This window comes from Melozone crissalis, unplaced genomic scaffold (assembly GCF_028551555.1).
Source record: "Melozone crissalis strain CALT ecotype California unplaced genomic scaffold, PUWL_Pcris_2 ptg000244c_1, whole genome shotgun sequence".
Taxonomy (NCBI): domain Eukaryota; kingdom Metazoa; phylum Chordata; class Aves; order Passeriformes; family Passerellidae; genus Melozone; species Melozone crissalis.
Genome location: NW_026536003.1, coordinates 1067078 through 1126159, shown reverse-complemented (window position 1 = coordinate 1126159; position 59082 = coordinate 1067078). Strand labels below are relative to the sequence as shown.

The 59082-nt window shown below is 51.5% G+C and overlaps 1 pseudogene; it reads right to left on the bottom strand.

Annotated features, from left to right (window-relative positions):
• Window positions 1–201: 201 nt before the first annotated feature.
• LOC128949484 (zinc finger protein OZF-like) lies at window positions 202–31388 on the bottom strand (annotated as a pseudogene).
• Between the last annotated feature and the right edge of the window lie 27694 nt (window positions 31389–59082).

Below are 59082 nucleotides of genomic sequence, written 5' to 3'. Positions count from 1 at the left end.
ACAGGGGTCACCAGGGCTCTGCCCAACGGGGGTCACTGGGGATCATCCAGCGCGGATTCTCCCATGGGGGATGGAGCTGGAGCAGCGCACCAAGCTCTTCCCACACTCGGGACACTCGCAGGGCCTCTCCCTGGTGTGGAAGTGCTGGTAAGTGACGATCTCTCAATCCCACCTGAAGCTCTTTTGACATCCCAAGCACTCCTAGGGCCATTCCCCAGTGTGGATCTTGTGGCGCTTGCTGAGGTCGGACATCCCACTGAAGCGCTTCCCACATTCCTCACACTCACAGAGCCTCTCCCCAGTGTGGATGTTCAGGTATTCCATCAGGGTGGAGCTGGAGCTGAAAGCCTTCCCACATTCCAAGCACTTGTGGGGCTTCTCCCTGCCATGAGGCTTCTCCACCAGCTCTGAGCTCTGGCTGAATCTCCGGCCGCCTTCCTGCCTCAGAGGGGCTCTTTCCTCCTCACACCTCCCTGGGCTGGGTTTGCAGCCCCTCCTCATAAGGGATCTCTGGGGCTTTTCCTCCTCCTCCATCTGGCCACAGCTTGGGAATGACAAACCCTGGTTTGGGGGAAACCAAGGTGGGAGCGCCTTGGAGTAGAGGCCCCTCCTGGCCAGGTCCATCTCTGGAACTCAGCAGGAGTCTTGTGTCCATGGAAATCTCCACAATGTCAAGATTCAGTCCAAAAAAGCTCTCCCAGGAGTTCCCTATTGCTGATCTCTCCACTTCTGGGGTTCCAGAGGTTTCCTGTCCTTGGGATCATGGGGGTCCAATGGTTCCAGGGGTTCTCCATTCCCCAGCGTCCTGCTTAGGGATGATCCAGGGGCTTTTCGGGGTCCATGGGGTCCCTTCTACCCTGATGCTTTACTTTGAGGTCCCAGGGATCCCAGGGGTCCCTCCTCTCCAGGCTCCCCCCCTTTCCAGTCTGCCGGAGTCCCCCAGCTCTGGGATTGCCCCTCTCTGCTCTCCCCACGCTCTGCTCTCCTGGGGGTCCCCAGGACCAATGTCCTCCCCTTCCCATACTGGGCAATGGCCACGTGGGCCCCCAAAGATCCCCTAAGGGGCTCAGCTCTGGGGTCCTGCGAGATCCAAACATACACACACAGAGAAAAAAACCTCCCAGAGACACCATATGATATTTGGAGTCAATTTTACAATCTGCGAGCTCCAAACACACCCCAATAAAAAACCCTCTCAGGGACCCCCCGGATGGATTTGGGACGAGCTCCCCCTCCCCGCTCACCTGCAGGACGAGCTGGGGGCGATGGTCCCGCGGCTGCGGCCACAGGGGGCACTGGAACCTCCTGTTCCTCCTGCTCCTGCTCCTGCTCCTCCTCTTCCTGCTCCTCCTTTTCCTCTCTCCCTCCTCCTCCTCCTCCTTCCTAATCCCACCTCCTCCCCAGTTCTGCCTTCTGTGTATTTAGAGTGGAGAACCTTGCTTGTTTTTAGAACTAGAACAAAGATCCCAGATGGAACAAGGCTTGCTGCTTTTAGTCAGAACTATCAGTGACTAAAGGTCACGTTGCCTTTGGTTTGGTGCCGTCCTTGTTCCTCGTCAGTGTTCAGGCTGGGCTATGGGGTGTCCTTGTTTGCTGCATTTTCCGAGTTCCTCTTGCACCCTTTGGGCCATAGGCTGTACCCTGGGAGGGTTCTTTGTGCTCCTTTGTGACACAGGAGAACCTTCCAGGCGGTTTCTGCGTGAGCTGCTGCTGGGATGTCACAGGAACAGCACCACGTCCCCGTGGTGTTCCCGTTGCTGTGGGACACGGAGGCCTCAGTGCCCAGAGTGGCTCTGGGCTCGTTGCCGGAGGATCCTCCTGCCCGAGGCATTCTCAGCAGCAGCCCAGCCCTGACGGGTGTCCTTCTGTGCTTGCAGGGCTACAGGCTGCAGACGTGTGCAGCGCAGCCAAAATGCTCCAGCACGTGGCTGCTGCAGTTTGCACTCTGTACTCTGTGGCTTATTCGGGGTATTTTTTAACCCACTTAGCACGTAAGTCGAGGTTTTCCCTTGGTGCAGCATCTGTGGCTTTGGGCTCGCTGTGTGCTTTCTGTTCTTCCTCTGGAGCTGAGGTGGCTTTGGAACCAAATTGCCATGAAGACACCATTGCTTTGGGAGAGCTCCTGCCAGCAGCTGCAGCTGAAAAAGGGGGTGTCTGCAGCCAGTGGGGCATGCACAGCATCTGCAATGGGCCCTGGGGGGTTCTGTTCCCTCAAGCAGGGAGTCTGTGCCAGCAGAGCCTGGAACTCCCTCCCTTTGCTGCTCCAGCCAAGAACTGACCCAGCCCAGTATTTTGTGCTGTTCTCTTGCTTGCTGTGGGAAGGGACTGTGGCTCCTGGAGGGATGCTGTGAAAGCAAAATGCTGTCTCGGGGTTGCCTTGCTCCGTGGCATTTCCCACCACTGGCAGTTTTTCTCCTAACAGCATCTGGTTCATGTTCCCTCTCCCATTTCAGGGCATCTCATGTCTGGATTCTGAGCAGCTCCTCCTTCGGTGAGTGGGAAAGGAAACTTTGGTGTTTGGAATAGTGCAGCAAGTTGTGAGCTCGGCATGTGCCAGCCTCAGGGGCCTTTGACGGCGCCTTCTGACCACAGTTATCAATTCTGATCAGGACTGAGAGACAGCAAGATGGTAGCTGTCTCTCTATTGCAGCAAGGAGCAGGACCTGGAAAATCTTCTGTCCCTGGAACTGGATTGACTAAAAGAGCAACTCACCATCTGGTGACTGTCAGAAAACAGTTCTCAAGAAGATTTCTTTCAAATATTTTCCTTCAAAATATATCCATCAGTCAGGATTATCAACCTAATGGTTTAGAAACAGAAACCAGAGATGAACTAATAACTGCTGTACTCTAGCACAGGTAGCAGACCCCATACATTCAGTAACAGACACAGAGCTGATGCACTCTGAGGGAAAATGCATCACCTGCCTGATGGCACAGCCCTTGTGGAACCTGCAGGTCTTAGGCAGGAAATGGAAAAGGATGAAATGCATTCTTTTCCAGTTCTTTAGACACCCATTTCTCACCTCAGGTTTTGAACTAAAGCTATTCAGGGTGGACATTTGGGATTTGCTCCAGCCCAATTCCTTCGTGTTGGGTCTCAGTTTTCTCTTGCACACCTTGCATGGCAGAGGACTGGTGGCTGCTGTGCTGGTGTTGGAAGGGTCGATGCACCCAGGTGTTTGTGAACGCTGCAGGCAGCAGAGATCTCCTGTCTGGGCTGGCTTTCACTGCCAGGGCCTAAAGCGCTGCTTCTTTCTTCTCTGCTCTTTTGTCTCCAGGGCTTTCGGAGCCGTTTCTAAAGGACTCGACAGGGCCACTGGAGGAGAGGTCAGTGCCAACACGCCCAGCACAGCTGGCAGCTCTGCAGGGCTTTCCCCTCTGCTGGGAGCTGTGGCTGCAGCTCTGGGGGCCAGCAGAGCTTTCCTGCCCAGGCTGCTCCTCTGCAGGCAGAGCAGTGTCAGCCTGCAGAGCACAGCTGGGACAGACTTGGTCCTTCTCAAGTGCCCAAGGAATGCAAGGAGGGCAGCGGTGTCTGTCAGAGCAGGACACCCTGGCTTGGTCTTCATATCTAAAAGTGTGAATGCATCAGCTGCTGGAGACTGAGGCCCCATTAATCTTCATCCCAGCCTCAGACAGGAACATTATTTAGCAGTTTTTCCATCCTGCCTTTCATCTTCAAAGGGAACCTCAAGGCCTATTTAGGGAGAGATCCTGCTTGGGCTCAGTTTGGGGTTTTAGTCCTACTTCAGCTGTTCACAGAGGGAGAGGGAGAGAAATGAGAAGATGGATGTTCAGAGCAAAGCTCTCTCCTAAATCCTGCAGTTGTGTTTGGGTCTGGTGTCAGTGACAGCCTGTGACAGGGATCACCTGAGCAATGGGTGTGTGTTTGCTTTGTTGTGCAATCCCAGACAGAGCAGTTGGATCTGAAATCATGACCAAATCCCATAGAATTGCTAAAGGATTCCTAGCTGTTTTGCTCTGTTTTCACAGAACCAGAATTACCTCCTGCTTGCAAAATGTGTTTGAATAATAATAATAATAATGAGAGTGTTGAGGCCATTTGAGAAGACTGTAGGTGCAGAGAATGTTGTTAGAGCTTTGAGGCTGACAGCTGAGGGACCATTTCTGCAGAGCTTGCAAGGCCAAATATCTCTGGCCATGTGTCCTGTAAGCAGCCCCCAGCTGGCAGAGCAATGGGCTGTGGGAATGGCCCTTGCTGAGCTCTGGTGTCCCATCCCAAGGCAGTTGGGCACAGCTTGGCTCCGTTGCTCCAAAAAGTCTCGCTCCGTGTTTGCTGTGGCCTCCTGCCACAGACTCCTGCAGTTAAAGGCTGCAATGTCCCTTCAGGTGGCCATCAAGAAAATGAGTCTCAGAGGGCAGAACAGGGAACGAGCTGTGAATAAGATCCTGCTCCTGAAGGACAAAAAGAACCCCAACATTGTCAGCTTTCTGGACAGGTGAGTGCTTCAGCTCTTATCCCGTGCCCAGGCCCTGCGTTAACCTTTCCTGGCATCCGGAGTCTGTAGCCTGTTTTGAAAATGCCTGACCCAGCCACATCTTCCCAAAACAACAGCCTGGCAGTTCACTCCCTCCATGTGCTTTCGTTGCTTTGCTTTGGTTTTTCCTGCAAGTTTGTCCCCGTTTGATGTCTCTCCCAACAAATGCTGATAAACCACAGCAGAAATTATTTCCCTTGGCTTCTTCTTCCCAGCCCTTTTCCATTGCTACAGATGCCAGGAAGACCAGGTTCTTGTTTCCAGAAATGCCTCATTTGCCCATTTTTCACTGGCCTTGCCTGTTTCTGAAGGGACTTTCTGAAAGGTTTTCTGACTGCTTTTGTCCCAAGTGCTGCACAGCCTCCTCCCCTGGATTACCCTGGCAGTTGTGTTGCCTTGTTCTGCAGGGAATGGTGGAACTGACGAGTTCAGAAGCTGAACCAGCTGGGGCCAAGGGTTGTGGTTCCACATTGATCTGGGCTGTTGCTAAACTGCATTTTTCACCTGCTTGCCATCTCAGGCCTCTCCTTTCTCACAGGTGTCTCCTTCTCCTTTAGACTGTGCAGATTCCAAGGGCTGTGCAGCCTGGCAGGAATGTCTCTCCATCTGATTCTGTCCTCACTGACAAGTGACCTGGAAACAAAGCTCCACTCCAGGCTCTTCCATGGGGGAATTGAGCTCTGCACTTTCATCTCCATGCCATTGCTTTCCTCTTCCAGCTTCCTTGTTGATGGAGATCTCTGGCTGGTGATGGAATACATGGATGGAGGAACTTTGCAGGACGTTGTCAGACAGACACGCATGGCTGAAGGAGAGATGGCAGCTGTCAGTCGGGAGGTGAGGGATCCTGCTTGTCACTCCATGGCTGGGACACGACGGTCCTTCCAAACAGGGCGTGAGAGCAGGAGTGGCTCCATGCTCAGGGCTTTGTTTCTGTGTTGTTTTTGTGAGCTGGAGAAGAAAGAGCCTCTGCAGTGAACGGCCTGCCAGCATCACTGCACTTCTACTCTGTTCTTGTTCTCTCTCCTGCTGTTGTGGTACTCTCTGTCTGGTCTGGATTTGGTTTGCTGTTCTCAGCTTTGCCTTGAACCGTTTGCCTGGAGCTTGTGTGCACTGCACTCCTGGCCTGTCACAGCAAAGCTGCTGCTGGCAGAATTCTGAACTGTCCTTTCTTGTGTGATATATTCCGGCCATTGGGGTTTTGCCCTTGTGTTTCTTGTTGTTATGTTTGCCCAATTATCCCATCATAAAAAAACCCAAACAATATTTGAGATAGCAGCAATTTTAATTGAATAGTTTAGAAAATATATATCGACAATATAATTTGATTAAAAATAACGGATAATTAATTTCAAATAATAATGCAAAAGCAAAAGATAACCACAGGGTACGGAGTGCAGGGCTCTTGGACCCTTGCCACCTCAGGTACAAGCTTGCCAAGTGAAGATTCCCCCCTTATATGTCATATGTCAATGCCATCTCCTCCCATTTTCGATTCAACACATTTTTACCTCTGCCCTCTATTGGAATATGAATCCCAATATCACCAGGTAGATTGTGCCTGGGCCCGTCTGACCCCTGCTGCTAGGCCAAAGGCGGCAACTGCGGTGTTTCACCCCAGAGACACCTTTAGCTTGCTGGATGAGGCAGCGGGCAGTGAACAAGTCCAGACTTGTAGAAACCCACTTTATCTCACGTGGGAAGGCTTCAGGCGATGGTGAGGAGGAAAGGAGATGGATTCTGCCGGAGGGTTAATATCCAGAGTTTTATTCCATGGTCACAGAGGTCTGAATCACAGGTAACAGCTCCAACAGAATCCCGACCGCATGGCCTGATTGACCTTTTAGGCTCCGGGGGGAGGGGGAGGGAAGGGACAGGTGAGCCACCAACCAGGTGGGAGGGGCAGGGTCTCGGGGGAGGATGACACCCAGACAGGCCAATGACCTGTGCGCATAGGGGCATCTTTTGAAGCTGACCAACCACACGATGGCTCTGCTGGAATGCCAAGACTGACTGACAGCCCAGCAGGGGAAAAGGGGGGCGGGGGAAGATGGCACACCTGAAGGACTAGGATAGGTAAAACAGGAAATTGTAACACAGTGCCACATCTCCCCCTAGTGTTGTTTAAAAAGAAAGGGACTGGGTTTGTGATGAAATTGGTTCCTCCTCTACAGGAGGGGGAGATGGGCTTGAAACTAACTTGAAAACCATGCGTTTGATTAGTCCAAAAACAATGCTAACAACTACAATAACAATAACTAAAATAAACAGCACTAAAACACAGTTTTCAGCATAGATCCCAACCAGCCCAAGAGTCCCCAGCCTTTGAACAGTCCATTCAGCCCATTGTCAGTTTCTCTGTTGATGTCCGAGAGCTTTTGCCAAGGTAGTCCATACGTGCTTTGGGCTGAGGGACTATGCAGGAGATCGCAGGTGGGATGATCACGAGTAGGACGAGAAGCAGGCTCGGTCTATTGATGCCGAATTTTGCCCCAAAGGGCGAGAATAACTGCCTAAGAGACTCAATTTAAGTCAGCATAGACAGCAGGTATTTTATTACGACGCGTCGGAGAAATCACAAAAGGGATTTCTCCCTATCTTGTAACAAAAGCAAGCCTTTTATACAGTTTTGAATATAAAGTTACATCATATCACATGCATAATCATGTTTTTGCATGCATATTCATAAGAGGCGTGGTGTAGGCGGAGCGTGGGCGGAGGCATCTCTTTTGAGGATCATTTTGGTGGTCGTTCCGGTTGCCTTCATTGTGGGCAGGGGTCACCTGATGAGTCTTCCTCCTTAAACTTTTGAACTCCTATCCTAATATGGCCAATTCCCGGTGTACTTGGCTTAGTTCCTATGGCTTGGCAAGGCTCTTAGGGTCAGTTTGACATCGTTGGCTCGGAACATGCTTAGCCCATCAATTCCCCTATCCCTATCTCTCTTTCCTGTCATTGTGTCCCATGCCTTAGCCGATTTATTGCTCTATATGTTTCCTAAGTGCTATGCTTTCTTCCAATGTTTCACATTCCATGTTTTAACTCATTATTTCTTGAAGGCTATCCGTTTTGCGGCTTTACTATGGTGTCTTGAGACTGAATACACACGAACAGTGGGATCTAAACTGGTACAAGGAACTTGAGAGAAACATATATTACAAACTATTCCAGATAGGAGGCTTAAATGGAATTTCATCCAGAGAACGCGTGCGGCGTTTCCTTCTCCAGGCAGCATGAGCAACCTGGGGTACTTCCATAGATTTCTCTGAGACCTTGGGAACATAAGGCTTTACCCATTTGGAAGGAACCCACCTTAAACCAGAGGGGGTGGACACACAAGCGTATCCACGTCCCCAAGTAACCAATTTGTAAGGTCCCACCATTTTCCAAGTCTCGGGGTCTTTTACTAAAACCGGAGGCTTTTCTTTCATCAACCTATGACTGCTCCCCCCAAAGTGGCATAGGATGGGCGGGTTCAGGCTGTCAAAGGAACAATTCAGAAAATTGATTGTGAACAGTGCCCTGGATAACTGGATGTGGGGAGGTTCTACCTTCAGAAACTGTTGTTGCTGGTCCAGGACTCTTTTAGTATCACAGTGAGTTCTTTCTACAATGGCTTGACCTGTAGGGGAGTAGGGGATGCCAGTTTTGTGCTCTACTCCCCATTGCTGCAGGAAGCTCCCCAATTCCTTGGATTTATAAACAGGCCCATTATCAGTTTTCAACTCCTTGGGGATGCCCATGACAGAAAAAGCCTGTAAGAGGTGCTTAATGGCATTGATAAATGATTCTCCTGTGTGGGCAGAAGCATAGACTGCTCCAGAAAAGGTATCTACACTAATGTGAACATATTTCTGCCATCCAAAAGACTGTATGTGTGTAACATCTGTTTGCCACAGTTCACAACTGTTCAGTCCCCTTGGGTTTGCTCTCGTACTCACTGTAGGGACTGCATGTTGTTGGCAATTTGGGCATGTGGCCACAATTGCTTTGGCCTGTTCTCGAGTGATGTTAAACTGACAAACCAGGCCAGGTGCATTTTGGTGGAAAAGCTGGTGGCTGATTTTTGCCTGTTCAAAAACATTTGGGAGAGTGGCCATCATTGCAGGTGCAGCAAGAGCATCTGCCCTTCTGTTGCCTTCAGCGATAAACCCTGGCAAGTCAGTGTGTGACCTGACATGCATCACATAAAATGGTTGCTCTCGGTGAGTGACTAACTTTACCAGTTTTGAGAGCAATTCGAAAAGTGTGATGTTAGACACCTCTTGCAGTATTGCTTGATCTGCCCTGGATACTACTCCTGCCACATATGCAGAATCTGTAATCAGATTGAATGGTTCTGAGAACCTTTCAAAAACCCTAAGAATCGCAGCCAATTCAGCAACCTGAGGTGAACCTTCCACCTCAGCAATGTCCGTCTCCCACTGCTGGGTTTGAGGATCCTTCCAAGTCATAACGGACTTGTGGGACCTCCTGGACGCATCTGTAAAGACAGTCAGAGCCTTTTTTAAAGGTCTTCTACTTAGAGCACTTCTCAATTTCACAGTGAATTGAACATCTTGTTCAAACAATTTGTGAGTGGGCCACGCTACAGAAATTTGTCCTGAGTAGGAATCTAGAGCAAACTGCAACACTACATTTTCTTGAAACAATTGTTCCAGTATTTTCATAGTATTTTGACCCGATTTTAACTCAACTGGAATGTGAGTGCACTTAAAATCACATCCTGCTAACTCCCTGATCTGGGTCCTTGCTTTCTGGATCAGTTCTGCTACCAGCTCCTGAGGCTTTGTCAGTCTCTTAGATCATTTGTGACTGAGGAAAACCCATTCTATGATCAAGAGAGGGTCCCTCTGGTCCTGGCCCTTTTTAGGTGTTTCCTTTGCCTTAGGTGTTTGTTTTTCATCCCACTGGAAAATAATTCCATCGAGGTGTGGCAACTTACCTAGGATGATAAATTTGAATGGCAGGTCAGGCCGACATCGGTTTGCCTGTCTTGTGGACATTGCAATCTGAACCTTTTCTAGAGCACCCCCTTTCCGTGCCTCTGGGGTAATAGACCTAGGAACACCTGGGTCCTCTCCCCCTTTCAAAAAATCAAAAAGAGGGGCAAGGTCTTCGTTAGTCAGACTGAGCCACGGCCTTACCCAATTCAAAGACCCACACAACTTGTGGACATCCGCAAGGGTCTTGATCCTTGGATTGATTTCTAGTTTTTGAGGAACAATGGTCCTATTTCCAATTTCTAAGCCCAAATACTTCCAAGGTGGCATCTTTTGAATTTTCTTTTCTTGGAGCTCAAACCCTGCAACAATCAATGCATTGATCGTTAGGTCAAGCGCATGTGTGAGTAAATCATCATTGGGGGCACACACGAGGATATCATCCATATAATGATAGATGATGGCCTTCTCTGTGGCTGCACGCACTGGGGACAGCAGGGAAGAGACATACCACTGGCAGATAGCTGGTGAGACCTTCAAGTCCTGAGGAAGAACTGTCCAACGGTACCTTTACATAGGGGCTTCCATGTTGATGGAAGGGACCGAGAATGCAAAACGCAGTGCATTGTCAGGGTGCAAGGGGATTTGGAAAAAACAATCTTTAATATCAATAACAGCTGATTTCCAATCTTGGGGAAGCATTGTTGGAGATGGCATACCAGGTTGGGGAGAACTCATATCTTCAATTACATTATTAATTTGTCAAAGGTCATGGAGGAGCCACCATCTCTTTTTGTCAGCTTTTTGGATGACAAACACTGGAGAGTTCCATGGGGACATGGCCTCCACAATGTGACCCTTTTTTAGTTGCTCTTCCACTAGTTCCTCAAGCGCCTTTATTTTTTGTTTACTGAGCGGCCACTGTTTCACCTGAACTGGTTTGTCTGTTTTCCACTTCAGTTTTTGGGTGGGGCACTGTTGTTCAATGACTGCTGTACAAAAATGCTGTGGAGAGTCTGGAATATCAATTGTGACACCCCACTGGGCCATTACATCTCTCCCTAACAAAGGTTCTGAATAATCTAATGGACGAATGGACACAAATGGATGAATATTTGCCAATTGTCCGTTTGGTCCCTCAATTTGAATGATGCTTTTGGATTGTCTTGCCAATTGCAGGCCTCCTACACCTTGAATGTGACCGGCATCATTTTGCAAAGGTCAGTGTGCTGGCCAGTCTTGTACTGGAATCACTGTGCAGTCTGCACCAGTGTCTACAAGCATCTCAATGCATTTTGACTCCCCACCCCCACTGACATTACACCATAATTTGGGTTTGTCTTTCCCAATAACTTGGACCCGGGCGACTGTGGGCCCTTGTTTTTCAGTACTTTCAGGTAAAGACAGCACAGGGATGGCTTGTGCAACAATTTGTCCCTTGGGAAGAAACAGGGGTGGGTGGAAACAGTGCAGCCCGAGAACGAATTGCTCAGGATCTGATGTTGTCATTCCTGGAGCAATTTCGATCTCTTGTGGTGTGTGTTTGGTGTCCCCAATGACGATGTACTTACAACGAATTCTTCAACAAATTCCAAGTACCCTTCTGTTCTGGACTGACAGAGACAAAATGCCAGTCAGTGTCTTTCAGGTGGAGTGATTCTGTCAGCTGCAACCTGTAAGGCTCATTGACAGAAGACGTGATTAACATAGGATCACCCAAATCATAACAAAGGTTATTTTGTTTTACTTTTAACAGTGGACCAGCAGACGTAGTCTTTCAAGCACCTGCTTCACTTACAGAAATATTACCGCGCGCTTGATTTGTTTTGCGACCCTTATTCCCTTGGCCTGCTCTTTTTGTGTCTGCATGCCTGGCAGGCCGGCGCTCCCTCTTCAGTTTTTTTGTTGTTGTTCACCCTCAGGGAGTGCTTGTAGTTCTTCTCCCCTGCCATGTCTGAATTCATCGAATTGCCTTTTCAGGGGGCACTGGTTACTCCAGTGCCCAAGGTTATTGCAAAGCAGGCATGGCTTTGTGGGCTCAACCATTGCTGGTCTCCGCTGCTGCCCAGGGTACTGCTGTGCTGAGGGAATGGCCACAGGGCTGGCAATGGCAACACGCTGAAGTAGTCTTGGCAGCAGTCTTGATCTGGTGTCTTCAGCTACACTCATCAGAGGCACTTTCCTGTTACAGGAAGAGAAGCATATCTTTTAGTGTAGGGGGGGGTTCTATAGGAAGGCTCAGGATTGCTGCTCAACACTGTTCATTTGCATTCGTAAATGCCATTTCCTCTAAAACCTCTTCCCTAGCATTCTCTTTTTTAACTTGTATTTCAATAGCTCTAGTAAACCTTTCTACAAATTTCAAAAAGGGCTCTGATGGTAGCTGTTTAATTTTGCTATAGGGCTCAAAAGGCCCCTCAGGTTGGAGGGAAAAGAATGCTTTTTCAGCTGCTTCTTTTACTTTCTTGAGTGTTTCTACAGGAATTGCCATAGCTTGGATTGAGGGTAAAGACCATTGGCCCTCGCCAGAGAGGTGGTCCGTTGTAATAGGCACACCATTATTGTCCTTCATTGTGTTTGGATCAACATGCAAGCCTGGAAGAGTGTCTTTTAGCAGTTGTTTCCATGCTAATTCTCATAATTTGAATTCCGTGGAGGTCATGAGACACGAAAAAAGCTGTTTTAAATCATGTGGGACTACTACAGTCCTACTCAATTCAGAATTTAAAAGGCCACGGAAATATGGACTGTGTGGACCATATTCTTTATGAGATTTACAGATCTCTTTAATCAATTGTTGTCCAAAAGAGTTCCAATTAGCAGTTGGGGCTGCCCCCCCTTGTGCTGCAGGCTGAAACGTAACAGGAGCCAATGACAAGGTGGGACCCTGTGTTGGGTCGGAAGTTCCCTGCTCTGTATCCTTTGAATTGGAAGCATTGGGATCACAGATACAGGTTTGGGGACAGGCAGTGGGTGTGTCCCCACCGTGGGAACCCGGGGAGGGGGCAGGGATGCAATGGGCACAGGGGGTGGAGACAGGGGGCTGGCAAGGGACGGGGACACTGTGGGGACAGGGGGCGGGGTCAGGGGACAGGCAGGGGGCGGGGACACCTTGCGACATCACGTCAGCAAACGCCCCCTGGGAGGAGTAGAGGGGCGGAGCTGAGGGTACTGCAGGAAAGGGAGGGGGAGGGGGGAAGGTATCATGAGGAACAGGAGGCGAGGGGGATGGGGATGGAATTTTAGCATGCTTAAGAGGATCTTGGGAAGAAGAAGACCAAGTTTGGGATGATGTGGCATCCTCCATCTTGTGGACCCCCTAGGGACTGGGGGCCATTTTGGGCATCACTGCTCTCTGGAAAGCTGACACGTGCTGTGGGTTTCAGAGGAGGGGGCACGGGATTGGGAAAGGTTCCATGCAGCCTGGCCAGGGCCTTGTGGACAGGGCTTCTCAGGCATTTTAACAAACTCAGGGAGTCAACTTCCCAATGAGAGTGCTCTCTTTAAAATACCAAGTTTTGGGGTAAAAGGTTTAGGAGTTTTAGAGCTAGGAGAGAGAGAGACAGGGAGAGCAGAGGTAGATGGCTTTACATTTGGCTTTTTCTCCAATTCCTTTTGTTTGAGCAAGGCTGTTCGAATTTGTAAACTCCAGAACACAAATTTAGCTGAGGATGTGTTCCCAGACTGTCCTAAGGTTATCAATTCATTTCCTACTTTATCCCAAAATTGAATATTGTGGATTTCTTTAGGGGAGACTTGTGGGAAGTGTAGAAAAAGCCATCTTATAAACTGTTTCAATTTACCTTTAGAGAGAGGACTTCACATTACCACTGACTAAAATACTAACAATATGATAATACACTCCTTTTTGTACTGTGCTGAGATTCGAGCCCATGTTAGGTGTAAAAGGCAAAGTGCAAAATCCCGCCTGACAAAAGACTAAGCCAAAATCAGCTACTGATTTATAATTAAAAAAAAAAAAAAAACACACAGATAGGAAAGCGTTAACGAGCAGACCAGACAAAAGCTTTCAAATGCAGCTGTATTTACTTCTTTTAAAATTCCCGGGCAGCAGCAGCAGGACACGCCCTGCCGAGCCGAGGAGGAGACAAAGCCTCTCCCGCCCGAGAATGCAGCCCCCCCCCGCGGAGCTGAGAGAGCAGCCTCTGCCCACACCACGTGGCAAGCCGAAACCAGGGCCGGCCCGCACTGCATGTACAGAGCACCCCCCGCCTCACGCCGAGAGAGACCCCCCGGCCACGTGTAAAGAGCCCCCCTCCCCTGCACAGAGAGATGTCAGAGTCCCCCGCACCGAGAGAGCTCCCCCCCGCAGAGAGAGCTGAGCACACTGCGCTACTGAGCCGAGGGGAAGGGCAGGGAGAGTGCCCCCCCGCTCCTCTGCCGGCGCGAATTCCAAAAGACAGCGAAACACGCCGCAAAAGCTAAAGCCTAAAACGCAATGGTATCACGTCTATGGGGCTGCGCAGCCTGAAAGCAAAGGCAAAAAAGGAACAGAACTCACGGCAGAGTCTGTTTTTGAGCTTATGCTCCACCAAGGAGCAGAGAATACTTAATGAAATGGAAGCTGTTGCTGGCCAGGTCAGGCAGGGTGTTCTTCATTGGAACAGGACCCCTCTATAGGCAGGAGAGGCTACCCTGTTCTTCCTCTGGCAAATCCGCTCACCAGAAAGGAGCTCACTTTCCAGAGGCACTGAGCCGTCCACAAAACTTTTTCTGGGATTAATCCCAAAGTCTCTGCTGAGAGCGTTGCAACCAAGGCTCTGCAGCTGGGTGCACGGCTGCCGAAGTCTTTCCAAGGTACTGAGATTCCTTCTTGGGGCTGCAGAGTCGCTTTGCCCCACCATGGGTGCCAAAATATTGGAAAATGAATCCCAGTATTACCAGGTAGATTGTGCCTGGGCTTGTCTGACCCTTGCTGCTAGGCCAAAGGCAGCAACTGTGGTATTTCACCTCAGAGACACCTTTGGCTGGCTAGAGGTTGCAGCTGGGAGCTGAAACAAGTCCAGGCCTGTAGAAACTCAGTTTACCTCAGGTGGGAAGGCTTCAGGCGATGGTGAAGAGAAAGGAGACGGATTCTGTTGGAGGGTTAATATCCAGAGTTTATTCCATGGTCACAGAGGTCTGAATCTCAGGTAACAGCTCCAACAGAATCACGAGCACATGGTCCTTGGTCAATTTAAGCCCAGGGACAGGGGGAGGGGAAGGGACAGGTGAGGCACCAACCTAGTAGGAAGAGGAGGGTCTCAAGGGACGAGGGACACCTAGACAGGCCAATGACCCCAGGCCTGGATTGCATCCTTTGAACTTGACCAACCACACGATGGCCTTGCTGGAATGTTAAGCCTGATTGACAGCCCAGCAGGGGGCGAGGGGGGAAGGGGAAGAGAGGTATTGCCACACCTGGGGAAGGGACTGGGAAGTTTAAAACAGGAAATTGCAACACACTGCAACAGTTCTCCAAACAGAGTAGGGGAATTTTGAAGCCTTGAAGGCCTTGAGGCAACACAATCTATGTGAGCTGGGTTTTGTGCCTGCTTTTAGGATTTTCTCATTTGAATGCAAAAATTTTCTGGTTGGCTTCATGGATAGGGAGGCAAAAGAAGGCCTCTTTCAGATCTAAAGCAGTAAACTAGGGTAGCTCAGGTGCCAAACGTGTTAGTAGGGTGTATGGGTTTGCCACAAGGTGTACTGCCTGACCCTAGCTTGTTGTTTTCCCTAACTTGCACAGAATGTGCATTCTCTGCCCTCCCTACTATGTTAGAGGCCCATACCCCAGGAAACACTGGTGTTGCCTTCTGATATAAGGCAAGGCGACCTGGTTTCGAGGAACAGCACGGCGACCCACACTCTCCAGGGTCGCTCGGGCCAGAGAAGCACGCAGACACCAATGTGGTGGACAGTCAAAGCCCTTTATTATCTCGTCTTGTGGGGTTTTATAGTCTAAGGGGTCTCTCTACGTCAGAGGGGGTCTGCATTACCATCTATGGTTAGTGAGGAGTGGAAAGTTACCAGGAGTGGACAGTTACTAGCATTACTATCGTTAGGGGGGCTACATTCCTAGTCACATTCCTAGACTGATCTCTTATCTTAAGGGATTAGGGGAAAAAGGAGTCCTGCCGCTTTCCGTCACATCGCGTGATCTTCCGATCGCCTGTCCCTATCTACCACATCTCCCCCCACCTTTTTTACAAATGAATGAGGTAGTCATATACATAGGCACTGAAATGAGGTATAAGGTTGTAGTTCGACAAGGAAAGGGGTTTGGTAAACCTGAGTAAGTTTTTGCCAGGCAAGTTAAGAAAATCTTGTGACTGGCAGTGTTCCCTGGTTGAGTTCACAGCATTTGTTGCCGGCCTATGAACAGGATGTTGGCCCGTTCTAGGCGGGTCTGAACGAATGAGACCAGCTTATTCAGCAGGCATGGTCCGAAGGTAACTGCTAGAAGCAGCATTGCCAATGGACCTATTAGGGTAGAAATTAGGGTGGTTAGCCATGGTGATTGATTGAACCAGGACTCGAACCAACCCTGTTGGGCTTCCCTGTCTTTCTGTCTCTGAGCTAGTCTGTTTCGGAGTTCCGCCATGGAGTCTCTAACGACTCCCGTGTGGTCCGCGTAGAAGCATCACTCCTCTTTCAAGGCAGCACACAGGCCTTCTTGCTGCATGAACAGGAGGTCCAGTCCTCGCCTGTTCTGCAAGACTACTTCTGAGAGTGAGGAGACTGACTTCTCTAGAAAGGAAATGGATTTCTCGATCCTTTGCAGGTCCTCATCGATGGTCATTTGCAGCTGGGACAGTCCTTGGTGTTGGGTCGCTAGGGCTGAGACACCCGTTGCCGTTCCTGCTGCTCCTAGGCCGAGCAGCATTGCGATAGTTATACCTGTTATTACTTCTCTTTTGTGGAGCCGGCTGGGTTCCTCGAAAAGGTGGTACACTTCTTCATCTGAATGGTACAAGACCCTAGGAACAATCAGAACTTGGACACACAAGTCGTTAGAGTCATTGAATTTGGCGAGGAACACACAGGGACTCACTCCAGATCGCTGGCAGACCCACATCCCAGATGTGGATGGGACTACCCACTTATTGTTTTTCCTGTCGGGCTTAACAACTTTGGTGCAGACATTGCCTTTCCACCTAGCTAGGGTTGCATTGCCAAAGCATCTGCCCTGGCCTGTGGCTTGACTCAGGGTGATTCCTTTGCGGGGGGTATCCCATCTGTACTGGTGAGGGGCATCGGCTGTGGAGTAACTGAAGGGAGTGTTTAAAGCGACTCCTTCATAAAAGGGGGGTTTAACATCATAACAAAGCCAGCAGGATTCGGTTAGGTTAGGGTTGGATTCGTTCAGGGATAGGAAGGTAGCTTCTAACATACGAAGGATTGGGTCTGAGTCCGACCCGGCTGAACAGCCTATCTGAAAGGCTTCCGCATGGCCAGTCGGGATATTGGTGACCTTTGTGGGCAAGGCTTTGGGGTAGGCCGCGTTTCTCCCTTTCTGCGCACTTTTAATCACTTTGTTGGGTCCGACCGCTCGGGATGCCGACGGCTGGAGCCTGATAATTCGCACATTCACCCTCTCTTTCGACCCTTGAAGGACTACTGTCCACGTTCTGCCTATGGCCCAACTAGGGTTATCTGGCTGCAAAACTGTCATGTTGTAGCCAGTGCATTTCTGAATTTTAGGGATTTTATGGTGGTTTCGATGGAAACTTCCCTGGAGGAAGATGGGTGTTTTGCAGCCAGTGGGTGCCCAGGTGAACTGTAAGAATTTGTCGAGCTCTTGTGGATCCCACCCAGGCCCCGACGGTCTGGCATCTGTAACTATGGTTTCGCAGCCCCAGTGCCTACAATATCCCCACCCTGGGTGATTGCAGTAGCTTTTCCCAGGGTTTGAAGCTGGGCACCAATAGGATAGGTACATGTGTGTGGCGTGTGGGGAATAGGGGTCTACCTTTGGTAGTCCTGGAAACAGGTCGGTAATGCGGAGCTCGAAGGATGGGGTGTTCGGTGTGGTGATTTCTTTGAGCACCTTGTCGCTACTAAGGTGTCGCATGACCCACCTGAATGGCCGATGGGGGTAGTGGTCTGGGCTGACTTGGCCTCTGGCAACAAGCCCCAACAGCAAAATCACACAGAAACACCGTTGATGCTTGGGTCTCACCCGTGTGGGTCTCTCGGGCGCTGCCTGGCGGCTTGGTGGTCTGTCACTTTCCTCTGGAATGGGAATGTACATGTCACGAGGACGTCCCACGAGCATGTCCTGTAAACAGAAACTCACAACTCTCATCAGTCTCATTCTGCTCATTTTGAAGGTCGGGCTTGATTGACTTAAGTGGACACCACCTGATTTTGCTGTCCTTTTTGGCTGCTGCGTACCCCCTCCCTGTGAGTATCAGCCTCCAGCCCCGTTCCCACTCGCCTAGCTCGTTTCTAATTACAACCTGTGGGCCCTCCTCTAGCACTCGGGTGACCCAGTGTTTTTGGACGGGACTGTTTGTTTCATCTCCCCTAGGGAATTGATTCAGTGCCAGCAAGGCGGTTGCCAGTATACGCAACTGATCTCCTGGGGGAATGGAATTGGCAAAGCCCTCTGCTTTCGCCAACACTTCTATCTTGGTTTTCAGGGTCTGATTTGCTCTCTCGACTATGGCCTGCCCGGTACTGTTATACGGGATACCTTGCACTAATGTGATGCCCCATTTTGAGGTGAATTCTTGCACTGGTTTGGAGGTGAATTTGGAACCGTTGTCAGTTTTGGTCTGCTTGGGGATACCAAGCCAAGCCATGTTTGTCAGCCAGTGCTGAATTGTGGCCTTGGAGTTTGTTTTGTGGTGCTGTGTGGCTACGATCGTTCCGCTATAAGTGTCTACTGTCACTGCAAGCCATGCTCGGGGCTTCAGCAGTTGACACAACGTGAAGTCCGACTGCCAGATCTCTTAAGGCTTGAGACCTCTCGGGTTGACCCCACAGGTCCAAAGGGGTGACTTCTGGCAATGAGGGCAGGTGGCTATCATATATTTCGTGTCCGCTGTCGAGATTTCGCATCTCTTCGCCAGTGCTTTGGCTCCTATGTGGAGCGACTCGTGCAGTTGACGAGCTTCCTGCAACGTCCATACGCCTTTTGCTGCGGCGTCCGCTTTGTCGTTGCCGATCTGGAAGTAACCTTTGGCTGGGTTGTGGCTGTTGATGTGAATGACTGACACGGCGCCCTGTTGCGAGGAGAGTGCTTCTTCCAGCATTAAGGCTGCTGCAGATGTTGACACACCTGGTCCTGCCATGGCTAGGCAGAGCCTTGCCACGAATATAGAGTCCGTTACTATGTTGAGGTGTTCATCTTGGAAGAGTCTGCACGCCAAGACCACTGCTGCTGCCTCCAGTTGTTGCACTGACAGTGTGGGGTCACATGCTTTGACGCAATGCCATTGTTCTCCTGCCTGCCACACTGCCGTTGCGGTTGAAGTCGTGGAGGAAGCGTCTCTGAAGACCGTTAGTCCTGGCTGTGGTCGGTCCTTGACCTTTGGCGGCATGTCCATGTCGACAATGGTCAGCAGCTGAGTCCAGGGTGGTCTGGAGGAGTAGGAGATTTCTCCTCCGAAGCCGGTGAGAGCAAGGGCTAGGTGCTCCGATATTGTGACTGACTCCGTGGTCGGTTGCTTGCGGAAAGGAAGGTGGATGCTTGTTGGCTCTGTTCCTAGGTGTTTCAAGGCGAGTTTCCTGCCTTTCATGATGAGGTTAGCGATGCACCCCTCTCTGTCTGCGCCTGGGGGTTGATCATAGTGGGGTCTGTTCCCATTAACCTCTGTATGCTGGAGCCGTGCAGTGGATGGTCAGCTCCCGTTACCAAAGCTAGCTGCTTTATGCAGCTGTCCTCCCACTCTTGTTTAAAAACAATCATCCCTGCCCCATCGAAAATCATCCTGCACGTCTGCTTGATATCAAAGGGAAGCATGTCGTCCTCTCCAAAAACGCTGTCAAGGAGTGTGGAAACCATGGCAGAATTAATTCCCTTGTCTGAAATTGCTTTAATAATTGCCTGCACATCTTTCGGATTTACTGGGGAATAGGTTCTTTGATTTCCGCCTGCTCCCCCCACATGGACCGGGAACACCAGTGTCGCAGATGGGGCCCACTCCGCACAGGCTATTTTTATTTTCAGCCAGTCTGTAAGCGGGGTTCGATCTTTCTCTGATAACCCCTTCACCCACCCGGGAGCGCTGTGACTAGTGACCTTACATGCCGCTGCTCTCTCTCTGATAAAACTAGAATCCCAATCAGAATCCTCCGATTCCCTCTCGAGCTCAGAGCTCGAATCAGAGTCCGAGCCGGAAGTCGACTGGACGGACGTTTCCGGGCTGCTCTGCCTTTTTCTCGGGCTCCGACCCCGCCCCTTCCTGCGGGGGTCGAGCCATTCCCTCCCCCTGGGGTCCCCCCGCCTCCTGCTGGGGGAGGTCCTTGCCCTATAAGGACCTAATTTGAATAGAGTGCTCTGATTGGTCTTACGCTCCTCCGCGGGGGCCGCCCCTTCTCCCTGCTCGCCCGCGCATGTGTTGTGAAGCAGGCTGACTGCATTTCCGCCCCCCACCTCCTCCTTTCCGCCTTGAACACACGGCTCGGTGCCATTTTGAAACGCATAGGGTCGAGGGGCGTTTTTATCGATCCCTATGGGGTCCGACAATCCGGCCGCGTTCCGCGCCTCCTCTGCGAGTCCCTGCCAAAACGCCCGCACATGTTCCCCCCCACCGATGGTAAGTGCGCTCGCTGAGGGGGTTCCGGCGTTCGCGCCTCCGCACGCTCACCCAGGTCAAAATCCTCCACGGTTTGTGTCACCGCACCCACCCCCAACTGCGGCGTGGCTAATAAACAAGTTCACACAGCTTTCCAGGTTTCTTGCTCTTGTCGAGCTTTCTGCAGAGCCTGGATAACTCTGCCCCACGATTTTAGGGCTTTCCCTGAGCCTGAGGACATAGTGTGCTCGGCCAAAGCTGTTGTACAATTATCCCAAACCCCGGAATGGAGGATGTCCACTGGGCTTTCTATAGCCCAAAGCTTAATGAGTCTCAGCAATGCAAGACTTAAATCTTTAAGCTTACACTCAATACCCCATTGCGCATGCATCTGACTTACGACCTTCGCTATGGCCTCCATGGTCCACGCTGGTCCGGAAGCGTCCTCCCCACTGCAGACAGTCCCGCCGCTACAGCCGCCGTCCTCTGTCCAGGCGAATCCCGTTCCCCGAGCTACTTCCTGGGTGTCGGCACCAGTTGTTGCCTTCTGATATAAGGCAAGGCGACCTGGTTTCGAGGAACAGCACGGCAACCCAAACTCTCTGGGGTCGCTCGGGCCAGAGAAGCACGCAGACACCAATGTGGTGGATGGTCAAAGGCCTTTATTATCTCATCTCGTGGGGTTTTATAGTCTAAGGGGTCTCTCTACGTCAGAGGGGGTCTGCATTACCATCTATGGTTAGTAAGGAGTGGAATGTTACCAGGAGTGGACAGTTACTAGCATTACTATCGTTAGGGGGGCTACATTCCTAGTCACATTCCTAAACTGATCTCTTATCTTAAGGGATTAGGGGAAAAGGAGTCCTGCCGCTTTCCGTCATATCACGTGATCTTCCGATCGCCTGTCCCTATCTACCACACACTGGATCCATTATTTTCTTGTTAATTTCATCCTTATTTTCAATTTCAGTTTCGCTAATTGTTAAAATTAAGCTCAATATATCTCCATATTCTTGATCCTTTACCTCTAAAATATATCCCCGTCTTTAAATGTGATCTTTGCTTCCAGCTCCTCCAACAAGTCCCTACTCAACAGGGCCTTTGGAGAGTTGGGCATATACAAAAACCTATGAGTATTTTGATGGTTTGCAAAATATGATTTTTCAGATTGGCCAGTTGCCCCCTTACCATAACATCTGTTACAGGCATTGAGGCTTTATTTAACACTGAGTTTGCTGCCCCTGTGTCTACTAAAAATTCCATTTTCTTAGCTCCCATCTTTCTACCCCATCCCAGCCTTTTGCCTTAATTCAAAGTCTTGGGGTATAAAATAAGCTGAACTCGCTCAGCTTTAATTATTTCTGCTGGGTTTCTTAAATTACATGAAATTCTCTTTTCTAATAATTCAAACATCCTTGTTCTTCTTTGCTTCTCGTGACCAGTTGCTACTAAATTCCTTAGAGCTCTCTGAGTAGCCTTGGTTTCCTTAGAATAACATAAATTATAAAGTGCCTGTCTTGGTCTCTTCCACCTAAACTCTGCTTTACAAAATCTCATTCTTTCCCAGTTCTCTTCCCGCACAATCTAATTCAAGCATTGTTTCTATTGACACTCACTTTGCTGCCTTGCAAAAAGCTGTGCCTGTTACAGCTAAAACTCTGATATGCCCACAAACACAGACACAGACACACACACACCCTGCATCTCAAATTCACGAGAGTCAGGGCTTAGGTTGCTGTTGGAAGGGAATTCCTGGAATTCCTTTAATTTGTTTTATCACAGTTAAACATAAATCACCATACTGCAGTTTTTCCATGTAAAATGCTACACTTGTTGCAAACAAAATCCTAAAATCTCCACAAACACAAGCCTACAATACCGAGAATCAAATTACCACAATGTGGGGGAGGAACCACACAAACTCACTTGGGAAAGGGGTATCTCTTAAGAGTGCCCACTTTCCTTGACACAACCCAACATACAACACTTCATCTACCTACATCAGCTTATCAGCCTCTTCTGGTCCTCATACACTGGACACAATCAAAATAACAGCACACAGTAAAATTCCAGGGACCAAGTCCAAACTGCGGGGGCAGAAGAATCCCCTGAGTTCATCTAGCCACGGTTAAAATGTGCACAATCTACACAAATCACACATCACCACCTTTAAACACAATAAATTAATAAATGTCCTCACCCACGTTTCTCCACTTGTTCCACTACTCCACGGGGTGTTCCCTGCCCTCACAGCCTGCCCCAGCCGGTGCTCTGGGCCTAACCTGGCTGCTTCAGACATGGGTAGAACTGCCCCCGCACGCCGTGGGTACACTCACTCACTCGCTCGGTCTGTTTTATACACCACGCACTCACACGATTATAAACACGCTAACATTAAACACACAATGCATTAGCCATACAATGTCTGGACACCACAAGCACACAAAGTTCGGGTTCACTCGGCTCACCCCAGAGTCGCTAGCGGCCGCTCTATTGAACAATGAACCCGTTCCCAGTTGCGCTATCAACTGGGAACCTCTGCCGCTGACCGTGCTCTTGGTCGATGGCTGCCTGCAAGCACAGGGCCGAGGCTGTGCACTCAGATGTCTCTGAGTGACTTATCAACAGCCCTATCTCCCCCAGGCCCCTTGACAGACATACCGTGTATCTGCACATCAGCAGGTCATTGTCTGTATCTGCAGGAGGCAAGCCAAGATGGAGCAGAGCTCCTCCAGGAAAATCCCAGGGAGCGTCCAGGAGTCCGTCCTCCCTTCTGCCCCTGTGAGAACAGACAATCGCTTGGCTGGCTCGCCAAAATGATTAGTGGAAAAAAAAGAGAAACTCCACAACTTTGTAAAAAGTTGTAAAGCCGGTATGTTTAGCACTGGACGCATGTGGGAATCGTTGTTCCCCCTAAAGGAGACGCGCACCCCTGAGAATTCCCCCTTGCTTATACATATGCATATTGTCTCATTCATATTCATTTTACAGATTTCACATTACAAGCTGCAATTAGTTTTTATCAGTCCTTGCCTTTTGCACAGAGAGCTCTCTGGTCAGGCTCAGCTTTTGGCCCTGACAAAGGGGCCTCCGCTTATCTTGGGAGTTTGCATTCCTTCTCTTGGTCAAGGCCATTCTGCGAGCACAAGATTTTTTCTTTGATTTTTTTCCTCTCTTGTGAGAACAGGGAGTCTTAAGCACAGATAAACAAGTTACAGGCTCAGAACAGCACTTTTCACCTAAATCCAAAAATGCATTTCTATCCTGTTAAATTTCTACTTTGTCTCACCCATCCAAGGAAATATGTGCTCTGACTCCATGATTTTAAAGGCTGAACAGATGCTTTATTCTATACTATATTATACTACATTACACTATTGCTATCCTAAATCTATACAAAATTACATACTAAAGAAAAACCTCTGACCCTTTCCAGACAGTCACGACCCAGCTTTGACCTAATTGGTCAATCAGTCCTAACAACCATCACCACAGTCCAATTAACAAATCACTCTCAGTAAACAATCTCAATAACATATTCCACATGTGCCAAACAACAGGTGCAGCGAGATAAGAATTGTTTTCTTCCTTTCTGAGCTTTCTCAGCCTTTCCACAGCTTCCCAGGAAAAATCCTGTGAGAGAGAATTATGTCTCTATTCAAAGAAATGTGCATACCACAGGGATTTGTCCTCCCTGGTCTCCATCTGCAGCTCAGTGCCTGGGTGTCGTGGTTTGACCGGAAATGGGACATCTGGGATATGTTGTTTTGCTGTGGTTACCAATGGATGGTCAGATTTTAAGATGAGCACCTGGTTTGACCACTGAGGCGTTTGGATCCGCCTCTTGAGACTACGAACCCAAGGGGTTAAAAGCACGGCTCTTGCCCTTCAGAGGTCTCTTGGGATTTCCGGCGTGAAGGAGCTGGGCCTCCCTCCCCCGGCCCAGTTGCTGGCTGGGCTGGGGGAGGGGAAAGCCATGTGGCCCATCTACGGTAGGCCCGGATTTGGTGGAAGGGTGGAGGGAGCATCGAGCGACCTGTTTATCCCCCCCCCCCCCCTTTTCTGGAGACGGAGAGAATGCAGCCGTGCTGGAACTGGAACTGTTACCTTGAACCTTGATATCATGTGCTGGCAGCACGGCTGGGAGGAGAAGTGGGGGGGGGGGACAGCTAGTAGCCCTGCCATCTGGATGAGCTTTTAACTCTTGTGGATAGTGAGAACTTACACGGAACATTGCCTTTCCCGGTAAAGGGATAGGAGTGGAAGATGAAGGAAGAAACCAGGCCAGTAATGGGGGTCTGGCAAAGAGAGAAGAGAGATGTTGAAGGAATGGAGGAAGATGGAGTGGCAGTTTTTGCTGGACTCTTTTTTGTTGTATATCCATGGACTCTTTCCTGGTGATGCAGAGGCTGTATTGCAGGGGGAAGCGGAGGCTCAGAGTCAAGAGAGTTTGGTTTTGAGACTCCTCGGCCCCAGGGGGTATAGAAGAGATGGGGGGGACAATGGTCCCAGGGATGAGACTGTGCTCTGCTTGGAACGAGACGAGGCATTCTTAAAAGGCCCTGAAGGCAGGCCCCTGCCCCATCCCATGCCTGGTGGTGAGAGCACCTTGGCATGGAAAGGAGATGTCACGAGATAGCAAGATTCCGGGCGGATTGCTGATTGTGACAAGAAGTCCGTGGCACAAGGAAGGACTCCGTCTATCCCTTATGAGCTGAAGATTTGATTTTTCTAAAGGGTGGTGCCAGACCGAGTCTGGATAACTTTTAGAAATGTAAATGTGCTTGGGAATTTGGTGGGAGGAGGATAAGGAAGTGTTTCTGTGTAGTTTTCATTCTCCTTGTGTGTTTTTTTTTCCATTGTGTGTGTAGTTTAGTAATTGTGTATGTAGTTTAGTTAATAAACTTCTCTTTATGTTTAAGTTGGAGCCTGCTTTGCTTATTTTCCTGGCCACATCTCACAGCAGATATCAGGTAAAAGGTATATTTATGGGGGCTCTGGCTTTGCCAGGCCTAAACCAGGACATTTATTTGGTTTCCCCTGACTGGGAATCGAATTTTGAGAGAGTGATGGGATGAAGCTGTGAGATGGGACCAAAGAGGAATAAGAACAAAGCATGTATTAAGTTGGTTTATTGTGTAGAAATGTTTTGTAATTTATTTAATAATTTTAGTGTTTGTAGTCTCAAGAGGCGAAGGGTGGAATGTCGTGGTTTGACCGGAAATGGGACATCTGGGATATGTTGTTTTGCTGTGGTTACCAATGGATGGTCAGATTTTAAGATGAGCACCTGGTTTGACCACTGAGGCGTTTGGATCCGCCTCTTGAGACTACGAACCCAAGGGGTTAAAAGCACAGCTCTTGCCCTTCAGAGGTCTCTTGGGATTTCCGGCGTGAAGGAGCTGGGCCTCCCTCCCCCGGCCCAGTTGCTGGCTGGGCTAGGGGAGGGGAAAGCCATGTGGCCCATCTACGGTAGGCCCGGATTTGGTGGAAGGGTGGAGGGAGCATCGAGCGACTGTTTATCCACCCCCCCCCCCCTTTTTTGGAGACGGAGAGAATGCAGCCCGTGCTGGAACTGCATAACTATATTTATGGGGGCTCTGGCTTTGCCAGGCCTAAACCAGGACACTGGGGTAAGGAAAGAAAAGGAGAGGAAGGAATGAGGAAGGAAGAACAGAAAGAGAAGAGGAAGGAGCTGTGGACAAGGAGAGGATGGGATTTGCCTCTGTGCTAGAGGGAACGGGAAGGGATCCCACCAATTCATCCCTGGCAGGACAGTGTCAGCTAACATAAACAGGGCAGGAGACTTTTTCTCCTTTTAATGCCTGCATTAAAAGTGATTAGCTCGGGATTGGGAAGCTCGACGGGTCTGCAGTCTCCGTTGTCTCTCCAAAGGTGACTCGCAGGAGGATATTTGCAGCTTTGTCCACTAGGGACAGAGCTGGGGGTCTGGTCCTCGTTGGAGCTTTTTTTGGGCGTGACCCAGATGTTGACTTTCCCAGCTTCGCTCCCTTCAGGACCCGGTCCGAGAAGATCCCCACACCCAGGGTGAGGGGCAACAAAGGCCCCCAGCGTCCCCGCAGGTCCAGCACTCGGCTCCTCACGTTCAGGCATCACTCCAATTTCTCAACTCTATATTGGCTCGTTGTTTTGGGGGTCTTTTCAGTAAGTTTGGAGTGGTAGCTTCTCATGGCATGCTGGTCCTGAAGTTATTTAGCATGTCCCCTCTCCCACGTTTAGTCCTTTCTCCTCACTGTCTGGGGAGGTCCCTGCCCTTCACTGTCTCAGGAGAAGAGTCATTAACTTAGTCTTGGCCAGGGCCTTTACTGATACAAAAAAGAACCATTAACGACAACGACTTGTAATTATCATAACAAACAGGTAGCTCTTCAGCAGCAACAGTGATCTGACTAGTTTTTGTAACCTTTTTCTCACCAAAAAAAAAGGCGGATTTTTGTTTATAACATCAGCAGTGGGATTGTCCTGCAGCCAGGGGCAATGCTGGGCTGAGACATGGAGCAGAGGAGAGGGGCAAAGGGGCAGTGACTTCCTCCTCGCCTGCCTCTGTGTCCCAGGCCATTTTCCTTTTCCTTGCAGCCTCCTCCAGCTTCATCCAGACAAAGTTTGGGATTGACAAATCCTGGCTTGGGGGAAAAACAGTGGGTGAGCCCTTGGTCCTGCTGCCCAAGTACAGCTCCAGAAGTAACTGCCCTGTTCACAGTCGGATGGGCCCAGACCCTGCTCATCTCCAGCTTCTCCCACCCCTCCAGGCTGCTGGGATCCCTCAGCTCTGGGATTGGCCTTTGCTGCTCTCCCCACTCTGATGCCAATGTCCCCCCACAACTGGTACCACCTCCCCAGCCAGTACAGACAGTTTGCCACCGGAACCCTCCACATGTCTCCAAAAGGGCATCTGCATCTCACTCTTGGAGCCCTGCAAGATCCAAACATCCCCTACCCTGCAAACAAATCCTCCCAGAGGCCCCCCCAGTGGACTTGGGGCAAGTTCCCCCTCCCTACTCACCTGTGGGATCTGGGGGATCGATGCTGTCAGGGCCAGGGGAGCTGCAGACTCAGCGGGCAGGCGGGAAAAGCGTGGTTCTGCTGTGACGACTCCTCTTCCTCCTCCTGTTCCTGCTCCTCCTTTTCTCCATCCTCCTCCTCCTCCTCTCCTTCCTCTTCCTATTGCTCTTCCTTCCCTGCTCATTCCAGATCCCATCTCTCCCCCATGGCTGCAGCATCACCAGCATTTGGGTGGAGGGACCCCCCATGAGCCCCCCCAGGGATGGGCAGGGGGCTTGGGGACCCACCCAGTGCGGATCCATTCCCCCCCCGAGCCCCAGGGAATCACTCCAGGAATCGAATGATGGGGACACAAAGGGATCCCCATGGAACCGCTCTTTTTCTGTTCCATCCCCACCGTTCCCTTCCCTCACTCATTATTCCTCCAACCCAAAGACCCCTCCCAACTCAGTTTGGGGGTGCCATCCCTCTCGCACTCTGAATCCTCTTTTCCCCTGCTCTTCCACCCCTTCTCCATTGTGCCTCCAGCCCCAGCCCTCACCCCTGTGTTTGGTTTTGGGGGATGCAGGCCCCTCCTGCTCAGTCTGGAAGGTCACATCTCTACTTTCCCTCAATTCTGGCAGCTCCTGGCTGCTTTTTCCTGGGAGGAATCCCTCCGTTTTGGTACTTTTGGGGTTTAGCTTAGAAGTGTGACAGCTCTCTCTGGCTTTCCCCTCCCTGTTGTGGCCCCTCAGCTGCCCCTGACACCCTGGGGGTGCTGGGATTTCCCTCCTGGGGACAAGGACGTTCATCCCCTTCCAGGAGCCCAATGCCTGGCTGGGGCTCCAGGTCAGGGGGTCCTTGAGCAGCTGCCCCAGAACCTCCCCCAGGGTCTCCCAGCACAGCTGGAGCTGCTCAGCCTGGGGTCCCCAAAGGCCTCAGCAAGACCCAAGTCCCTCCCAGGAACCCTCAACCCCCTCAACCCCAGCATCCCCCACATCCCCTGCAAGTTCCCCCCATGGAACCGGCCATGGCCATGTCCCCACATGTCACTGCCCATGTCCCACCATGTCCTCACCCATGGCTGTCTCCCCACCATGTTTCCATCCCTGTCATTGTCCCCCACATCTCCATCCATGCCTGTGTCCCCCCCATGTCCCCACAAATGGCCCCATCCCTGTTAATATCCATGTGTCCCCAAGTCACTCTCCAGGTGTCCATGTGTCCTTCCATGACCACACCCATGTCTTAGTTCAATGTCTATTTTTACCTCAATATGGGATATTTTAAGGGGATAAAGAGAAATTAAAACAAAATCATGGCCAAAAGAAAACGATTTCCTTGTCCATACCAGCTGAGGATCCATGTGCTTGGGTAGAAGGGAAGAACCTTTTCTGGTGGAGTTTCTATCCCACTGTCTCCAAAATCTTGGTCTTTTCCCCAGTTTTTCACCATTTGGCTACAGAAGACACGCTTGGGCAATAAGAAATCAAAACTGTGGAATCCCTGAAGTTGGAAAAGACCTTGTCCTGGTTCAGGGCAAATTTGGGAGAGAACCCCTAAAGGGGTTCCTTTAACACAGCAGATTCAATTGGCCCTTCCCCCAGCTGGTTCAGGAAAAATAAAATACCTCCTTGGAGAAAAGTGGAAAAAACTGTTTATTAAACAATAAAACCTAAATAATATGAAACAATAAAACCTCTTGCCACTCTAAAAGAGAGACAAACTCACAAATTCCCTCCATGGTCTGTAGGCTCAGCTCACTCAGTCTCTTATCAATCTCTCCGATGCTGGAAATGTCACAGGCCAGGCCCAGCCCGGTGGGCCACAGGCATGAGCTGCCCATGCTCTTCTGGTGTTCAGGCCAGAGCAGGTTTAAACAGGTCCAAAGAAAGGGGAAAAACTCCACAGTCCAAAGAACTTGTTTGGTTCAGCTAGCTAAAACTAACTAAAAGCAAAGGAGAGCTCTGTCCCACTGTCTGTCCATCCGCAGACAACACAGTGCAGGAGCACGAATGTGGAGGAGTGAGTGCGGTTTCTGAAAACAAACTCTGTGCTTCTTCTCTCCCCCTTCACTCTCAGGACAAGTCTTGAAGGTGAAAAACTTACTATTCAGCACAAACAGAACAGACTGGGGATACAAGCACCAAATAGTCAACCCAGAATATACCTCCAAGACCATTCAATACTCCTAGATGTCACAGGAAGATAGAATTGAATGCAAAAGATTTTATGGGGTTGAAAGTCGACAAATCTGCTCTCCCCATGGAATTCCCGTTATAGGTCTGCATCCCGATGGATGCTCCCGCCGCTGGGTTTATCTAGGTACCCTCAGGGAACCAGGAAGATGTGGAGCCCCCAACCCAGATGCCTTCCAACTTGGATCACCAGGACCACAGATCACCAGGGCTCTGCCCAACAGGGGTCACTGGGGATCATCCAACGTGGATCCTCCCATGGGGGATGGAGCTGGAGCAGCACACAAAGCTCTTCCCACATTTGGGGCACTCACAGGGCTACCCTTAGTGGCGCCTCCGTTGATGTTTGGTCAAGATTGAGCTCGATGAGAAGCTCATCCCACACTCCCCACACTCGTAGGGCCTCTCCCCCGTGTGGATGCGCCGGTGCAGGGTGAGGGCGGAGTTTAGCTTGAATCCCTTCCCACAGTCGGGGCAGCAGAAGGGCCTCTCCTCGCTGTGACTCCGCTCATGTTTGAGGAGATCGGAGCTCCTGTGAAAACTCTTCCCACACTGGGGACACTTGTAGGGCTTCTCCCCACTGTGGATGCGCTGGTGTTTTCTCAGGTCAGTGTGCCACCCATAGCTCTTCCCACATTCCAAGCAGGTGTAGGGCCGTTCCCCCGTGTGGATCACCTGGTGCTGAATCAGGGCCCAGCTTTCTCTGAAGCTCCTCCCACATTCCCCACACTTGTAGGGCTTTTCCCCAGAGTGGATCTTCTGGTGTTCTGTCAGCTTGCACTTCATGCTGAAGCTCTTCCCACACTCCCTACACTCATAGGGCTTTTCCCCAGTGTGGATCCTCTCATGTCTCCTCAGGCCAGAGCTCTGGCTGAAGCTCTTCCCACATTCCACACACTCATAGGGCTTCCCTCCTGTGTGGATCCTGTGGTGTTGCATCAGGTGCCCCTTCTGGCTGAAGCTCATCCCACATTCCCCACACTCGTAAGGCCGGTCCCCGCTGTGGATCATCTGGTGTTGCATCAGGCTCCCCCTCTGCCTGAAGCTCTTCCCACATTCCCCGCACTCAAAGGGCTTTTCCCCAGTGTGGATCCTCTGGTGTTGGATCAGGACCGAGTTGTGGCTGAAGCTCTTCCCACACTCCTCACACTCAAAGCGCCTCTCCCCAGAGTGAATCACCTGGTGCTGCCTCAGGCTGAAGCTCCAGCTGAAGCTCTTCCCACATTCCTCACACTTGTAGGGCCGTTCCCCAGTGTGGATCACCTGGTGCTGGATCAGGTCTAAGCTCCGACTAAAACCCTTCCCACATTCCAAGCACTTGTGGGGCTTCTCTCTGCCATGGGGCTTCTCCACCAGCTCGGAGCTCTGGCTGGATCTCTGGCCGCCTTCCTGGCTCAGGGGGGCTCTTTCCTCCCCACAGCTCCCTGGGCTGGGTTTGCTGCCCCTCCTCGTGCGGAATCTCCAGGGCTTTTCCTCCTGTTCCATTCACACATGCCCTAGGAATGAAAAATCCTGGTTTGGGGAAAAGAACAAAATGAGAGTGTCTTGGACTGGGAGCTCCTCCTTTCCCAAGTTCATCTCATTAAGTCATTGGGCATCTTGTATGTCTAAGAACCTCCAAAACACCAAGATTCAGCACAAAAGTCCTCCAAACATCAACACACAGATCAAAAACTTCCCAAACATTAAAATTCAACAAAAGCACCTTCCAAATATAAAGATTCAGCCCCCACAAAAAAACAAAGTGCCAACAATTAGCCCAATAAAGCTCAGAAACACCAAGATTCACCCTCGGGAAAATCGTGGATCCCAATCCCTGGTCACCTGCTGCATGGTAGGGGGGAATGCTACTGGGGCTGGCAAGGAAGCTGCAGATACAGGGAGAAGTGGAACCTTGTGGTGCCTCCTGTTTCTGCTCCTCCTCCACATCCAGTGTCCTTGCTCTTTCTCCCACTCCTCTTCCTCCTTCTGCACAATCCCACCTTCTCCTCCCATGTGCATCGTTTGACCCTTTTGTTCCTCAATTCTGCTTCTCCTTCCCTTCTCCTCCTGCCCCAGGCCCAGCACCCACTGCCGGCTCCCTCTTCCCCCCAAACCCACAGCATCCCACGGCAGGGGCAGGGATGGAGCTGGGGCAGGTCGGGCTGGGGCAGCGCTGGGCTCTCGGCCGCTCCCGCCCGCACTCGGTCCCCACTGCAGCCGCTCCCGCCAGGACAGCGCGGGGGGGCCCGGCCTTGGCGCCGCCCCACTCCCACCTCCCCAAATTCCCCTCGCATTTGGACAACAGGGCATGGATGGTGTTGGTGTGCTGCAAAGGGATTGCGTGAAGGGGAGTGTGCAGCAATATGGTTAAGGCAAGAAGCTGCAGGAGGAATCAATGTGGGAAGGAAAAGGATGATGGAAAAGAGGAGGAAGAGAAAAATACTGAGGATTGGGATGTTTATCAGCAGGGCCTTAGCCTCAAAACTTGTCAGCTGATTCAGATAATTTGTACCCCCGGTGTCCAGGACAGGAAAACAAGGAGGTCAGGGTTTCAGGGTTTCATCTCTGTGGGGGGCAGCGGCAGCACCGGGCACAGAGCTGCGGCACCGGGAGCACGGGCTGGGGGCCTGTGGGGAGAACGGGGCCGGGCCGGGGCTGTGGGGCAGCCGGGGCTCAGCGCCGGGCGCTGCCTGACCCCACCAGCCCCGGGCAGGGCCGGCAGCGGCCCCCGGCCCCCAGGAGGCTGCGGGACGCCCCGGCCGCTGCCCGGCCCTGCGGAGCTGCCGGCCCTGCCCGCCGGGGGCGCCTTTGGACACTGCGGCAGGACAGGGAGCGGCTCTGGGCTACGGGCTGGGGAGGGCACCCTGAGCACAGGGAGGAGGAGCAAGGAACACCTGGGAAATGTGGAATGTACATTTTAGCATGGAGATTATCTTTTAAGGATTTTATTAGGGTTACTGGAGATACAAATGATTTTGCAGAAAGCTCAGCAGCTGTCAGAGGATGAGCACCCACAGGCACTGAGGGGGCTGCAGGAGGGGCACAAGAAGGCCCTGCAGCACTTGGGCACAAAGGCACAGCAGGTGAATGCAAGAAGGGAGCAGCAAAAGGCCAAGCTGAAGGCAAAGGCCAGGGCACAGTTCCTACAGCCCCTGAGGGATCAACCCCAGGGCCCAAGGGGGCACCAGCACCCAGGGCACGGCTCGGCCACAAGCACCTGGCAGAGGCATTGCCCTCCTCGGCAGGGGAGAGCCCACCCAAACAGCCCCTGGCAAGGAGCCAGGGCTCCAGCTGCAGGGCACAAGGACACTGCAAGCACAGACAGCAGCACCCTCAGGACCAGCAAGTCCACCCCTTGATGGACATGGATTGGCAGGGCTGTCACAGCTCCCATCACATCAGGGACCCTCCACACTGGAGCCTTTGAGAACATTCAGGGTGGGTCTGCATGGAGAGGAGGCATTTCCTGATGGACACAGGGGCCTCTCAATCCACTCTGAATCTTAGACCCAAGGGGGAAAATGATAAAAATATGTCTGATTACTGAGGAGATAAGTGGGAAACATGTATGGTTTTATTCAACCACTATTAGTAGATCTACGAGATGGGTTTGAAATGCATGAATTTTTATTTGCTCCTAATTGTTATCATGATTTACTGGGAAGGGATTTGATCGTTAAACGGGGAACGCAAATTAATATTATAAAAAGGGATACAGAGGCCAGTTCTGTTGTGCCTCTGTGTCAAATGTCTGGCCAGGACTATGCTGATGTGAACCATGAAGTTCTGGCAGCCCCAGGGAAAAAGGGAAAATTAGATCTGGAGCCTCTCCAAAGCTCTCTGAAGCAACCAGGACAAGTGGTGTCTAAAAGCAACACCCTGTTCCAGGGCAGGGAAGGAAGGGGAATCAGACACAGCGCAGGTCACCGCCCCATGCTCAGCTCAACCCGCCCAGCTGTGGGTGCTTGTCAGGGCCTGGCACTGAAATGCCCTGAGCAGGAAGGCTCCAATATCTTCTGCTGACACCATGGCACCTAACAGGGGGGCAAAAGCAATTCTCACTGCTTCAGCAAACACTGGAGCAGATATCAAGGCATGTTCTCCCACAGCAAGCTGGGCTGGCACAGAGCCTGCCCTGGCACTTTGCTGCTGCCAACACCCAGCCAGGACATCGGCTCCTGCCTAAGGAGTGCCAAGCAGCACCACTGGTGGCCAAGGGGCCCATGCCAAGTGTCCCTGAGGCCAGAAACAGCCGCCAGCACAGCTCAACATGGGGGGACCCCTCAGCCTGGCCTCAAGGGCTCTGAAGCCCCGCAGATTTGCACTTCCCGCCTGCAGCAGGAGGATGGGAGGCCGCCCCTGAGCCCGCCCTGAAGGCAACGCAGCAGCAGCCAGGGCTCCACAGCGGGCCAAGCCCCTGCGCCTGCCCACAGATCCTCGCCTGGAATCCTCTGCAATCCTGGCCACCCTCCTCTGCCATCTCCAGCCACTGGGGCCAAGCCTTGCTGCCACTGCTGCAGCTTCAGCGCTGGCTGGGCCTGCACTGCCACAGCTGCTGGGGAACACCACGGCACAATTCCACTCTGGGGCTCACTGACACCCACACTCTGGGCTGCCTGCCACTGCACTGCTGCAAAATGTACCGATTTCGGTTCTTTTAAACCTTATTTCTCTGCTCAGGCTTGGTTTGTCTTTGCCTTGGGGAAAGGAATTTTAAAGGTTTTATTTAGCAGGTGTTACACCACTCAATGGAGATGAGTTTAACATCTGAACAGACTGGGAATAGCCCAAAAGACACCCACAGAGATAACGACCAGCAACAAAACATCAACATTGCCCAGCAGCAAACAGCAACCAACAGCTACCCCAGACACTGCCCCCGGCAGAGCTGGAGACACCTGGGCTGGAAAAGGCTGAGAAGGAAATCCAGGAGTGTGGAGACCGAATTCACACATCAGAGGGGAAGAAATCTGGGTCCAACAGGAAACCAAATACTAAAAACTTACACAACTTAGAAGCAATGAACATTAAAGCAGTGGATTTCTATGGGTTTTGGATGGCATGAAGTGTAGGAAAAATCTAGTAAAACTCACGTATCATTGCACAATTTTCTCTGCACAGCTGGGCTATTTGTGAAAGAAATTATTTCTGTTGCACATCCTGGGCAGAATCAAGTAATGCCTTACTCTCTAACACTGAAAATGTTGCAGAATTTTGGCTCTTCCCACCGTTTTGGTGACAAGATTACAACATTATAATGTTTTTTTCTTAATAATCCTTCTTTTAGTCCGTAAGGTTTGGGTCAGGGGTGTCAGAACAAATTTTTCTTCTTAGGAGAAGTAGAGGCTTTTTGGGTATGTGTGTGTTTTTCTCTTAGTGATGGTGAAATAAACAGGGCCAGGAGACTTCTTCTCCTTTTTAATGCCTTTATTGAAAGTGATCAGCTCAGGATTGGGTGGCTCGGCGGGTCTGCAGGTCCCGTCGTCTCCCAAGGGAATTCAGAGGAGGAGGATATGCGCAGCTCTGTCCACAAGGGGCAGAGCTGGGGGAATCCAGTCCTCGTGGGAGCCTTTAGGGCGTGATTCCCCCTCAGAAGGTACTTTTGCCGGCTCAGTCGGCCTGGTCTCACCGCCGGGGTCGTCTCTCATGGTCAGGGCGAGAGGCTCTGAAGGTGTTTTGCATCTCTGCAGGTTCAGCATTCGGCTCCTCACGTCCAGACATCACTCCAGTCTCTCAATTCTTAGGTGGCTCGTTGTTTTGGGGTTTTTCCGTACAGCGGGGGACCCATGCTGCATTGTGGTCTTGGAGTCACTTTGCATAGCCCCTCCTTCACCTTCTCAGGTGTCTTCTCCTCACGTTCCGGAAGGTTCCCACCCTTCTGGGAAAGGTACAACTTAGCCTCTGGCGAGGCTCTGCTGATACAAAAGGAGCGATTAGCCACAACGACTCGTGATTACAATAACAAAACACGCAGAACTTCAGCAGCTACCGTGGTCTGGCTGCCTTTTTGTAACTTTTTCTCACAAAAAAAATATTACCCGAATTTTGTTCATAACAATGGCACAATTTTGGTCAGGTTTCTCGATGTTCACACTTAGGATGCATTTTGAAAAACTAGAAAAGATTTAAATGTGACGCTGTAACTCATCAACAGTTAACAGAATACTGCTTAAAAAAGGAAAAAAAAATAGGCATCAAAAAAAAGCAAGGGAAGGGGGGTGGGAAAGGAACGGGGGAGTCACCAGATTACTGCCCTGGAAGAGAAGCTTTGGTTCTAGTCAGCCTGCAGAGGAGCTTTAGAAATGCAAATGAACACTGCTGGGCAAAGTGTGGACAATGCATCTGGGTCTCTTGCCTGGGGCAGGAATTGGGCTGATTCCCTCTGCCCCTCACCCCAAGCTCTGCCTGCTTGCACTGATGGAAATTGCACAGCTCAAGGCAGAGCCCAGGGGGAGGATATCTGACCCTGCAACAGAAACGGGTGAAGCTGCAAAGGGAAACAGCACATGGACAATGTTGGGAAAACTTCACTAAAATAAATGGGGGGAGGAATCATCCCTCTGCCCACTCCAACATGTGCTGTCACTGTCTGCGTTATATATGGCATAGGAGAGCACTGGGGATTTTTTGCTACCAAAAATTCAGGGAAATCAGTTGGAAATACAATTAGTTGATGATTTAAATAGAGAGAAGCAGCTAATTGATGCAGCCCTGGCTGGAGAGCGGCCAAAAATGGGGAAAACATAAAAGGCCACCAGAACAAATCCTACAACACCCTGGGAACCCGAACCAATTCATATCAGGAGCCACAGAACCCATTTCTCATTTCAATGGCATCTTTAGATTACAAGCTGCCATCGCAATAATAACCAACTAGACAGCTCCAGCTCCTGACCTTCCTGCTGACCAATCCACTGAAATGAGGAACACAACATTTCACCATGAGATGGCATCAGATCATCTGTTAGCAGAAAAAGGAGGAGTTTGTGGAAAATTAAATGACACAAACTGCTGTTGGCAAAAAGATGAAAAAGGAAAAGTGGTGAAACAGATAACAAAGGAAATAAGAAAGCAGCGCATGTACGGATTCAAATGCGGAAAGAATGGGAATGGGACACGGTTTTGTGGCTCCCTGGCAGACCATGGGTTAAACGAATGCTGTTTCTCCTCTGATGTGCTACAGCAACTCTCATCTTTTTACCGTGCTCCACACCTTGAGAGTGCAGCTCATTCAGCAGCTGAGCGAGGGGCCAGGGACTTGTAGATAAGGAAGCAACGGGCGAAACCACCAGCTTCAATAAATGTTACTAATTAACATGGATTGCTGCTCACAGAAAGTCCCGCTGAATTCCTGAACTTCCAGAAGAACAAAGACTTAACAGAGCCGTGAATATCGGCTGTTATACAAAAGTGGAGGTGCTCATTAACGAGGACATGCAGTTGCCGGATCGGGAGGTCTGAACCTTCCAAGTACCTCAGCCAGTGGGCAAAGGGAGAGGGAGACGAAGTCGGGAAAATGAGGATAAAAAGGAGGCTGCGAACTACAACAATGGCAGAGACCACACGGCAAATGCCCCACGGCCTCTCCCTCTGCTCAGCAATAAAGTCACTTTTACAGGACTCCTCTGTCTCCTCTGCGCACAGAAAATTCCGGCCACGGGAATTTCCCCGCACAGCCCCGGGCACGGGGCAGCCCCCTCTGTCCCAGCCACAGCAACTGGGCCGAGCCAGCGCTGCTCCACCAGCGGCTCCTGAAATAAACAAAAGGGCCAGGAGACTTCTTCTCCTGTTTAATGCCTTTATTAAAAGTGAACAGCTCAGGATTGGGCGGCTCGACGCGTCTGCAGTCTCCGTCGTCTTCCCGGGCGACTCAGAGGAGGAGGATATGCACAGCTCTGTCCACTAGGGGCAGAGCTGGGGATCACGTCCTCGTGGGAGCCTTTAGGGCCTGCTGATCCCGTCAGATGGTACCTTTGCCGGCTCAGTCAGCCTGGTCTCACCGCCGGGGTCATCTCTCTTGGTCAGGGCAAGAGGCTCTGAAGGTGTTTTGCATCTCTGCAGGTTCAGCATTTGGCTCTTCACGTCTAGACATCACTCTAGTCTCTCAACTCTTAGGTGGCTCGTTGTTTTGGGGTTTTCTCCGTACAGCGGGGGACCCATGCTGCATTGTGGTCTTGGAGTCACTTTGCATAGCCCCCCCCACCTTCTACTGTTCGGGAAGGTTCCCACCCTTCTGGGAAAGGTACAACTTAGCCTCGGGCGAGGCTCTGCTGATACAAAAGGAGCGATTAGCCACAACGACTCGTGATTACAATAACAAAACACGAAGAACTTCGGCAGCTACCCGTGGTCTGGCTGCTTTTTGTAACTTTTTCTCACAAAAAAAATATTACCCGAATTTTGTTCATAACAGCTCCTGCCGAGGCAGCGGCCGCAAGGAGACCGCGGGCAGCCTCTCCCGCAGCGCCCTCACGCCAGCGGCAACACGGGCCGGACACGGCACAACGAACCCGCCCGAGCCCCCTGCCGCCCCCGAGGCCCGCAGCCAGCCCCGAGACCCCGCACAACCCAGCACGGCTCCCACCCGCGCTGCGGCCGCCTCCGAGCTCCACCGCCGCCTCACCGCGCTCCGGCCGCTGCCGCCCCTCACGGGACCGCACACACGCTCCGACAATGGCGCCGCTGCCCAGCCACGGCCGCCCTCAGCCCGCCACCGGGGCCCTGCTCCGCCCCGCTCCCACCAATCAGCGCGCCACAACCACGACTGACGGCACCATCGCCCAATCCCAGCCAGGGGCGGGCTCTGCACACGGCCCCGCCCCACCCCGCGCTCTCCGGGCCCCCCGGGCTGCGTGAGGGCAGAGCCGGAGCTGAGGAACAGCCCTGGAATGGACCCGGGCCCGAGGGGGATTGAGCTGAAAACACAAACAAACTTCTCCGCACCTCCCGCCACGGCTTTCCCGGCACTGCAACTCCAGTGGCTCCGGCTCAGCCGGAAGCCCTGGAGCCTCACTTCTCCTATACTAGTTAGGAGCATCAGGGCATCGCGAAAACCGCCCTAAAGCCCTGTGGATGAGTGGGGGAGGGGAGAGATTTCTGACAGAAAACTCCAAAAACTCAGAGCAGGATAATGAGAAATAAGTGAAGACCCTTAAATCCAGCTTTCCCGCTCGCCTCCCTCCTTCCAGATGCACCTCCTACCCCAGCAGTGCCGCAGACAGGGAATGGGGCCGGGCTCAGTTCATGCCCCGGGGCTTCTCCCTCTGCTCAGGGACAGGAGTCGTTCCCCTGCTGCAGCCTGGGCTCTCTCCCACCGGAGACTTCTCCAGGAACTTCTCCAAGCTGAGTCCATCCTATGCGGCACAGCCCCCTCCAAGTGCTGCAGCGTGGGTCACTGTGCCCTAGTTTCTCAGTGCTAATCTCAGGGGACTGTCTCTCGGGATATTACCACTACAGCACTCGCAGCAGAATATACACACGGAATTTTAACAGTTCTGAGCAGAAATTAAAAGAACCAGCGACAGAGAGAAAGAGCGAGATTCCGATCGCGGCGCTCCGGAGCGGCGGTGTGGGAACGATCCCTGCGCCGGCACTGCCGGCCCCAGGCCAAGCCCAGCCCCGCAATCCAACCCCGCTGCTCACAGCGCCCGCCCTCCCCGGCCCGGGGCACAGCGAGCCCCGCACCCGCTGCGCTCCCGAGCACAAAACGCCCCTTCCCACCGCGCTCACCCGATAAACACAGCGCCCCTGCAGCCGCTCACGCCTCTCTCGCTCCTCCCGAGCTTCTCGGCCTCCCGCACCCTCTGCCCCGCACCTGGGCCCCGCCAGTGCCGCGGGCTGGGGGCAGCAGCTGCACCTTCCTCTGCCTCTGCTCCAGCCCTGCCCAGGTGCCTCGGCTCCCTTCGTGCTCGCCACAAACTGAGGCCTTCACAAGGCTGACCTAGAACAGAGGCCAGACACGGTTACACAATAAAGCAGGCATTTGTTAAAAGGCCTCCATGGATACACCTTGGGCAGAACAAGAGCCCAGCCAGGGCTACGCCCAAGATGAACCAAAATGGCCACAAAATGGACGGACGGTCACGAGATCTGTCACTTTTATAAGTTCTGCTCCATTTGCATATTGGAGTTAATTGTCCAATTATGTCTTTAGATGATGAACTCCCATCCTTCTTGTTTTTCTCTTCAGTGCCCGTTGTTTATGCTCTTGGGCCTGAGGTTTGGATTATTTGTCCTTGGGCTCCCAGCTAGAGGAGGAATTGTTTTGTCTCCCTGATCTATGAACAGAGCTCAGCATCCCTTAATATGAAGCCCAGACCCACAGAGTAAAGCAGCACAGAATCTGAAAAACAGAAAAGCCAAACCCTGAGGCATCAAATCCATGAGAGCCCCTCACACTCAGCAGACCCTCCCCATGGCACTCCCCGCCCCCCCATTGATTGGAGCCCCCCAAAATGGCCCCAGGCCCTCCCCCCTCAGCCCTTCTGAGCCCCTGGCTCGTGTTCTCACCTGGGAACCCCAAATCTTTGGGAATTCTCAACTGGGAAGCCCCAAATCCCTGGAAACCTTCCCTGGGACCCCCAAAAGCTCCCCTGGAACCTCCAAACCTAACCTGGGACCCCCCAAAACCCTTCCAGCTGCCTCCAAAACCCCCCAGGAGCTCCCAAACTCCACCTGGGATCACCCAAAACCCCCAAAACACTGGTGACAGTGGGACAGAACTGATGGCACTGGGTTGGTGACACTGGACTGGAACTGGGGACACCGGGTTGGTGGCACTGGAATGATGACACCAGCCCTGAGGATACTGGGGTAGTGACAGTGGGATAGAACTGGTGGCACTGGGGTGGAATTGGTGGCACTGGGCTGGTGACGCTGGGGCATCCCTGGTGGCACTGGGCTGATGGCACTGGGACACGAACTCTGGGCTGGAACTGGGGACAGTGGGAGGGAACTGGTGGCACAGGAACAGGGATACCGGGACAGGACTGGGGACACTGGGAGGGAACACTGAGGTGGGGACATTAGGAAGGGACTGGTGACACTGGGCTGGTGGCACTGGGATGGAACTGGTGACACCAGGACAGGGACACTGGTATAGGATGGGGGGCACTTGGATGAGACTGGAGACACTGGGCTGAAACTGGTGGTACTGGGCTGGTGACATTGGTACGGGGACAATGGGGTGGTGGCACTGGGACAGGACTGGGGACACTGGGCTGGAACTGGGTTGGTGGCATTGGGCTGTTGGCACTTGAGTGGTGACAGTGGGACAGAACTGGCGGCACTGGAATTGAACTGGGGACACTGGGGTGGTGACAGTGGGGCAGCCCTGGGGACACTGGACTGGTGGCACTGGGAACTGGCGACACTGGGACAGGATTGGTGGCAGTGGCACAGGGACACTGGCATTGAACTGGTGGCACTGGATGGGTGGCACTGTGGCGTCCCCAGTGCCACCTGCCACCTGTGTGGTGTCCCCGTGTCCCCGCAGTGTCCCTGGTGTGGCTGAGGACGGTCACCTGCTGCTGGCCCTGCCCGCAGTGGCCGTGTCCTGCGAGGTGGCCTGGCGGGATTTGGGAACATCCTGGCGCCACCTCGCCACCAGCGGGACATTGGGGACCCCGCCCTGGCACCGCAGGCGGGCGAGAGGGGCGGTGACGTCACCACTTCCTGCTTTTCCTCTCTGGCCGCGCCGAGTTCCCGTGTGTCCCCAACTGTCCCCCGGGCGTGTTCGCTCCTCGGAGTGTCCCGCAGTGTCCCCGCAGTGTCCCCAGCGGCCATGGAGTCCCAAGAGGTGCGACAGTCCCGGCGAGGGGTGTGAAGCCATTCATTACAATGAACAATAGTTTCTGAGAAATAAAAGAATTAAAAGACACTTTATCAAGGGAATCGCAGAAGTTAATAAATAACCTAAAAATACACTCTTAGGGAGAACTTTGATTAGATATCTAGATAAGTTAATAAATAATCTAAAATACGCTCAGAGAAGAAACTTTGGAATTAAAATATTTGAAGAAGCAGAAGTAGAAGCCAATAAGTTAAGGTGACCTGCCAAGCCGTCAGAATCAAGCCAAGTGCAACAGTGACTTCTGCCAAGCCATGGAAAAACATGCCAAGGACAACAGGAAAATGCCCAAATTAGGAGAAGCTTAAAATTTAACTACGGAAGACCAAGAGTTCCCGGAAGACTCCGCCTATACTCCTGCCTGCCTATGAATATGCATGTAATAAATGATGTAATCCTTGTTCAAAATTGTATAAAAACCTGCTCTTGCTGTACATAATTCAGAAACCCATTTAGTGATTTCTCCAACGCGTTGCCAATAAATACCTCCTGCCTATAGGCCTTAAATCCAGTCTCTGGGCAGCTTATTACCGCCTTTTGGGGCAAAATTCGGCATCAGGTGAGGGGGTATTGGAATAAGAATCCCAATATTACCAGGTATATTGTGCCTGGGCCTGTCTGACCCTTGCTGCTGGGCCAAAGGGAGCAACTGTGGTGTATCACCCCAGAGATACCTTTGGCTTGCTGGAGATTGCGGCTGGGCAGGTGAACAAGTCCAGGCTTGTTAGGGACTCTGTTTACCTCAGGAGGAAGGCTTCAGGCGAATGGTGAGGAGGAAAAGGAGATGGATTCTGCTGGAGGGTTTATATCCAGAGGTTTATTCCATGGTTACAGAGGTCTGAACGTGGGCAACAGCTCCAACAGAATCCCGACCGCATGGTCTGATTACCTCTTTAAACTCCCGGCGGAGGGGGAGGGAAGGGACAGGTGAGCCACCAACCAGGTGGGAGGGGCAGGGTCTCAGGGGAGGATGACACCTAGACAGGCCAATGACCTCTGGGCATAGGGGCATCTTTTGAACCTGACCAACCACACGATGACCTTCCTGGAATGTTAAGCCTGATTGACAGGACTCACTCAGTAAGGGGGCACGGGGGAAGGGAGAGAGGTATTGGCACACTTGGGGAAGGGACTGGGAAGTCTAAAACAGGACATTACAACACACCGCAACAAGGGGGGACGGGACGGGGGTGACAGAGGGGTGGAGGGGACCGAGGGTGGCTGGGGGAGGGGGGAAAACGGGGCGTGGCAGGGGGTGGCAGAGGGGACGAGGGGAGGACAAAGGGAACAAAGGGGACAGCAGAGCCCTCCAGGGAGGGGACAAAGGGGACCCCGGGAGGGCACAGGGGCCACCGCAGGAGCCCACAAGTGCCACCAGGTCCCTGACACCTCCCCTGTCCCCTCCCCAGCTGCTGGAGGCGCTGGTGGTCATGGTGGCTACCCTGGCCGAGGTGGCGGCTGCTGTGACCGGGTCACACAGGGACGTGCGGCAGCGCGTGTCCCCAGAGTCCCTGAACGCTGTCCTGAGGAGATTCAGCTGGCACCTCCATAGGACCCTGGGCCACGGCGGTGTCCCCTCCCTGGGCCAGGCCCTGGCCGCCCTTGGGGCCAGCCCAGAGGCCACCGGGGCCCACGTGAGAGCCACAGGCAGTGCCTGGTGGGAGTCGGTGGCCGCACAAACAGAGAGCTGGGAACAGCTGAGCAGGGAGGCTGCTGAGCTCCGTGACGCCTGCGAGGACACGGCCAATGCCGAGCCCACCATTGAGGCCACCACCTGGGCTGGGGACCCGTGGGATGAGGCCACCCGCAGGGGGACAGCTGGGGACAACCTGGTGGCCATGGCCCAGCAGCAGATGGTGGCCGTGGACAGGCAGGAGGTGGCCTTGGTGGGGGCTGCGCAAGAGGACCAGGAGGCTGTGGCCACCAGTGAGGGCATGGGAGAGACTGTGGTGGCCACCAGCCAGGCGAGGGTGGCCACCAGGAGGGGACATTGGCCAGAGGTGGCCCTGGGGCTGCTGCAGCACTTGGTGGCCACATGTGACAGAGCCAGGTTGTTCCTCTCGGAGCTGAGCACCGGCTCGGGGCCATCGAGGCCACCCTGGAGGGGACAGAGGAGGTGTACCCCTATATCCCCAAGGCCTTGGCAGCCAAATTGGCCAAGTTTGAGCAGCTGTGGAGGGCCAGCACGCACCTGTTCATGTGTCACCTGCTGGGGACACTGGGGGACATCCACAATCTCTTCTTGAGTCCCTATGGTGACCGAGGTGATCCCAGTGGCCCCGGCAGCTGCACGGTGGCCAAGCAGTGCCAAGAGCCATTGAGGACATCCCGAGGCTGCTGCAGGGACAGTGATGTCACAGCTGTGATGTCATCGGGGCAGTGACATCATCAGGGACATGGCTGCTGTCACCTGTGCCCTCCCTGCTTGGGATTGGAGACAAATTTGGGGAATTTTCTGGGAATTTTCATCGAAGTTGTCCCAAATCCTGATGGGAATTCCTGGGGTGATGTCACTGGGGACACTCAAGGGCAGAGAGGGACACTCTGGGGACACACGGGAACAGGGGTGAATGAGTCCCCTCAAGAACTTCCAGCTTTGCGTCGTGCCTGCAGCCCAGCTGGGTCATAAATGACAATTTAATAATTGCCTTTTGCGTTTTTGTATTGCCTTTTGCGCATTGTTATTGATCACCAACAATTTGATATGGTATTTGATACTGATATTGATTATCGGTGATTCCTTGTAGCTGCTGGTTGTTGCAATATAATCTGTCAGTTCATGTGTGCACCGTACAGCCTCTAAATTAATTAATTAACTAAATAATTAATAATATCCTCTATATAAATCAGCCTGGGCTGATCTGAACTCTGTGTCAGACTCATCACTGACCCTACTGAGGGACGAGTGGTCAATAAATCCATCCCAACATTCCTTGAGGGGAGCACAGCCAGGGAGCTGCTTCAAGGTGCTGTCACTAAGATATTTCCCCTTGAAAACCCTGGGTGGGATGGAAAACTGGGGACACTGGGCTGGTGGCACTGGGATGGAACTGGTGGCACTGGGATGGAACTGGTGGCACTGGGATGAAACCGGTGGCACTGGGATGGAACTGGGGACATGGGGACAGGGCTGGTGGCAGTGGCACAGGGACACTGGGATTGAACTGGTGCCACTGGGATTGAACAGGTGGCACTGGATGGGTGGCACTGCTGTGTCCCTGGTGCCACCTGTGCAGTGTCCCCGTGTCCCCACAGTGTCCCTGGGGTGGCTGAGGACGGTCACCTGCTGCTGGCCCTGCCCGCGGTGGCCGTGTCCTGCCAGGTGGCCCAGCGAGTGAGGGGACATCGCGGTGTCACCCGGCCATCAGCGGGGCCGCCAGCGGGCCGTGGCCATGCGGGGGGCGGGGCCTGGTGCTGTGACATCACCTCACCCCGCCCCTTTCCGGCGGGCGCCATTCCTTGGACATCGGCTCTGGCTCTGCGGGGAGATCGAACCGGCACCGAGAGATCAAAGGAACGATGGGAAGGGTTCCCCTGAGCGATGGATGCAAAACGAGCTTTGCCTTCGCAAACAATCGGGGCTTGGGGGGTTAATTAATTAATTAATGCTGGCATCAGCAACCCAGTGCCAGCCCAGTGTCCCCAGTCCTGCCCCAGTGCCACCAGCCCAGTGCTCCCAGTGCCAGCCCAGTGCCACCGCCCCATTGTCCCCATACCAATGTCACCATCCCAGTGTCCCCATCCTGTCCCAGTGTCCCTGTCCCAGTGCTCCCATTTCTGTCGCAGTGTCCCCAGTTCCACCCCAGTAGCAAAACAGCAAAAAAGAAGAATTTATGAATTCTTCTCTCGTCACCAGAGAGTGAAAACACGACACGATTTAACTGCTAGGAGAAATAAAATAAATTGGTTTAATGCACAAGATAGCATGGAGGCAAGTCAAGGGTTAAAACCAAACGAAACATCTGAACTCACAAGAATGTTTGAAAATAATTTATATAGAATATAGAAAAATATATGCATAATTTTATATAAAAAGGAGCAAATTTTTAGTTAATATATTGATAATACATAAGTGTAATATAAATTGTTAGTATAAAATACATTAATATAAAATATTTTTATCAAATATATAATCTTGCTATTGTATTACTCTCTCTATATAATACTAATAGATATTTTGATTAACATTATATTATGATTATGCATAAACCCTAATGAATATGCATGAAAACCTCTTTGATGTAACAGGACATAAAGAACATGGCTTAATTAACGGTGAGGTTTTGGCAATTAGCACCAGAATTTTAACCTTTAACGAACTTTTATAAATATTTCAGTTCTGACCCGTGTTTCTCACAGGGGGTCCCGGCTGATAATGGGGGAGGAGGGGACAGGACTGAGCCCCAAGAGACCCCCCCAGTGCTGGGGACCCCCCTGTGCCCCCCCAGCGCTCGGAGCCCCCTGGTCCCAGTCCCGGCTCCCCCCAGTCCCGGTGCTGCTCCCGGGGGTCCCGCGGCTCTGGGGGCTCAAAGGGGAGGGGGCAGAACCCCCGTGATGGGGGGGGGGGGACAAAGGGGGGTCCCGGCCCGGTGCTTGTGGGGGTCGGTACACGAGGGGGGGTCCGGTCCCTGTCCCGGTGCTCGGTGAGGGGGGATCAGGGCACGAGGAGGGTCCAGTCCCGGTGCTGGTGCACAGGGGGTGCTCAGTGATTCGGGGGAGTCTCCAGTGGCCCCAGTGCATGAGGGGGGGTCTCGGTGCTCGGTGATTTGGGGGGATTTCTGGTGGTCCCAGTGCCTGAGGGGGGTCCCAATGAACGATGACAGCACTGATTGATGGGGGGGTCTCCGGTGGTCCTGGTGCACCAGGGGAGGGTCCCGTTTCCTTGGGGGGGGTCCGGTGGTGCCGGTGCATGAGGAGAGGGAGGGAAACTCGAGGGTCCTGATGCCTGAGGGGAGGTCCTGAGGGGGGCATCCCGGTGCATGAGGACGGTGAAATTCGGGGGTCCCGGTGCTCAGGGGGGTCCCAGTGGGTGCTCAAGGACGGCGTGTGACACAGAGAGAGACCCCGGTGACACCAGGGACCCCCACACATCGACTGGGCCAGTCCTCGTGACACTCGGGGGGCTCTTGGTGGCACTTGAGGAACCGGTGGCACTCCGGAGGCTCATGGTGACATAAGGAGCTGGTGGCACTTGAGGTGCTCTTGGTGACACGAGAAGCTGGTGGCACTTGAGGAACTGGTGACACTCGAGGGGGCTCTTGGTGACACATAGCGCTGTGGCACGCAAGGAGCTGGTGGCACTCGACTGTCCACAAGTCTCCCCAGTGACATCACTGCACCAATGACATCACAGTGGTGACATCACTGTCCCCGCAGCAGCCTTGGGATGTCCTCGATGGCTTTTTGGCACTGCTCAGCCACTGCACGGCTGCCGGGGCCACTGGGGCCACCATGGGCACTACAGGGACTCAAGAGGAGGTCGTGGATGTCCCCAAGTGTCCCCAAAAGGTGATGCTTGAACAGGCGGGCGCTGGCCTCCCACAGCTGCTCAAACTTGGCCACTTTGGCCACCAAGTCCTCAGGGACATTGGGGGATGCCTCCTTTGTCCCCTCCAGGGCAGCCTCAATGTCCCTGAGCTGGCACTCCATGTAACTGATAAACAGAGTGGCTCTGTCACACGCATCCACCAAGCGCTGCAGCGGCTCCAGGGCCACCTCTGCCCAATGTCTCCTCCTGATGGCCGCCCTCGCCCACGTGGTGGCCACCACAGCCTCTCCCATGGCCTCGTTGGTGGCTATTGCCACCTGGGCATCACGTGTGGCCCCCACTGAGGCCTCCTCATCCCTGTCCAGAGCCACCATAAGCTGCTGGGCTGTGGCTGCCAGGTTGTCCCCAGCTGTCCCCCTGCGGGTGGCCTTGTCCTGCTGGTCCCTGGCCCGGGCGAGGGTCGCGTCCTCGCAGGCATCACGGAGCTTGGTGACCTCCTCGACCAGCTGTTTCCATCTCTCCTCACACGCAGACACCAACTCCCGCCAGGCGCTGCCCGCGGCTCTCACATCGGCCCAGGTGGCCCCAGGGGTGGCCCCGAGGGTGGCCAGGGCCTGGCCCAGAGAGGGGACACCGGGGTGTTCCAGGCCCTTACGGAGGCTCCAGGTGAAGATCCTCAGGGCCGCGTGCAGCAACTTTGGGGGCGCACAGCGCCGCACGCCCCGGTGTGGCCCGGTCACGGTGGCCGTCACATCACCCAGAGTGGCCACCACGGACACCAGAGCCTCCAGCAGCTTGGGAGGGGACAGGGGAAGTGTCAGGGACCTGGTGGCACATGTGGCCTCTTGTGTGGCCCCTGTGCCCTCCTGGGATCCCATTTGTCCCTTCCCTGGAGGGCTCTGCTGTGCCCTCTGTCCCTTTGTCACCCCTTCATCACCTCAGCCACCCCCTGCCACCCTCCCTGCTGTCCCTGCTGCCAGGCCCTGCCACCACACTCGTAGCCTCTGCCACCCTCTGCTGTCCCTTCTGCCAGCCTTCATGTCCCCATCCCCCTGTGTCACCCCCATCCCCCCCTGCCCCCACACCATTTCCTCTCTCCCCTTCCTGCCACTGCCTTCTGTCCCCTTTGCCACCCCCTGTCCCCTCCCACCACATTCCCCATCTCCCCCCATCCTCCACTGCCCCTCCCCCCTAGTGTCCCCTCTGTCCCCCTCTCCCCCCACCCCATCGCACCACTTGGGGCTCCACGCTCACTGGGGAAACACTGGGGATGCTCTGGGGACACTCTGGGGGTCAAAGGAGCCTTGGGATGTCCTCGATGGCTCTTTGGCACCACTTGGCCACCCCACAGGAACTGGGGCAGGCAGGACCACCAGTGAAATAGACCTTGATGATGTCATCAACTGCCCCCAGCAGGTGATCCTTGACCAGGTGCGTCTTGGTCTCCCACAGCTGCTCGGCCACAGCCACCTTGGCCACCAAGTCCTCAGGGACATCAGGGGACACCTCATTTGTCCCCTTCAGGGTGGCATCGATGTCCCTGAGCAGGTGCTGCAGCTCCTGGGGAACGCGGTGGCTTCGTCACACACAGCCACCAAGCGCTCCAGCAGCCCCAGGGCCACCTCCAGCCGCTGTCTCACCATGGTGGCCCTTGCTGCCTTGCTGGCAGCAGCCCTGGCATCTCTCCTCACCCAGGATTCACGCCTGGCCACCATTGGCCCTCTCCTCCCCACCCAGGGGCTAACCCAGCTCCACCATGTTTTCCTGAGCTGTCCAATAATGGGCAGTCTTGGCCTGCAGCTCCCTGGCTCGGGCAGTGGCGGTGGCCACCATGTCGGCCGCCTTGGTGGCCAAATCCCTGCAGGCATTGGGGAGCTTGGTGGCCGTCCTGGCCAGCTGGGCCCAGCTGTCCTTGAGTGCAGCCACTGACCGCTGCCACACCCAGGCCACCATTTGCACATTGAACCTGCTGGTCCATGGGGTGCTCTTGTAGGCGGCCAGGGCCTGGCTCAGGGAGGCGAGAGGGTCATCATCATCAGAGGTGAAAGGGTCATCGTCACCGTAGGTGACATTGCGGTGCCTCCAGGTCTCATCAGTGCACAGGCTGTCGCGGAGCTCATTGGTGAAGTCCATCAGGTCCCAGTACAGGTGCAATGGGGACACGAGCAGAGTCATCTTGTCCAGGCTGGGCAGGGTGGCCAGCAACTCGCCCAGGATGGCCACCACGGTGACCTGTGGCTGCAGCAGGGCCGGGGACAGCTGTGGAGGGGACAGGGGAGGTGTCAGGGACCTAGTGGCACTTACGGCCTCCTGCGATGACCCCTGTGCCCTCCCAGGCTCCCCTTTGTCCCCTTCCTGGAGGGCTCTGCTGTCCCCTCTGTCCCTCTGTCAACCCCCCGACCCCTCTGCTACCCCGCACTGTCGCTCGTGTGTGCTCCCCATTCCCCACTGCCCCCTCCCCCACCATAGCACCTCTTGGGGCTCCATGCTCACTGGGGACACCTTGGGGACGCTCCGCTGCCGAAGGAGCCCCGGCACCAGCTCCGGTCCCGGCCCAGAACAGGCCCCGGGGTCGGAGCCGGGAAAAGGCGGAGCCCCCTCAGGAGGGGCCGGAAAAGGGGTTGGGCGAGGTGACGTCACCGCCCGCCCTTTCCAGTACCGCCCCTATCCATGGAAAGCGCCTGGATTTGGCCGTTGTGGTTGAATCCCAGGGGATTTAGACTCAGTTGAAGGGGATTTAGGCTCCATCCCACCATCTCTAGGCGGATTAATTCCGCCGTTCTCGGCTGGATTTACGAGGGAACGCGGAGCGCTCTGAGGAGCCCGCAGAGTTGCCCTCAACAAACAGGGCCGTGCTGCTTCTCTCGCAAGACCTCTGCCGAGAAGCCCCAAAGGCGGCTCGGACCAATCAGAAGCCGCGCCGGCCAGAAGTGTTGCCCGATTGATAAATGACACAAAACTCGGATAAGTTTTGTGGGTGCTTTATTACGGGCCCGGGGGAACTGGGGGAGTCACGTCCCAAAAACCCAAACTCCCGATTTCACACATGGGTGCTTCCCTCTTGTACATGCGATTCACAACAAAGTCTCCAAGAAACAGTTCCCTTGTGATACATTCCTTAGTTCACAGGCAAGATCATAAATCTTCTGCTTATCTTATTCTAAGAGCATTGTATGCTGCCTCCAGACAGGTTAGCATTCTTACTCTCCTGCACTAGTTTAATTATTTACTAAATTCCTAAGACTACCTGCTAGGTTACACACAAACCCAACACACACACTATCAACGGCTACAAAACTGCAAAACTGCTTTTAACAAACCAATTCACACACAACTCATAACTAAACTATAATTACACATTTTGCTAAATTTCATTTCTTTTCCAACATTTCCCCCCTTTTGAGCATCCTTCAGTCCTGCTGCAAGGATGCTCAATCAACAGTATTGACAGTAACATCTTCATAACGAGGTGGGGAGTGTTCTTCATTCTGCCGCCCGTGGGTCATCGCCTTCAGCAACCGGAGAGATCGCTTCTTTTCCTTTTCGATCACACCTAAGAGGCATCTACATACAATCCAAACAGTCACTAAAAATACTAAAAACATTAGTGCATACTGTATAGCAGACGTAATCCAGCCAGACAGGTGAAGCCCCAAAGAATCAAATACTGCTCCTATTCAGTTATGCTGTGCTTCCTTTTCAATTTCCTTGGTTTTTGTTTCCACTTCTGCCAGTTGAGAAATATCTTTCTCAACTTCAAGTGTAACATTTGGAATGTGTACACAGCAATGATCTATTCTCCTACTCAGGTAACCACAAACTCCATGTTCTCTTAACAGTAGCAAATCCAATGCCATTCTGTTTTGTAGGGTCATTCTTGATGTAGCTTGCAATTGCAAATTTAGATCTTTAAATCCCTTCTTAGTAGCTGCTGCCAACCTTTCTGTCTGTCCTAACAAGTTGTTGAGCATTTCCCTATTTCGATATGTCGCTACCGGAGGGAATAATGATTCTAATATCCATCCAAAGTGTACTCCTGAGCCAGGTTCATGCCACTGCTCCTCTAGGGATTCTTCCCTCTTTCTGAGTCCTTTCCTTTGGATCAATCTATTCTGTTCCCAGTATGGACACAATGTGGGAACCCCTAGGGTGATTTGTGTTACTGATCCATCTAGAGGTAAATGTGTGGTCCACTGTCCATGTCCCAACACCCAGACTAGATTTCCAGGACTGTGCACAGTAGCATATCTGCAATCTATAGGTCCCTCCATGGACTCTCTGCTAACTGTATGATCATACCCCCTACACTCGCATCCCCACTTTAATGCCATTTTCACCGGTACCAATCCAATTCGGTCTTCCGGTGTATCACATGTAAAAACCTCAGTACAATTCCAATCCTCTTTCTGCGGTCTGAACTCTCGGGAAGATGTAGATGTGATGAGGGCCCTATAATATGACTGATTCTTTACTCCTGACCATTGGATGCACCACTGTACTTCTCCAAGATAATTATAGTGTTCTAAAACACTAGGTCCCCATAATGTCTTCCAGCTATTCCAGGTGTCAAAATTCTGTGTGACATTCTGACAACTCATCTCATTTCGGTGGGATTTCGTTCTTATTCGTACTGTATTGCATGGCTCATCTATTGGGGTTGCAATTAAACACCTCCTGGTATTTTGAATCCAACCATAATGGTTGGGTTTCTTTTCACATTCCTCTCTAGTCATAGCCCGAATGGTCATACATAAATCCCTCCATACATCTACTGGTTTGGGAACTGACTGGCAGGACCATGAAACATTCTTAAATGTTTCAGGCATTTTGGTTACCGGTATTATTCCCCAGGGAATTGGTTCACCTGCAGCCTGTGGTAATGGTAGGCAAGCTGTTATTTTAGTCACGTTCTGCATGATCCCAAAATCTCTAATTAATCCTACCACTAAGTTTTCCTGCTCAGTATTCCGTTCTATTGTATCATTAGCCTCCCGTCTACTCCTTCTACCGTGTCTCTGTAAGGATAACATCATTCTGTCATGCCTCCACCATGCATTTCCTATTCTAGGATTAGTGACATTCAACCACCCACAACCTTTGCCTTCCTTCTCCCACCAACTGGTCCCGTCCTCTATTCTGTCCCAGGTCAGTTCCCTATTTTGCTTCCACCAATTGACCCGTAGGTTCCTTTGATATCTTGATCTTACTAGGAAGGAACAATTTATTCTAAGGGGTGACCCATCCCACATGTCCGCTGTCATTGATACTGGATCAACCTTTATGTTTTCAGCACGATCCCCTGTCCCTGGCAAAACCCTCATACTCACTCTTTTGTAATCAACACTATCCCGTATCTTGACCAAACATGTATATTCTCCTGTATCGTTTGTGGTTACCTTAGTAAGATTCAGTACCGTGTTTCCTTGTTGTTTATCCTGATCCCAACCGACTCCGATCTTGCCTCGGCTTCTTTCAGCCCCCCGTTGCCATATTGCAATAACTTCACCGGCCTCAACTTTCTGGCTGTCAAATATAACACAAGTTAATTGAACATCCATCCCTTCCATGACTGTAACCTTTGTTTCTTCAACCTGTACTAGAGTAGACCCTTGAATGGGTAATAGTCTCATGATCACTAGCAGTAATATAATTAAGAAGGCGGCTTTGGGCGGAAGATCATCCGGGTTGGAGACACTATCTGGGTTTCCCATTGGAACGGTGCCTTCTTTACCCTGGTGTAATGGATCCAAGCGTCCATCCCCTGGACCTTCACCGCCGTGTAGGTCGTCATCATCACCTGGTGGGGTCCGCTCCATGATTCCCGTAGCGGATCCGTGATCCACTTCTTGACGTACACCTGGTCCCCAGGCTGAATGTCGTGGACCGAATTCTCCAGCGTGAGCGGTCTATTCCACTGTAAGGTATTTCTTAAAGAATTCAAGATCTTATTAAGTGACATAACATACTCTGCAATCGCCTGGTCCCCACTCACATGTACCTCCCCTTTTAATACAGTTGCATGGTATGGTTTGCCATATAGTATCTCATATGGACTTACGCCTACCTTTTTCCCTTGGTTTAATTCGAATCCTGAGTAGGGCCAAAGGTAAAGCTTGAGGCCAGTGCAGTTTAGCTTCCTGGCAAATCTTTTTGATTTGTACTTTCAGGGTTTGATTCATCCTTTCCACCTGCCCACTAGACTGAGGTCTCCAGGGGGTATGCAAATTCCAGGTTATATCTAACAGTCGTGCTAATTCCTGCACTACCCCGGCTATAAAATGCGGACCCCTATCTGATGACAATCCTAAAGGTACTCCAAATCTTGGTATTATTTCTTTTAACAAGGTTTTTACCACCTCCTTAGCCTGATTAGTTCTACATGGAAAAGCTTCCGGCCACCCTGAGAACGTACATACGTACACTAACAAGTATCTGTATCCCTGTGCCCTAGGCAATTCGGAAAAATCAACCTGCCAGTAATCTCCCGGTTGTGGCCCGACTTGCAGCTTTCCCATTTGTATTTGTCTCCTAACTACTGGATTATTTTTCAAACATACCGGGCACATTGCATTAACTCTTTTTGCCATTGTTAACATCTGATTAGAGATTATCTCATTCTTCAAAAATTTTACCAATACTTCTGCCCCCCAATGACATTTGTTATGTTCTGATTCCAAAATAAATTTCATTATGCGAGTAGGTACCACTATTTGTCCCATTGGTGTAACATACCACCCAAGTTGATTCCTCTGTGCCCCTAGCAAGTTTATTAGTTTTCCATCTTCTATTGAATATTTGGGCTCCTGATTCAGGTATGGGGTAGCCGGATTCGTTCTTACCGGTACCAATGCCATTTGAGTCCATATTTCCCGTGCCACTTGCCGTGCTGTAGCATCAGCAAATCGGTTTCCTCTGTAAACATCTCCTTCTGCAGTCTGATGTCCTCTAACATGCATAACTGCAACTGCTTTGGGACTATGTACCGCATCCAGGAGCTGTAGCACTTCTTCCCGGTGCTTGATGTTGGTTCCCTGTGAATGCAATAGCCCCCTTTCCTTCCATAACGCCCCATGTACATGAACCACACCAAAGGCATATTTAGAATCCGTCCAGATATTAACCCTTTTGTCCTTGCTCAAATACAAGGCTCTGGTGAGTCCAATCACCTCTGCCTTCTGGGCCGAAGTTCCAGGTAACAAAGCCTTTGCCTCTATTACCTGATCCAATGTTACCACTGCATACCCGGCATAACGAGTCCCATTCTCGACAAAACTGGATCCATCAGTGTATAGTTCCCATTCAGGGTCTTCCAATGGTTCATCCTTTAGGTCGGGTCTGCTGGCATATATTTGATCAATTACCTCTATGCAATCGTGCACCAGTCCCCCAGCCTCCTGGTCACTGCGTAAAAACTCTGCTGGATTAACATGATTAGTAGTCCTTATTTCAATATCATCCTGTTCTCTCAGGATAGCCTTGTATTGCAACATTCAACTGGATGATAGCCAGTGACCCCCCTTTTGCTCCAAAACGGCCATGACCATATGGGGAACAAACACTTTCATTTTTGCCCCCAAAGTCAATTTCCGGGCCTCTTGAATAAGAATTATTGTTGCCGCCACGGCTCGTAAACACGAGGGCCACCCGGAACTTACTGAATCCAGTTGTTTAGAGAAGTATCCCACTGGCCTCTTCCAGGATCCCACCTTCTGGGTGAGGACCCCCAATGCCAGTTTTTGCCTCTCATTCACGTACAACTGGAATTCCTTGGTCAGGTCAGGGAGTCCTAGGGCTGGGGCCTCCTTTAGTGCCTGCTTCAATTCCTGGAAGGCCTTCTTTTGCTGTGTTGTCCACTCCAGCCGATGCTGCTTCAAGGCCTCATACAGTGGCTTGGCTAGGAGACCGAAATTCATGATCCACAGTCAACACCATCCCACCATTCCTAGAAAAGATCTCAATTCCTGATGGTTACGAGGCAAAGGAATAGCACATATTGCCTCTATTCGGTTTACTCCCAAACGTCTCTGCCCTTGTGTGATCTCACAACCGAGATAAATAACGCTATTTTTGACCAATTGAGCTTTTTCCTTAGAAACCCGATACTCTGCTTGGCCCAGCATGTTGAGTAATTTAATTGTTAATTCCACACACATTTCCCTTTCCTTAGTAGCCAGAAAAATGTCGTCCACGTACTGCAGGACTACATACAAGGATGGGGATATTGTTACCTGGGTCATCTTCCATTCCTCCAGCTCCTTGGCCAGTTGATTTCCAAAAATAGTAGGGGAGCATTTAAATCCCTGTGGGAGTCTCATCCACGTAAGCTGCTTCTTTCTCCCAAAATCAGGACTGTCCCACTCGAAGGCAAAATATTTCCTACTCTCTACTGCCAATGGGATGCAGAAGAAGGCATCTTTAAGGTCAATCACTGAGAACCATTTAAACTCCTCCGATACAGATGTTAACAAGGTATAAGGATTAGCAACAACTGGATGTATGTCTTTCACTATTTCATTAATAGCCCTTAAGTCCTGTACCAAACGGTACTTACCATTAGGTTTCTTTACTGGAAAAATTGGAGTATTATACTCCGATTCACATTCCTGTAATATTCCTTCAGCCAAAAATTGTTTAATTAACTGGGCTACTCCCCTCCTTGCTTCAAGCTTCAAGGGGTATTGCTTTACCCTCACTGGTTGGGCCCCTTCCTTTAGTTCCACCTTTACTGGCTGCGCAGCTTTAGATTTTCCGGGGACCCCTGACTCCCATACCCAGGGTACTACAGCCTGCTCAATTTCTTCTGGAATAGGAGAGGCATCCACTTCCTTGATCACAAAAATGCCTGCTATTCGTTCCTCAGGTATTTCCAATTTCACCCTTCCCCCCTCAAATATTATTCTCACATTAAGTCAAGACAACACGTCTCTGCCAAGAAGGGGTGTGGGGCAATTTGGGATATACAAAAATTGGTGATCTAATTCCTTCCCCCCAAACCTAAGATTTAAAGGTTGTAAAAATGATTGTTCCTCTAGCTTCCCTGTTGCCCCCACCACCTGTACTGTTGTGTCACTCAAAGGTCCCAATCGTCTATTAAGTAAAGAATAGGTTGCTCCAGTGTCTACCATAAATTCTTGATCCTTTCCATTTATCTCTAAAACTACCCTAAGATCCTTTTCTAGTCAGCTTTGATTCTGATAGTTTCCCAAAACTAGTGCTTGAGCGACTTCTGCTGGTCCTCCCGTGAATCCTCCCACAGGAGCATTCCCCATTGGACCTGTCCTTAATCCTATGTTTCCCATGCCCATACCTGCTCTAACCGGGCATTCATTTTTCCAGTGTCCCAGTTGTCGGCAAAACGCACACTGGTTTGGATCCAACCTCCCCATGTTAGGTGCAAACCCAAATCCTCCCCGACCTCTTGCCAGCCCCCTCTGTCCGCGATTAGCTCCTCCCCGACCTCGACCCCTAATGGGTCTTCCTCCTGCCCTGTCTGTTGCATTACAGCCAGAATACTAGCTTGTTGTCTTTTTGCAGTTTCTTTTTCCCTGTTGTTGTATACCTTCCACGCTACCTCCAACATTTTATCCAAACTCCAGGTGTCCTCTCCTTCCAGCTTTCTTAACTTTTTCCTAATATCCTCTTGTGATTGCCCCATAAACAACAATGCCAACTGAAGTTTTCCTGATTGATCCTCTACATCTAAATTAGTAAACTTCCGAGCCATGTCTTTTAATCGTTCTAAAATGGCAGACGGAGACTCATTCTTGTCCTGCTTGACCGAATACAGCTTAGACCAATTCATAGTCTTAGGTATTCCTGTTCTAATTCCTTCCACCAACAATTCCTGATATCGTTTTACAGCCCTTATTCCTCCCGTAGAGTTTGGGTCCCACCTTGGTTCCTCACTAGGTACCAATTCATCAACTGTTTCATTTAGTTGTCTCAACCGAATGTCCTCACGAGCCTTTTCTCTAGTGGCTTTAATAACCATTTCCTTTTCCATGGAATCCATTATAGTATCTAATAATACCTGTAAATCATTCCAGTCCGGATTCTGAGTCTTTATTACCATTTTAACCACACTTGCCACCCTTTCAGGATCCTCCCGATAACTCCCCGCTGATTGCTTCCATATTACCAAATCCCCTGGGGAGAAAGGCACCTTTATAAGTATCCTTTCTCCCTGTGGTCCCACAGCTTCCCTTAACGGCGCAATTAACTGTGGCCCCTTCTGCCCCTTCCTCCCCTTGCGAGTCTGCCCTGCTAATGGAGTTCTTTTAACACTCTCATTCTTTTCACCATCATCACCATCACTATCACTCTCACTAGATCCCGTTTTTATAGCTATATCCGCAGGGGGAGCAGGGGGCACATTAGGAGCAGCCAGAGCCCTCGGAGGTGCTATACAATAAGACAAATCTTCCTCGATTCAAGGATACAAATTACACTCCTTTCTTTCTTTACATCCCACACACTCCCTCTCATCATTCACTTCTAAAACCAAAATACCACACTCCTTTTGCCATTCATCTTTCCGGTGTAAAACAAAGAACAAATCTAAATATGGTATTTCGTCCCATTTCTCATTTTTCCTTAAAAATTGCATCAGAGATTCCATTATCCCCAATTCCAGTGTACCATTCACCGGCCAACCCGCTTCCCCAATCTCATATTCAGGCCACCAATGATTACAATAATCTATCATTTTGCTTTTATCCAATTCTTGATAATACCCCTCACTTTTCCATCGTTTCAATATACAACCTAATGGCGTATTTCCAGGTATTTTACCATTGGCTTGCACTAAGGTTTTAAAAGTTTTAAAAGACATCATATTACAACCTTTAATTCCACCTTTAATCCCAAGAAACCAATATACCTTAAACCAATATACCTTCTCGCCATCCTTCCCAAAAAACAGGAGGCGAGTTCCAGTCCTGCGTCCTTAGACGTCTTATGGCCGGAGCCTAGGCTTTTTACCAACCACCAAATCCAAATCCAGTTATCACCTTTTTCCAATATAAAGCACCTTCGGGCTTACCTTGATGCAGTTTGTCCGACAGGCGCGGGGGTCGGGCACGACCGATGACTCCCCGAGAAGTGCTCGGTGCCGGTTTGGAGTGGATCGAGACGCGGAACCGCCCTGGCTGCCTTCGAAGTCCTGCCGCGGTCGCCAGAAAAACTGTTGTCCGATTGATAAATGACACAAAACTCGGATAAGTTTTGTGGGTGCTTTATTAAGGGCCCGGGGGAACTGGGGGACTAACGTCCCAAAGCCTGAGCCCCCCGATTTCACGTATGGGTGCTTCCCTCTTATACATGCGATTCACAACAAAGTCTCCAAGAAACAGTTCCCCTTGCCTAGTCACAGTCTCCTTGTGATACATTCCTTAGTTCACAAGCAAGATCATAAATCTTCTGCTTATCTTATTCTAAGAGCATTGTATGCTGCCTCCAGACAGGTTAGCATTCTTACTTTCCTGCACTAGTTTAATTATTTATTAAATTCCTAAGACTACCTGCTAGGTTACACACAAACCCAACACACACTATCAATGGCTACAAAATTGCAAAACTGCTTTTAACAAACCAATTCACACACAACTCATAACTAAACTATAATTACACATTTTACTAAATTTCATTTCTTTTCCAACATATCCATTAATGTTTCCCGGCTCCCCTTTTCCCTGGGGGTTTTCTCCTTGCTTGCTTTGTGTCCCATTTTCTCAGCTTATCACAGCACTGTCCCCACACCTTTTTTTTCCCTTCTTTCTTAACTTCAAAACAAATCTGATTCTACATATTTCACATATATTTTCCCAGTCCTTCTCAGGTACTGTTCAGGCTTGTGGAACTAAATGCAGTTTTCCCACACACTATTTCCTACAGAAATTTTTAAAAATTTAATGACCAATTCCTGGCTCAGAGTTCCACTTTTTCCCACCCCCGGCACAAGGCACTCTTTAGTGTGCCTGTGCAATGCCACCTCTCATGACAGATTTTACACTTACACCATACCCAAGGATCATATCCCAGTCCACAACTGAAACATAAAATTGCATTCATACAGACAACACAAAATCTTTATTAAAAAATTTATTCACATGCAAAACAAACACTTTGCTTTTTCTGGCTTTTCTCGGTCACCCGAGAAGAGGAAACTCGGCTCGAAGCTCCTTGTTTGTTTTGTACTGCAGTACATCTCATTCACTCAGCAGCTATACCTATCAGCCACACAAGACACAGGACATAAACATTCACTTCCCACTCTCCTCATTTCCCATTCACACTTTCACACAATACTGAGGTGTAGCAATGGGGAATAAAGAGACACAGATGCCCTTGTGCATCTGAAGGAGATCACTTCATTGTAG